This window comes from Larimichthys crocea, chromosome I, assembly GCF_000972845.2.
Source record: "Larimichthys crocea isolate SSNF chromosome I, L_crocea_2.0, whole genome shotgun sequence".
NCBI classification, from domain to species: Eukaryota; Metazoa; Chordata; class Actinopteri; family Sciaenidae; genus Larimichthys; species Larimichthys crocea.
In genome coordinates this window covers 23,870,328-23,930,584 of record NC_040011.1, presented here as the reverse complement: position 1 = coordinate 23,930,584, position 60,257 = coordinate 23,870,328, and the positions used below count along the sequence as shown (strand labels likewise).

The 60,257-nt window shown below is 44.0% G+C and overlaps 3 protein-coding genes across 9 annotated transcripts in view; 2 read left to right on the top strand and 1 right to left on the bottom strand.

Annotated features, from left to right (window-relative positions):
• The first annotated feature begins 3,035 nt into the window (after positions 1-3,035).
• fhip1b (FHF complex subunit HOOK interacting protein 1B) lies at positions 3,036-30,577 on the top strand. Of its 3 annotated transcripts, none has more exons than XM_010736745.3 (12): positions 3,036-3,419; positions 9,437-9,961; positions 13,074-13,478; positions 14,472-14,702; positions 17,016-17,261; positions 18,210-18,377; positions 19,504-19,583; positions 20,016-20,185; positions 20,985-22,376; positions 22,962-23,140; positions 24,996-25,158; positions 25,258-30,577. In XM_010736745.3, the coding sequence occupies exons 2-12, from the start codon at positions 9,833-9,835 to the stop codon at positions 25,566-25,568; spliced, it is 3,474 nt and encodes a 1,157-aa protein (XP_010735047.1). In that variant the 5' UTR covers positions 3,036-3,419; positions 9,437-9,832; the 3' UTR covers positions 25,569-30,577. The 3 variants fall into 3 exon arrangements, with proteins under 3 accessions (XP_010735047.1, XP_027135466.1, XP_027135459.1); XM_027279665.1 differs by lacking the exon at positions 3,036-3,419 and adding an exon at positions 5,772-5,989; XM_027279658.1 differs by lacking the exon at positions 3,036-3,419 and adding an exon at positions 7,895-8,123.
• Positions 30,578-33,174: 2,597 nt separating this feature from the next.
• On the top strand, positions 33,175-42,295 carry LOC113744743 (uncharacterized). The gene is made up of 3 exons (XM_027275698.1): positions 33,175-33,383; positions 37,109-39,104; positions 39,207-42,295. The coding sequence occupies exons 2-3, from the start codon at positions 37,122-37,124 to the stop codon at positions 39,948-39,950; spliced, it is 2,727 nt and encodes a 908-aa protein (XP_027131499.1). The 5' UTR covers positions 33,175-33,383; positions 37,109-37,121; the 3' UTR covers positions 39,951-42,295.
• A 3,095-nt stretch (positions 42,296-45,390) lies between these two features.
• Positions 45,391-60,257, bottom strand: part of ankrd50l (ankyrin repeat domain 50-like) — a 22,304-nt gene continuing 7,437 nt past the window's right edge. For 4 of the 5 annotated variants that reach the window (XM_019263922.2, XM_019263921.2, XM_027282500.1 and 1 more), the window contains 3 exons: positions 59,586-60,257; positions 52,330-52,547; positions 45,391-50,623 (listed from right to left, as the gene is read on the bottom strand). The exon at positions 59,586-60,257 is cut by the window's right edge and continues 118 nt beyond it. In XM_019263922.2, the coding sequence (XP_019119467.1) occupies positions 47,079-50,623; positions 52,330-52,547; positions 59,586-60,034 (4,212 nt within the window). In that variant the 5' untranslated portion in view covers positions 60,035-60,257 and the 3' untranslated portion in view covers positions 45,391-47,078. The remainder of the gene's footprint in view (positions 50,624-52,329; positions 52,548-59,585) is intronic. The other variant, XM_019263923.2, reaches the window with a different exon arrangement.

Here is a 60,257-nt window from a genome sequence, read left to right as displayed (position 1 = left end):
CTCTTGCTATGTTTCTTCCTGTGTGAGCGTTGCACTTTCCTCGACTATGATTCAAACAGCCCTGCTGACTTACATCAGGCTGTACAATGTGGTTCACCTAACAACAAACCAGGTGTACCTGAGCACTGCCTGGTGATGCAGGTCTCTATGGGAGGAAAACACAACAGATGCTGCGTGTCCTCTGGGAATTCCTCCTTCTCTTAGAAAGCCAGAGAGGTCTTCCTGCTAGAGACGACAAACAAGTATAGAGCACAGACTAACCAGAACGTGTCACTGGAATAAATGCAATAATGTAAACATATTAAAATATTATATAATAGAATATTTCTAGTACAATAAAAAATCCAATGTTTAATGTTAATTTGATATTTAATTTCAAATGTATATCTTTGAATGGGAATTTTAAATTCAAATGACATCTTTAAAACTTTTGTGTTCTTTGTTTCTGACCTTAAACCTTTTTTGCTTTTGCTGTTTTGCCATTTTTAATTTGGGCTGATGTTTCATTAATACATATATTATCATGATATATATGTGTCTACTACCCAGCAGTGATGCTACTACACTTGCTTAGTGTGGTCCATCAAGCAGCAGAGTCCAAACACCTCAGGGAGCAGACACACTTCTTTCTTTGCAGCAAGGACGAGGCAAACCATGCAGGGGAGCTGCAGGTAGTCACCTTGATCTGGTGCAGGGAGCGGTGGTCTCTGCCTGAACATATATCATCTCATGAACGATCTTCCAGAATAGCACGAATGACATCAGTGAAATGTCGAGACAGGCTCAGCGGTGGGGAGAAAGTTGTGTTCATGTTCTCATCAGATCCAAACATGTGCAAGCAAGCTTTTAAAATTCACCCCACCTTGATTTGGACCCGATTCTATCCTTGACCATCATCAACATTTTCTGGTGATCGCTCTGTACTTTAACTGAGGTACATTTTTAAATGAAGAACTTTTTTACTGGTTTTATATTGCTGTATTAGTGCTTTCTCTACCGCTGCTGAACAGCTGGATTGCTCTGATTTACTGACCTTGACCAGAGAAACTGAAGCTTCGCAGACTGACAGAGCATGAACTTTATTTTAGTGCATTTATTTTCTGAGGGAGGGAAGGTTAGGTCAGTGGCTCTCAAACCTTTTCTGGATAACAATCTCTTTTTGGTTTGTTTTAAATACTTCAATCATATTCATTCAACTTTGTCCCACCAATTTCCCCCCCTGTCATTCACCCTTTTATGCACTGACTCTATCCCCAGCAGTATGGGTCTGCCCCACAGCTGGAAAAGGGGAAATGTAGGATGTAGTGTCTTTGGAGCTTCACCAAGTGTCAGCCTCCGTGGCTGTGAAGTGACGCCAACAGGGAAGTGCCAAAAGCTCTATGCACTAATAGGCTGTCTTTTAGTGATGTGTCAGTCGCGTCACGTCATGTTTGATACATCTGAACGTGAGCGTGGAAAAGGACGTACGCCACTTTTTTGTGCGTACGCAAGCTTTGTACACGAGGCCCCTGGTGAGCTTCTTCCAAAGGCTTATGGAGGCAGAGGAAACCAACTGACTGAATGTTGGCAGCACTTTACTGACAGTCCTCTGCTTCTTGATAATATTTTTCAAAGTGACTGGCATCAGTACAGTTTAGCAGTGAATTGAACCCTGGAAGTCAAGTGCATGTCACTGTGAGCCTCGCTGGACTCGAACTCGTGACCAGCGAATCTCTAGCACTGTGCGCATGTGTACATAGAATTTTTTAACGTTGTTCTGGACGCCAACTGTTCGGCCACTGAGGCGCATGGCGTCACTAAGAGCATACGACAGGTAGTATGGCAGACGTTGGCCCGATCAGAACAGTGGGATGTTTCTCGGTCAATTTTGTTCTTCAAAGTGTTAAAGCGAGTTTTCTATCAAAGTCACAAAAGGCCCTGTTATAGGCAATGACTAATGGGTAGCGGTCACAGCACCACAGCTCATGGGTTCACAGATGCTCAGTGGAGCTCTGTGTTTCTAGCGGGTGTTGGGTGCGCATGCGTGCCTGTCTGTGCAGCGCAGGAACACCGTGACCAGCTACCAATATAAAGTAAAGTTCCACTCGGCTTTCATAGGTCTCTGATGCGCACTTGCTCTCACTCACGGTGCAGGTCAATTTGTCTGTCTGTTATCACGTTGACACGCTCACACCTGTTAAGTCCACTCACTAGAAACACTTTTCAGGTTTTAAGATGCCTTACTTTTTGAATTAAAGTTTTAAAACGTGTCAAGTTGCCCCGTGGAATCATGGTAAGCCGTTTTTTTTTTTTTTGGAAGGTATTATGGTGTGCTACGTATATGGAGTGACAATAATTTATTTGTATGCTTAAGTGTTTTTATCTGGTTTGTGTAGCAGAGCGGTTAGTGCATTGATTGGGTGGTTTCAGAGAGTTACAAGGGTCTGTATATGCAATAAAAACAAGTGGCTACAGCCTTTTATTGGTATTAGTAAATGTAATTTTTACTTTTGAATATTTTAGTACAAAGAATGTATTAAATAATTTAGTGACGTAATACATTATAGGAGCCAAATATGTTGTAATGGGTGTCTGGTTTAATGTGTAGTTCACGTTGTGTGTGTGTGTGGTGTCACTGTTGCTGTCAGGTGTTTTGACCCGGAAGGACAAATGGTTTTTGAGTGCTATGGCGCTAAAAGGTTTGTCACACTGGAATTGGAATAAAAAGGCCACAATAATTCATCCAAAGAAGATTGTCTGGGCTCTCATTCAACCACCACAAACAAACGAACAATAGTGAAAGGCGCGTCAACCGGGTTACTCCGTGTCAAATGCCTCAGTAGCTTCAGTTATGGATTAAGCTCCTTTAACACACATACAAATCATAAGTCAAAACAGTTGGTCAAATAAAAAGAAACCAAACTTCCCATCACTACTGGCTACAAAATCTCCCCATATTAAACAGCAGAAATAAACATGTTCAAAGGTCAGAGGTCATTAGCTGTTTTTTTTTGTTTTTTAGTTTTTTTTTTGCTCCTTCATTGTGGCACCTTGAAGCCTCCGTACAGAAAGCGGAGCGGCGTCGCTGTGGGTGTGAGTCAGAGGAGTCGTGTGGGAGGAGTTAAAGTAAGATGGCTGCGGGAGAGAGGAGAGTGTTTGAGAAATCATCTGATGGGATGTTTATCTGTCGCTAACAGGATGCACAGCAGCCCGAAGGAGGCAGCGGTTCATGTGTTAGCTCCCCCGGCTCGCTGCGGTCCGGCTCGCCCGTTGTCTCCAGGTTTCTCGCGCGCCGCTCCCCCGTTCACTGCTCTGACATTGTGGAATTCATTAGCGGCTAGTCGTTAGCAACCAGCGCTAACTCACTAGCAACCAGCTAGCAGGTATCGGTGGAAATTAACGCCTCGCAACAACTGTTGAGACTCCTACAAATAACCAAGGTAAGTGACGACTATTAAAGGCCGCCAGCTCTACAGCTTGACGAATTGACCACAGACATGGTTGATATTCCTAAGCTAGCTAATTATCTTTGCCATATCATCTCGCCATTGACTTGCATTGATTGTTTTTTTTTTCGGCGGACCAAACGTAAGCGGCTTCGGTTCGCTAAGATGAGCTCTGTGCCAGGACGCTGACTTTTAAGATCAGGTTGTAAAGCTCACACGCTGTTAACGTGGTGTCAATTAATCAAGCAGTTTAAAGGCAAGGTCGTGCTGTGTGTGGTGATTGTGCTCAGGAGCTAACCAGGTGTGCTAACTAGTCTGTCAGACTGACCGGGACACATCATAACCGGGACACATCATGAGCCATAACACTGCGGGGATTGATGAGGGGACTGTGGGTGTAATGAGTGGCATTGTTCCCCCCGGAAACTGAGGCACAGACACTGATTTGCTAGATAGCCGTGTTTACTTTGTCCTCTGTCAACTGTGGCTGTGATGTGTTCACTCAAAACACCTGAAGGACTGAGGAGAGCACACACACACACACACACACACACACACACACACACACACACACACACACACACACACACACAGCACTTTAACAGCTTATGTTATGATGTGTTAAGAGTGTGTTGAGTGTCAGTACTCTGAGTATGGACTGAAGTAAGTAACACTTGTTATCTAATGTTATCTAGGGATGTAACAATACACTCAACTCACGACTCGATACGGTTCATGATTTTTTTTGTTCACAATACGATTTTCTCACAATTTTTTTTTTTAATCAAAATGAGCTACAGACCAATTATGACCAAATAAAATTATCTTTTTATTTGTAGGTGCTTTCTTTACAGAACTCTTTACAGTTTGTGTTCTCTTATAAAAAGTGCAACTTACACAGGGTGGCGTAATGTTACTTTGCTTCTCACTGTGGTGGCGGCTGATATGCTTCTGCATGTTGCTCGTGTTGCTGCTATATGTCAGCAGTCTCTTGCAATATTTCCATGCTGTTTTGGTTTTGTCTGTCCATTTCTCACGGTTGTATTTGTGTATATAGGGAATCCAAAATGCCGCCACGCAGGTGATTTCAAACTGCTGGTGCGTCCTCTATTTCAAAGCTATTTTCTACCGTCGCCATGTCTTCCCTCTAAATTCAACTTTCATGAAGCTTCCAATGTTTCACTGTTAGAGAGCTGTTCATTTATCCATGATGTTTATTATCGAGGTTGTAGTTTTCAGCAGTGTTATCACTGCATTATATCCGGAGGTGTTTCTAATATTTTGTCCACCCTGTTTACATACATGAGAAGGAAACACCTTTCAGTATAATGCAGCACCCATCAAGACCTCAATAATAAACATAAAGTAGTATTAATATCTCTCTGACAGAGTCAACAAACTGAAACATTATAAGCTTCTCCAAAGTAGAATTTCTGAGTTGGCCGGTCAGTGTATTCTTATATCAGGTATCAAATAGCAACATGAGACACAGTGAACACACAGACCTGTAAAGATGGATTTGAATCAAACACGTGCCAAGATACAAATACAAAACTAAAAATCTAAAATTAAACATCATTTATTTATAGAAATAAGAAATGAAGCTTGAAATAGAGATTTAAAAACTATATACAGTTAAATGAGACTGCAGAAAATGTCTCAGCGCTGTCTGCACAGAGGTAAATAGCTGCAGTATATCATCACTTTGCTGTTTTGACAAACTGAACTCGGGGTCCTGTGATGAAGAAGAAACTTGCTCAACATCAGAAATTTTGTGAATTTATACAGCATTAGAGGCAAAACGATTAGTCAGTCCACAAAAAAAAATGAATCCGCAGCAAATGTGACAGTTGATCAGTCCTCAAAATGTTTTTTTATTGGTCTTAATTATGGTACATGAGATACCTTGCTCAGACTAAACAAGCGATTTAGATCTATCATCCTGTTTTTTCATCCTGACTTTTCATACACCAAACGATACATCTATAAAACAAGCTGCATATCAGTTGATATTAAAAGTAATAATGTCTACAGCCGTAGACTGCATTTTATGTCGGCAAAGCTCTTTTACAGCTGCTTTGTATTAATGACAGACTGATTTTAAAAGCGAGCCACCAGAGTAAAGCATGGCATCGTGTTTGTCATGTAGACGTGTGTTATTCAGAGTTATTAAAGTTTGATTATGCAGCAACAAACACAACAAGTCTTACACACTCTTTGAAGGTGTGTTGAGAAGCTGGCTGTCGCAAGGAGGGTTTGTGGTTTGAGAGCGGATGTAGCTGTTGGTACCAGAGATCAGATAGCAGGCTGCAGGAAATAAATGACTGCATTTATGGTTAGCACACAGGTAGCCATGTTTTATGTGTGTTTACGATCAGCTCTGCCGCTGGCTTGAAGATGCACACAGGGTGACTTTGTGTCACATTTGTCTCCGTCCGTTTGATAGCAGAGATGTTCACTCTGCAAACGCAGAAGTGATCTGTGACAGAAGAAGACTGGTGCACACCTGGACTGCTCCTGCACAAAGCGCGCGTTGCTGCCAGTCTCCCAGAGAAACGTTGGAAGTAAGTCGTTCTCCATTTTGAGTCTATGAGAGTGTTTCAGCCGGCGTGAGATCATAAGTCAGGAGGAGCTGTGTCACGCCGTGGTTGATCACTAACCTTTGACTAACTCTTGTCTTTGCGCAGGCAGCCTCCCGTCAGTGGAATGTGGAGTTGAACTTTGAACTCTAAGTTTATGGGAGGTTTTTACGACGCTCTGCTTATGTGTGACCTGAGAATAAAACACATATTTAACTTCCGCATGTGGCGTACCTCACATCGGCTGAGTCCTGCAGGTCACCCTCAGAGGATTGTGTCCTAGGGCTCAGGCAGACGGCTTCTGTGTGTTGAAGGTAACTGAATCATAGACACTAGACTCTGTTTGGACTCTTTCATTGAGTCATTTGGTGGATTTAAAGAAAAGATTGAATTCTCTCTGAGAATCATGAGTATCATTAACTTTGACTGACCCGCTCGTGGCTGGTGAATCATTAGGAAAGGCGTGGATGTTACATTATTTCCAGGGATACTCATACAGCTGCTGTATGCAAGATAGAAAGAAAGAAAAGCACAGAGCCTTATAGATTAAGTCAGATGTCATCAAATCTGTTACTCCTGTCTGACCCAAGTCCAAGTCATATGATGATAGCAACAGTTTGTGATCTACCTTTTAAATTCATCTCCACTCCTTTAACAGCAGGGTTTGAATTCTCATTATCAACATGTTGAACCTCTTTGGACCAATCAGACGTTGTTCTGAATTATCTTTTATTCAAGCAGTTTGGAGATTAGAGCCGACGCAGCTTTGAAACTGCCTGTTGTGACATTAAGTTTGAACTACAGTGACACCAGCCTTCTCTCATCTTTTGACTATCAAACAGATCTGTAAGGTTTGACATGTTTGCTCCTTCATGTAAGACGTTCAGTCATTTTCATGTAATGCTCACAATAACTCACTAAATACAGCGTATCCCAACGTGGAGGCAGTGTGAATATGTGTTTACATAAAGTTTAAGAAATCCAGTTAGTGCTGAAAGGTAACATTATTTAAACGTGTGCAAACACACACAGAGACTCCTTTTCCTCATATGACTCGTGAGGGCAGTAAAATGAGGGCTTAAGGACGTAACTGACGGTGTACAAAGGTGGAGCAGGAGGATTTGTGCAGTCAGCTCAGACTTCTCAACAGCGAAGGCGTATAAGATAAAAACTGACATGTCAAGTTCACTTTGAATGCTTCCTCCAACCACATGTTTTATCTCAAAGGCTTCCGCAGAGCGCTTTACATGCACCATCGCTCTGACCATGGACGTCCATCTCAAATGCAAAGCACTAAAAGACTTTGACCTGTGAGGAGATGCCGGCAGCTCAGTTTATGTTTTTACTCGCATTTGTTAGCTACAACCTCTCAGCACTAAGTGCCCCGCATGTCGAGCCTCATCTAATGTATGCTCTTCAGTAAAGCCTGTACGCTGTGCGAACGTGTTTTGTTGAAAAGCAGGTTGGGGATGCCTTTCTATTTTTCTCAGCTTTAATGGTTAATCTGTCATAAACCTGGCTGATGGTTGAAGTAAGACTTGCGTCCATAATGCAACAGGGCTGACAGTTCCAGTTAAGGAGAAGGTGGACTGACTGTAGCTCTTCCACAGAAGGACCGAATGGTTTCCGTGGTAACAGCACACTGTAGAGGATAACTTGCAGAAAAGGTGCAACCGCTGTTCAGCACAAACGGGAACGAGCGGCTCTTTCAGGGTCGGACGGCAGGATGACGCACGCAGACAGATTCTTGAGTTGACACTGAAGTAGCACTCACTCAGGTAATTGCACGCGTGTGCACGGCAAGAGTCTTTCTGCGTGGAGCCATAACAAGTTAGCTGGTAACTCTAAACTATCTGTGTGATGGTTGTTTGTCTCCATGTGCATTGTGATGAGCTGGCGACTTGTCCAGGGCGTACCCCGCCTCTCATCCTAAAGTCAGCTGGGAGAGGCTGCAGCCCCTCCGTGACCCTGATGAGGATCAGCTGAAATAGATGAAGGGATGGATGAACTCAAGTCTTTCCAGAGCGTTCCACATTTCATGGAAGCGGTTACAGAAAATGGATGGATAGCCATCCCTTCAAGATGTCTGATTGTGTCATGCTATGCTGCGAACGACTGGGTAGGACCGCTTTATGGAAATACTGAACATGAATACTGCCATCTTGATTTCAGGTATTTAAATGGACTCGCTAAAACTGCCATTCCCATCTGGCTGTTTTATGTCCAATGATGTTCTCTCTCAATTTCTGAGAAAATGAACGTTTTTACAGTTTATGTTTCACAACAATCATTTTTCACAGCGGCCATTTAAAAATGAAATAGCAGGTAAACACAGTGATAAGATAACTGTCAGACAGAGTCAGGGTGCTGCTGTGCTGCACTTTGGCTCACTGAACTGAACCTTAGTGTCATTGGTAACACCTGTGTTTACTATTTCATGTATTGTATTGTGTATTGTCATGTGAAAGTCGAAATAGTGTAATTAAATATTTTATTCATGTTTCCCACTGTCTGCCACGAAGGACACATTCAGAGTTCTCCAGATTTGTGGGCAAGTTTTTTTTTTTTTTTCCCCCTCACTCGAACCGAGGGTCTAAGGACAGAGGGTGTCACTCCCTGTACAGATTGTAAAGGCAAATGTACTTTGTGACTTTGGGCTGTACAAATAAAATCTGATTTGATTCTGATCAGTTTTTTGTTGTTGTTGTTGTTGTTGTTAAAATGTCAGGGACTGTCACAAATATTAAGTTTTGTACAGATGGACATTTGTCAGAGGGACATACAGGAAGTCTAGATCGATTTCTCAGCCAATTTTTTCAGAAGTTCAAAAACTCTTTACTAGTACTGTTTGAGGTGTGATATGACAAAAATCAGATTCATTTTGTCCAGCATTTGCAAACTGTAGACTCTGTCAGTCAGAGCCATATATTGTGTAATTGATGCTTTCAGTTGAGTTAACTTAATCCAAGTCAATGGAACACTCACAAGATGTCACCAAAATCACACTGTCCCTTTAAAATCTTTCAGAAAATGATGAGATATCGTGAGATTAGTGTACCGCTACAGCTCTACTGCTCATGGAGCTCCACTGGCTACCTGTAGCAGCCCACTTTAAATTCAAATCACTAATGCTGACTACAAAGCAGTCTCTGGTTCTGCACCCACCTACTTGAATGTCCTCATACAGACATATGTGACCTCCTCTAATGAACGACGCCTGGCTCTGCCACCCGTACACTCAGGACAATCCAAACTTTTCTCATCTGTTGTTCCCTGTTGGTGGAACGTCCTACCAGTTCCTACCAGATCAGGGGCGTCCCTCTCTACCTTCAAAAACCTCCTGAAGACCTCCAGCTTCATATTTTGTGTATAATGTGTTTATAGTGTCTTCGGGTTGACGTTTATGTTGTCGTTTTGTATTTGTGTCCACAGTACAGAGTGGCCGCCCTGACCGGCTATGGAGTGGTGTTGGCTTCAGACTGGATGACAGGGTCTACAGGGAGGACAGGGTGACACAGATTCTAACGCAGCAGCGGGCTTCTCCTCGACGTACACTGACTGGCAGTGACAGCGAGTTCGCAGCTGACCTCTCCTTCCCCTCCTTCTTTGTTCAGATCCCTTTCCCTTTTCTGCCCCTCCTCCCCCCTCTCCTCCTCCTCCTCCCCTCTCCTCCTCCACCTCCTCCTCGTCCACCTCCTCTCCTCTTCTTCTTCCCTCTCTCATTTCTCTTTGCCTTCTGTCGCCTCTGACCCTTCTTTTACTGGAACTCCTTCTCTCATCTGTTGAATTCTTGCGGCGACCTTTGACCCGCCTCTCACCGGGTCCAGCATGAGCTGGCTGAGCAGGTTGAACCCGCGAGGGCCCGCGAGTCGGGCCGGCCGGAGCGCCGTCCCCTCCAGCCCCTGCACCGCTGACCCAGAGACCTGCCTCATGGTGTTTGAGAACCACTGGAGACAGGTGAGCTGCAGACACAAATGACACATTCCATTGTGATAATAATGTACGTGACGTGTACGGGGCAACCACACAGTTGACATATTATCCAAACCACTCATTTGGAAGGATTGACGCAGCAGAACATGACGTCATCGCCTGTGCTTCCCTTTTTAAAATTGGATTATCTTGTTAAAATGGGGATTTTTCTTGCCTAAATGTATCACTGCTTGCATTACTCAGCTGGTGTGTTGCACAGCTGTTGCCACCACATTGCTGCATCCCCATACTGTGGCGAACTCGAGTGGAATCATGGAGTGTGAGAAATAATGACTACAAGAAGAAAGTCAAAATAGATTGTCTCGTTGAAGCCAGAGGGTTTCAAACTGTGCGGCAGAACTCCCCGTGGAGAGTTGTCCGCTTCTCACTCCTCCTCCTCTTAGTCAGAGATCCTTCAGAAGTGAACACACAGACAGGAGGACATCGTTATCTGTGATGTTAGGGCAAACCAACGTTCCTTAATCCAGCTTAGATTCACAGAAAAAATTAGCTTCTTTCTTCGTGTCCTACGCGACACAGTGTCGAACTGAACCTCAACCTGGAGGCCTGAGGGCTGCAGCTCTACTATTTTGAATAATTGTTTTAGGGTGCGTTCAGACAGGGTCAGGTGCTGTCGCAAAGTGCTGCGGTGTGCTGCTGGAGGTTTGTCTGAACGTAACCGCTGTGAAACAATATCAGGAAATATTTTTTTTTTATTTCATTGATTAACCGGATTTATCTAAGCTGATGCTCTGACTCTCACTCTCTGTGTCCACGGCATGAGGTTGGGCCTCCTTCTGCTCCAAAAGTTGAATCTGGCTCAGTGCAGGACACCCCAAAATGCACTACCTCCACTCAAACAAATGGAAAAAACCTGCCTCCTTGTTGCAGTGCTGGATCCAGTCTGTGAAATTAGTGGAACATGTAATGGTCACAAATTCCAACCAACAGTCCAAATTCAAACATTCAGTTACCATTGATAGAAAACAGTCAAGCAGCCAGAAGCAGTCAGTGTTTATTTTCTTCTATCAGCAGAAAACTGATTCATCATTACAGCTCAAATGTTTTACAATGGTTTACACGTTGAGGTTAAACAGAGCACAGTCTCTTTGTTGTAGTGAATGATCATCCGTCCTGATGCAGCGCGTGAATGTTCACACTTTCAGTCGGCTGTACTCGATGACGAGAGTTCGGCCTGCTTAAGCGGTGCGACCCGCTGACGTCCAACCACTGACGTGGTTACACAGCTCTGCCTTGACTCTTGAATTTCCTCTGAGGCGACACAAGTCTGCCTCACACTCACTGCTGTTGTGGGAGGCGGATGCACCGCAGCTAAATTATAACACATCCACAGCACTCCCACACTATATTAATTGAATTAAAAATTTCCCCCAGTATTATTATAAAATAACAACTTGATACTTCTTTCGATGCAACGGCAAAAAATCCCACATTGAGCACTAGTTGGTGAGAGTTGGTTTTATACTTTATTTTAATGATACAGTTGGTTAAGTCACTATTTTAATTGTCCTCCTTACTTTAGTGTTTACTCACAAACTACTTTCAGCTGTTCACCACACACACACACACACACACACACACACACACACACACAGCTCTGTCGCATACTGCACACACACCTGGTTGCCACGTCGCCTCTGTTTCTCTGCGTGACACAGGAACAGCAGTATTTTTTTTATCAAGTCGGCTAAAAACCAAACTCGCGTTTTGGATTCTGTTTGTGCAGCGGCAGGTGAGCTCCGTGCAGAGGAGGCTTTTTGTTCATGACATAGCCAATCAGAACCGTTACCGAACGACATTGGCACCGACCGGACGTGTTCACTGTTCCTTTACATGATCTGTGCTTGCAGAGTAAATGTCGGCATCCACACAGCAATCCAGATAACGTCTCTTTCTCTCTGTGTGATTGTCTTAAGACGGACACACAAGAGGAGAGCAAAGTAGTCCACGAATTATTTGGAATATTAACAAAAAAAACAACACCCCGGTAGAGGTATATTTTGATGACCCAAGTGTGTGTGTGTGCACACAAACAAAAAAAAATCATGTGTTGTGCAACATTCACCAAATTGGTCAACAACAAAGCAGAACATCTCTTATCAGCACGAACCGCTCGCTCGCTCGTCTGCAGAATCATGGGTGCTGACACGCAGAGCTGCTGATAAATGTTGCGAAACGTCTCATTTGTCACGTGTTTTTATTTTTTACACCACCTATTACACAATATGCAGCTGTAACCATGGTGCAGTGTCAGGAATTACTTTTTACTCTATTTATAATATCTGTCAACACATTTTAGATTTCAATAAACGTGAGGTAAATGTTTATATTGTGATTTTCATGTCATCAACAGGCCTTTTTCACAGAGGAGCAGTGTGCCATGACTTTAACATATCGTTCACTCTGTAGTGACCAATAAAATCATTTTGCATCATCCCTGACAGCAGTGTCACATGACTGTAATTTTGATAGCCTATTTGTAACGTTAGCAGAACTTTTTTGTGCACGCCATCCATGTTACGTTTTTTTTTTTTGTTTCACTGATGGAAGTTTTGAGGTTTCTTGAGAGAGTTCATCTAGACGCTTACAAAACTTTAGTGATTTGGAGGCGGTAGTAGCTGAGTGCGCAGGGATTTGTCTTATGAACCAGAGGGTGGCTGGTTCAAGTCCAGAAGTATGGAGGGTGGACTGGTAGCTGGAGACGTGCCAGTTGATCTCCTGTAAACTGTGCTAATCCTGCCCGGCCCTTTGTGTGTGGGTGGTTATATTTCGGGCCTATGAAAGTAAAAACTTGAATGAAAAAATAATTTTCCCTCTAGGGTTTAATAAAGTTTCTATTCTATTTTGTTCTATTTGGAAACAGACAGTGAGACAAGTTATTTAGCTGAACTTTCAGTGGACTATCTTCCTTCTCGCTCCCTAACATCCTCTGATGCTTCAATCTTGGTTGTTCCTGAATTCAAAACCTGAAATAGAATAAAACGCCTGTTAGAGGTCACACTTATTTTTTTGTCTCCTCACAGAAGGACAGAAATGCCAGGAGACGTTACACTAACGCTCCGTCCCTTTCATTCAGGTCTCTTGGGTGTTGGAGCGGCACGAGCCTTCATCCTCCAGCGACGACCTGACTGCGGTGAGGAATCACACCGACCAGATGTTATGCCTGCTGGCGGAGGAGCGACCCGCCGAGAGCTTAGAGGGCGGCGCTAGCGTGCCACCCATGGGCCCCATACTGGAGATGGTGGTCACAGAGAACATTCTGGAGTCGCTGGTTCAGTGGCACCTCCGCCGAGGACTGGACCCAGACAGCCAGGGCGCATTGCTCAAGCTGTTCGAGATGCTCATCGGCCAGTCCCAGCAGCCTCTGCTGCAGCACACAGCCGTCCTCCACCCCCTGCTGAGGCTGCTGGGAGCTTGCGCTGACCCAGAACTTGGTTGTCCTTCAGCTCTGGAAAACAGCCTGGTACTGCTGCTCAATCAGGTACATCCACCTGCAGTCTGATACTTCTCTAATGTGTATAGTTACCTACAATCTACGGAGAACAAATCTTAAGATTATTGAGACCTCCCAAAGATTAGAAACCGTAACAAAGACTATTTCTACCAGCGTCACACACATATTTTAGACTTAGATGGTCATATATTAAACGACTAGTTTGCATTACAAATGACTGTTTGTGTTGCCATACCTCTACCAGGATAGCGAGAAACTTGACTTGATTGTTGACCTACTAAACTTCTCCACTCACGTTGCCACAGTTGCCCAGTTGTGCCGCTTTGGACTTCACAACATAAGAATAATCAGGCCTTACCCGACTCAACATGCTACCCAACTAGAAATATACGCTGTGGTCAACTCATTCTTCAGAGAGGGCCTCCTCTCAAACAGCCCCAACAACTGGACATGCTAAATCTATCCCCCTCTACAACTGGACCTTGATTCTATGTGATCAGTACTTATTGCTGCTCTAACTAGCTAATTGTAACTTCAAACCACCCAGACCGGAATAGACTGCATCCAACTCACAACGATCAGATGTGACATCCAGAAAACTATTACTTGGTTCACTTAACGTCATGGTTCTCCGGACTGATCAGTTTGAACCTGGGAGCTTTGCTAGTTGTCCGCCTTGTATCTCTAATTTAATTACACAGTGGCCATGTCAAGTTCTTGTGTCTTGGTTGGCAGCTTTTTGTTCCATTCAGGAGTGAACCAGTGTTCACAATTTGTGGCACAAGGTACATTATATGACACTGCAGGTCTTCATAATAACAGTTCTTCGTGCTAACAGCTGGATAACTGTCACTTGTGTCTGTTGAACTGGCTGCTAACACACGCAAGACAGCAGCAATTATCTGATAAAACAAAAAATATATATATTTTTATATATCAGGAGCTCGTAATCTATTACTGTTTGTTATAGTTTGTAAATTCTTCATACAGTTTAACAGAACTCATGCAAATTCCCACCAGGTGTGCGTGTCCATGGCCCGGCAGCCTGTGGTTCTCGAGATGTTGTTCCGGGCGGCGCCGGCTCAGCAGGGCTCCACAAACCTCCTGATCTTCTCCCTCCTCGTGCCGTTCATCCACCGGGACGGAGCCATCGGACAGCAGGCCCGAGACGCGCTGCTGCTGGTCATGGCGGCCTCGGCCAGCAATGAGGCAGTGGCACGTTACATCGCCGAGAACTCCTACTTCTGCCCGGTGAGTGACGGTGCGGTATTTGAGACTTTAGCTGGGGGTTTTAGCGGAGGTTGTGGTTACAGATGGTGCTGAATTTGGACATTTTTTGTTTATGCAAACATTAATGCAGGTTTCTTACATTTTATTTATGTGCCAAAGTTGACCGCCAGAGCTGAAGTGCACGACCTCCACTCGAATGAATAAAAATAACCTCTGTTCTCCCCACGGTGCCGGATCCTGTCTGAATCCAGCCTGAAGAAGGGCAGAGCTCTGATCGATTGCGTTTGATGGTTTATTGACATCCTCAGTATCCCCCACAGAAACCACATCAAGCTTCTTTCAGTCTATGACTCATTCCTACGCAGTCTATAGAATCAAACTGTACTCTGTTCTTTTAATTATTCATGGTAAAGTTTGATGCGAGGGCAGCCCTGCCTTTGCTTTCAACGTGTGTGTGTGTGTGTGTCTGTGTGTGTGTGTGTGTGTGTGTGTGTCTGTGTGTCTGTGTGTCTGTGTGTCTGTGTGTCTGTGTGTGTGTGTGTCATCAGTGATGATGTGTGATAATGGAAAGGGAACGACGTGACTGTGCACTCTGACAGTGCATCCATCCTTGTCTACATCCTCTCAACGCAGAAGGCCTCCTGTAGACGATTCAGATGAACGGACACATAAAACTCTCTGACTGCTTCAACATGTCTCAACTAAAGTGGTGAACAATCAAAACACACTGAACTGAAGCTAAACCACATGATGGAACGTCACTCTTGCATGCTCTCAGGCAGCAGCTGTTGTGTTGTTGTAGTTCTGTCCAGCTGCCACTGGGTGTCATTAAAGCTCTGCATGTTGCTGATGATGGCACTTTATAATCTGTCTGCTAATTAAAGAGTGTAAGTAACCCGATTTCATCTTGATAGCGCTGCAGTGTGAGGTGACGGCATGCATTTGAACACCAGGGCCAGTCTTTCCAGCCAAAATCTCAAGCTCACAAGTTGCCGCAACTCGGTGACATTTTAGCTTCAAAGCTGCAGTAAGAGAGTAAACAGTGTTGCGTGATGAGTGTGTCTGAGTTTAACGCTGCGGACAGTCCTGGTGTCTTTCCCTCCAGTGTTTTTTAAAGAGCTGGCTCAGCTATTTTCTGCTCACCCTGCTTCCAGCAGCTTCAGTCTGACCTACTTACAGCCTAGAAGGACCAGTGGAGGTGACACAAATACTCCCCTCTGTTTGGCTCTAACTATTTTCTGCCTGTGTAATGATCTCACACACACATCAGCTCTGTCTTGGATTGAGCAATAGATTGTTAGACATCTGTAACAGCGCTCTGTGGATGTGTGGTGCTGTAAACGCACACCTCCTCCAACTGGACTTGGTTGCCCCAGATTTAACTCTTCTCAAAGAAGTGGGTGAAGGAGAACCTTCAGAGACTTTGAGCACATTTTGATGAAAGTCATCAGCTGTTTTCCAAACAGTAAGGAGGTTTTCATCATGTCTGTACAGACTGTCAAGTTATTTCGCTTTGACAACTCCCCTCTCAAGACTGCAATAAGTGAGTGGGCTGTTGTTCATAAAGCATCTGTAGAGTCACTGCATATTTGAGCCAAGATACAAGAGAAGTTATTCAGAGTGTTGACTAAAGCAGGGAAAGTAAGTTTACTGACTGGAGAGACCATCTGCTTTATTGCAAGCTGCAACTTACTTTAATTATTCAGTAATACATAAAATCACCCGTCACGATTAACCTAAAGCCCATAGAAATGCCTTGAAACGGCTCGAAAAATGATTCTATTAGGTGCTGATTCATTTTCTGTCAGTCGACAAATCATTTGGTATTCAGTTTTTGTTTCCATTGTTACAAAATTCAGAAAAAAACTTGTGCTTTGAGGATACAAACAGATTTTTACTTGAAAGCCACCCCCCACCTCACCACCTGACCCCCTGCATCCGCAGACAGTCCGCTGCATTCAGGCACTGCAGCAAATCGACACAGGGTTAAGTGCGAGTCAGACTCAGATTTAGAAGCTGGGTACATGAAATAAACAAAGCCAGAACACAACAGGTAGAGTATCAGAGTTTCGTCCATGAATCCTGGATAGTCTCAGCTTCAGTGATATTTCAGGCTGACTGTGGAGGGTGTGCCCGATCCAAGCATCTGATTGGCGGCCACACCGTGACGTCGGGCTACGTTTATGCAAAAGTTGGATTCAGCTCAACTTTACTGCCCGCGTTTTTTTGGCATACACCCGAGTCCCGCACCTCCACCGCCCTGCATTTTCGTTGCAGTGCCAGATCCTGTCTGAATGCACTCTCACCTGAAACACCTCTTGTGTCTCTTCTCAGGTGTTGGCGACGGGCCTCAGCGCGCTCTACTCCTCTCTGCCCAGGAAGATCGAGGTCCGAGGAGACGACTGGCACGCCCTGCGGCGGGAGGACTGGATGGTCGTGTCTGCGCTCGTGCTCTTCATGAACTCGCTCGAGTTCTGCAACGCTGTGGTGCAGGTCGCTCATCCCCTGGTCCGCTCCCAGCTCCTGGACTACCTCCACAACGGCTTCCTCGTACCTGTCATGGGCCCAGCGCTGCATAAGGTAGGCAGGAAAGCGATGGTGGCAGCAGGAACACGGTTACTCTGGATTTTCACAACCCTCGCTATTACCAGTTGGAACCATTTTTCCAACCATTTCTTCCACTTATCTGGGGTTGGGTTGCACTGGCAGCAGATCTACCTTCCAAGAAACACATTCCAACTCTTCCTGGGGGATCCCAAGGTGTTCCCAGTCTAGATGGGCTATATACTCCCTCTAGTGCGTGCCCAGAACCCCTCTAAAGGGGTCATCCTAATTTGATGCCTGAACCACCTCAGCTGGCTCCTCTCAATGCGAAGGAGCTCAGTTGGAGGAAGCTCATTTTGGTCACTTGTATCCACGATCTCATTCTTTCGGTCACTACCCAAAGCTCATGACAATAGGTGAGGGTTTGAACGTAGACGGACTGCAGACGTTAACCAACCCGCCTGATGGATCATCTGGCGCTCCATTTTCCCATCACTCATGAAAAAGACCCCAAGATGCATGAACTCCTTCACTTGGGGCAGCGACTCTCACCCAACCCAAAGGGAGCATTCCATCGGTTTCCCGGCAGACAACACAAATGGCCATTTCTGTGTTAGAAAACAGTTCCCAAGACTTTGAGCACCACAAACTATTTGTATGGTAGGATAGCGTTCAGGGTGTGTGGGGAAATTGTAAACTAACCCTGTAAGACCACAACTTGTGGACCACATGAAAACAGATTCCGTTGGTCTTCTTTATTGTGTGTTTGAATTGAATTAGCCGGAGAACAATAGCGTGAGCTGATTTGTTTCCTTGTTTCCTGGACCGTCTTCAACAGATGACTCACCGCGTGAGTCAAAGCAGAATCTGACCAGCAGGAATCGTCTCACTGCCTGGTTTTGATCTCATTAATAGGACAGTTACACTGCCCTCTTTTTGCAGCCTTGATGCAGACTCTCTGTGTGTGTTTGTGTGTGTTTGCAGTCGTCGGTGGACGAGATGATTGCCAGCACCGCCTACCTGGACCTCTTCCTGCGCAGCGTGTCGGAGACCTCCCTCCTCAAAACCTTCTTGCGCTTCATCCTGCTGCACCGTCACGACAACGACACCATCCTTGACACGCTGCTCACTCGCATCAGCAGCAATTCAAGGGTAATAAAAATATATATGTGTGCGTATGTTTGCTTGTGTGATGGAGCCCCCCAGGCCCTTATAGGAACTCGGCGGTGTGGGTAGCAAGTGGGCTGAGAGCAAAAGTTGATTCCGGCAGAATGCAGGAGTATCGTATTGCACATTGTTTGTAGCTGGTAGAACAATCCCCAGTGAAATTTCCCCCAAATAAACACTCACTGAGACTATGTGAGGAAAAAGAAGCAGGATTTCACTTCACTGTGTCATCTTTGTTGTAGTTTTTTATATTTACATTTAGTCATTTAGCTTTTATCCAAAGCAACCCACAGTACAAGACAGGACATGTTAGTGCGGCAATAAGTGCTGTATTAGTTGTAGAGGGGGATAGATTTATCATGTCCAGTTGTTGGTAGTGTCGGAGAGGAGGTCCTCTCTGAAGAGCTGGAGGTCTTCAGGAGGTTTTTGAAGGTAGAGAGGGACGCCCCTGATCTGGTAGGAACTGGTAGGACGTTCCACCAACAGGGAACAACAGATGAGAAAAGTTTGGATTGTCCTGAGTGTACGGGTGGCAGAGCCAGATGTCGTTCATTGGAGGAGGTCACATATGTCTGTATGAGGACATTCAAGTAGGTGGGTGCAGAACCAGAGACTGCTTTGTAGTCAGCATTAGTGATTTAAATTTAATGTGGGCTGCTACAGCAGTAGCCAGTGGAGCTCCATGACCAGCGGGGTAACGTGACCTTTTGGGCTGATTGAAGACCAGGCATGCCGCCGTGTTCTGGATCATCTGAAAGGGTTTCACTGTGCAGGCTGGGAGTTACAGTAATCGAGTCATGAGATGACTACAGCCTCTGTCAGTTTGGTAGCATGTTGAGTTAGGAAAGGTTTGAACATGACCAGAGAAGGTTAGTTGGTCATTGATAGAAACGGTAAGTAAAGCCTTTTGTTTGCTGACTTTTTATCACAGCAGGATCAGTTTCCCACCTATCCTGTAAAAACACCTTGAAATGTGTCACATGAAGTGAAGTCATGATGGGGAGTCAAGAGGTTCAGATTTTTTTTGATTTTTTTTTTTTGAGAGTGTCATATTCCTGTTTGTATTCTCTCCTTGGATCTAACTTTGTTTCCTCGTCTCTGTGTGTTGCAGCTCTGCATGGTGTCGTTAAGCCTCTTCAGGACTCTTCTCTCCCTGAACTGTGAAGATGTCATGCTGCAGCTCGTTCTCAGGTCTGCTCACCAAAGCAGGACTTCTCGAGTGTTAGGTTTTTAACGAGCTCATTTCATTTGCAAACACGCATCCAGCCGTAGCTGTTTATCTGCACTCCCCTTTTAAATCTGTGCCTCGTTTCTCATTCAAACATTTTGTGAACTTGTCAGGGCCGTTTGGCTTCTTTAATTTTTGAATCCTCAGGAATAAAACAACACGTCCACTGCCAGCTTTGCAACTTTGCCTGGAATTTCATCAATTAGAGAGAATTAGAGAATTAAAGAAAGAACATGTTAACTAAAGTTTGTGACTGCAGCTTTGGTCAGCTGACCAGAACACAAACCACACACAGGCTGAAAACACAGCTATGTAAATCTAAATGATTTTGTGTGTGTGTGTGTGTGTGTGTGTGTGTGTGTCTGTGTGTGTCTGTGTGTGTGGTTTGCTTCCAGGTATTTGCTGCCCTGTACCCACGTAATGCTGAGTCAGCGTCGTGCTATCCGGGAGACTGACATATACGGGAAGTCAGCCGACAAGTTTCTGTCACTGATCCCAGAGTGCTGCCGGCAGAACGCAGCGCCCCCTGCTGAGCGCGACGACGACAACGCGTTCTGGGGCAAAGGTGAGAAGTCCACGCTCACAGCTGCGGTTGTAAACATTTACAACATTCTAATTATTATTTTTCGGAATAGTCTCTGCCTCTTGTTCCATGCATTACTTGGATAATTAGACATAGACTGAAAACAGGCAGTAAACGTGCCTGTGGGCAGCACCCAGGACATTAGCAGCTGTGTTTTGGTTTGGCCTCAACTCTCCTTGTGTGTGTGTGTGTGTTGTGACGCTACATTTGACTTTGTTTTCTGCAGGGCTGGCCTAACCGTCAGTTAGCTGCACGCAGCACGTTGTCAGCAAAAACTAATCTGGTCTAAATGAGCTGCTGGGGTAATCTCTGATGTCTTAAAATACTTCTGTTTGTTTTTATGGCACCTTTCATGCAAACATGCAGGAGACAACAATGAATAGAATTTAGCAAAAATAGCAATGATAAAATTATATAAATAAAAACCAGGAATATATGATTGCAGGGGTGTTTTGTTCAGAGCTGCTATATAAGTAGAGACTAAACTGCCATAGCGTGCTCCTATCTGCAGTCACAGAGTCAGATGTAGGATGAGTCGAGGGGGCGGCTGTGGTCATGTGTGTGATGGCTTTACTGTTAGGGTCTAAGAGGCTGGCGGTGGGAGGACCGATGATTTTGGAGGTGTGGTGTGTGATGCGTGTTTGTTCTTATTGGAGGCAGTCAGCACAAATCATGAATTGTCATGACAGGTAAAAGTTCACGTGAGCATGAAGCCAGTAAATCTGATGTGATGTAAACTTCTCAGTGGTGTTAGAGTTAACTGTGTTTTGTTTCCCTTCAGTTCTGAACAGTCCCAGCACAGAGTCTCCAGCCCCGCCCAGACCAAGCACTCCATCCCGCTTAGCCTTCTTCATGCGCCAACAGAGCAGTGGAGGTGGATCAGGAGGAGGAGGGGGCCCCTCTACTCCCACCGGCATGGAGCCACTGCAGTCGGGTTCTTCCAGCTCCCACCCCATGTCCCCCGACAGCCCCATGCACCAGCAGCAGGCTCACACAGAGTGTCTGGACTGGGATTCGGGTTACCTGGAGTATCTCCGAGACGCCCGGCGGGGCATAGAGGTTTGCTCCTGGGCCTGCCGTGACTGGTCGGCTCCATACGATGGAGAAAACCCCTCCCCAAACACAGTCCCTCCGCCCCCACCACCCCCTACCTCCAACCCTTCCATGGCGATGTTCCCCGAGCACTTCTCCTTCCACCAGGGAGGAAGCAGTAACACTCCCCCAGGCCAGCGGAGGTCGGCCATCGTGGCGGCGGCGCGTTCCGAGTGGAGCAGCTCGGAGCGGGACAGCGGAGAGTGGGACGTCACGATCGGCAAAAACAACTGCATCAGCCTCACGCCCCGCTCCAAGAAACGCAGCCTGCAGAGAGAGGAGCTCCTGCCAAAGCCTGTACCGCATCTCGTCCCCTCCTCCTCATCGTCTACAGCCTCAACTTTATCGACTTCTCACGCCGCCTCGTCCCCAGCTCCCCACGTTCCAACGTCCGCCATCACTGTTAGCTACCAGGCCATGTATAACGGAACAATGGGGCAGGTGGACGGCTGCTCAGACAGTCGGGACAGAGGACTGGAGGTAAAGAAAGTGAAGAGAGACTTGGGGGAGCAGCAGTATTTAGACGAAAATGCAAATCAGAACGGATCCCTCGTCACCTGCCCCTCTCAAAGCTGCACACCTCTCCCACAGTCCATTTTCAGCAACAGTGAAATGAGCGACGCCAAATCTCTGTGCCCTAACCAGAGCTCCATCACCCAGCCGGCGCCCGACACCAAACTGCAGACCAGCGACACCTCAAACACGCACAGTGCATCCTCAGATCTTCCAGAAGCCAACCAGGCGCCGCAATCTGTAGAGAGCCTGCTCCAGGAGCTGCTGGAGCAGGTGCCGGGAGAACCGCAGCTCCCCGTAGACTCCAACGGTCAGGGCATCAGCATCGAGGCCTTCACCCAGGAGCTGAGGGAGCTGGAGGACCGGGTGAAGGAGCGCAGCAGAGCAGCCTGCCAGCAGGAGGAAGCTGCCAGGGAGCCCCAATCTGCTGAGCGGCAGGAGGAGGAACAGCAGCTGTCCTCGGCCCTTGAGGCGAAGCTGACGGGGGACGCAAAGGGAGAAGGGTCTGCGGTGGGCCTCTGTAGTCCTGCACGACCACTAAACCAGCCTGCCTCTCAGCCGTACACAGGTGAGACTCACACTGATACCGTGCAGGGGGACACTGTTAAAAGTCCTTAAGTTGTTGGTTGTAGTTTTGTAAACTGTTCATGTTATTTCTGGACGTCCCCGGTAATACACGCGGCTTCAGTAAGTCGGTGCCAGTTGGAGGTACGCTTGTGTCACTCGCCTCATGGTGACTTCACTTCGAGCACACACATCGGCCTCCATAAAGAAGCAGTGAGTTGCCACGCGCAGGTATTCATCACACTGCCGCGCACACTGAAGGCTGCTTATGCACGGCAGCAGTCTGAGTACCAGCTTCACGCTTCAACAGCACTTGAATCACTTTTCTAGCAGCAGTACCCATCTTAACGCTAAAGAATTCTTCAAGTCAAAGTGCTGAATTCCGAGGGGACGGCTGAGAGTTTGAGAGTTGAATTATCCCTGTCTCAAGTCTGCAGGCTGTTCTGTTGATCAGCGTCTGACAGCTTCTTTACCAACATATCAGATATTTGCAGAGACTGTCAAACACGCCCACGGTTTCATCCGTCGCTTGTTCACTCGCAGCTGAGCTAAAGTTGTGTCTCTCTTGTATCAATCTTTCCTCGCGCAGGTCCATTCATGGTGGTTCTGTTTGCCAAGCTGGAGAACATGCTCCAAAACTCGCTATACGTCAACATCCTGCTCACAGGAATCGTGGCCCAGCTGGCATGCTATCCTCAGCCACTCCTACGCTCCTTCCTGCTCAACACCAACATGGTCTTCCAACCCAGCGTCAAGTCACTGATCCAGGTACAGCCTCGCCGTACAAAAACCTGTGATGTGCTGGCCGAGGAGTGCTCTCCATGCTCCCCATTGAATTTCTAAACCAGGTGCTCGGTACAAACTGTACTGAATTTCCACTTGAAGCGGTGACAGTTTTTAGTCTGTCGCTGTTTTTAGGCAGTGTCGTTCACTTCCAGCCCACCTCACTTCTGTGCAAGCGTCTCTTCCAAAAGCATCAGTCCCACAATGCATTTGAATAGAGTTTCTTATCCATATTTTATTTCTGTGCATGTTCTAAGATACACCACCTCGGACGAAGGAGAAGAGGAAGCAACATGAACCAGATGGATTCAGTGAAATAAAGTTATTTATGTGCTTAGAAACTCGACAGTCCAGCTTTGTAGAAAATCAGGCCTGTTGTTTGTTCAGAAGAACTTATAATAAAAAAACTCGTTAATAAATAATTAAATGAACAAATAGGGATGGCCTGGTGGCTCAACTGGTTAAGTGGACGCCCCACGTATAAAAGGTTGAGTCCTCAGCCTGCAGTCCACAGACGTTTCCTTCGCTGTGTGACGTACCTTCCTCAGTGAGTTCATTCAGCCACGTCTCTGAGATTCTGCACTGTCTCATACTCCCTCTGTAGCCTGGTTAGCGCCGTTAGCATATCTGTCTCATAAGGGAGAGACGGTACACAAAGTTTGTGCCGTCTTTTCTACACCTGGCACCCAGATCCAGCTCTGCATCCCCGTCTCCTTCTCCACACTTCAGCAGGGATCGCTAGCACTGATAGCTGTTCTCGAGTGTAAACACGAGAGCCGCAGCTTGTTTTGAATGTGTCGCTGGATGTAGAGCAGAAAAAAAAGGCAAATCACTCATCTCCAAAATTTAAAGTCCATGTTTGCACACACTCGAAAAACCAAAGACAGAAGTGTGAGCGAGTGTAAGTGGCTGTTTCATGCTGTAGATAAGTCACACATACAAAAAAATGAGTGGAACTACAGAGAAAACCGGTCTGAAGAAATGTAACCACAATAAAATAATCTACATTCATTTAAACTGAAAGAACTCAAAGCAGAGCTCACCTGATGAAACACACCGAGCAGTCAGAACAGGAGTGTGTGTGTGTGTGATCTGTAATCAGAACCACACCAGGTAGTTAACAAGTTTGAAGGCTGAGAGTGTGACGAGGCGAGTGACTGACAAACTGGCCGAGTATTTATCACGTCACCTCAGATGAGGTGGGTGAGCTGGACCAATCAGGCTTTAGAGCTTTGCCAGGCAGCATGTGTGGTCCACACATAAAACCCTTTAATTGGGCCACATTCAGACAGCATCCGGCATCGTGGTGAAAACGCAGGTTTTTCCATTCATAGTGGCGCGTTTGTCCACCAAACGCAGCATCCTGCAGAGGAGAAGTTGAGCTGGATTCCAACTTTTGAAAAAAAAAAAACACAGCCTGACGTCTTGCTGTAGCCACCGATCAGACGCTGAGAGCAGTCAAACTAAGCTCTGATACTCTACCTGTTGTGTTCTGACTTTGATTTCACGCACCAGCTTCTAAATCTGAGTCTGACTGAGTCTGAGAGTGACTCGTTCACACACATACTGAATCCATAAGTAAATATAGAAATGACTTCCATGACCTTTTCCCTCCAGCTCCTCGCTCAGAGCCTCAGGGTAGAGGTGATTTCTGTCCTGAGTTGAGCCTAATACACACGACACCTCAGGACATTTCATACTGTGGAGTGTAACGATCACTGCAGCCTCTGGGGACTGAGTGCAGCTTCAGACCGTAGCTCTTTCCCTCTGCGTCAGAAACAAGCTGGCTGCTTTATGAAGATTAAAACTCGACAAACTCTATCTCCTCGACTCATCTCAGGTTTTAGGTTCCGTGAAGAACCGCATCGAGGCGTTCGCAGCCTCCCATGAGGACTTCCCGGCCATGCTGAAGAAGGCCCAGCAGTACCTGGTGGCCCGAGGAAAAGTGGACTGGACTGAGTCGCCTGCAGCAGTTCCTCCCCTGCGGCGCTCCGATTCACTAGGTGAGGACTGTGTGTGTGTGTGTGTGTGTGTGTGTGTGTGGGTGTGGGCGTTTCATTGATCCGTTTTTTTTTTTTAAAACATTTTTTTCTGTGTTCCAGTGAAAAGTCGTAAACCATCTCTCGGTGACCTGATCCTCCGTCACACCAACAGCCCGACCCGGGCTCGACACGCCGCCCAGCTGGCCCTCGCACACGTACGGGACGGTGGCCAATCACTGCACAGCGCCCTGTTCAGGGGCGGCTCAGTCGCAGGGGCCTCCAGCCTGGAGAAGCAGGCGGAGGCGCTGCGGGTGAAGAACGCCGTCTACTGCGCCGTCATCTTCTGCGAGTTCCTCAAGGAGCTGGCGGCCCTGGCTCAAGAGCACGCCGTCACTCTGCCTTTCCCTCACAGCCAGGGGGCAGAGGAGTAGACGGCCTCTGTTTTTTTTGTTTTGTTTTTTTTTAGGCTGGAAAAAAAAGATTCTCTCCTCACCAGAGGACGGACCGGAGCACTGAGACTTTTCCGGGTCGTCTGATTGTGGCGTTTTTGTACCAAAATCATTATAGGACACCTATAGGACTGGAAGAATTTCCCTTACCTGTAAACTTCTGTGATATTGTGCATATCATGTATTATATTTACATTCTATACACAGAAAATCTCAGTAAATATTGTGTGAGATTAGGGAGCTTGTACATACACATACCACGTCACGGTAAAGCCACAGATAAAAAGTTCTAGGTGCACATATTGGTGCTAGTCGATACTCTCTATCTTTTTGAGTTGAAAAGGTGCAGCACAGGGGAGAAGGATCACCAAAAATCACTTAATGGGGTCGGATTGGTCGATCCAGTGAGCTTTGGGCACCCAGAGCTCGAAGATTGGCCGAGCAATGAAAGCTCACAGAAAACACAGCGAGTGTTCCTGGCAACATCTCAAGTGTCTATTTTTATTTTGGAGAGGCTGCACCGCTGCACAGACTATCACCATGAAAGAGATGAAAACTGGAACACAGGTGAGTCAAGAGTGCCACTCTCTCTCTCCTGTGAGTCAGCGCGACGGCCACACGTGTTGCAAGAATTAATTAACACCATTTGTTTTTCAAAAATCATTAAGTTTGAAACACGTTTGCACCAAAACAGTCAAGACATATCAGCGACAGGAGCGAGCAGGTGTGTCTTTAGTCGTGTGTGTATGTGTGTGTGTGTGTGTGTGTGTGTGTACGAATGACGCCAACTCTTCAGGCCATCAGTAAGCCATTCACCTGTTGCCATGAGAGAGGCTGTGGGATTGAAAAGACAGCACCGCTTTACAATTCATACCTTCTGTGTCATTTAGTCTTTTCAAAAGATCCGAGAGTCTGCAAGGAGGGAAAAAAAAAAGATTTTACTTCTGCGGTTCATCGGCACGATTTCCTTTTTACTTTGAACTGACAGTTAAAAAAGGTCCTCATGAGGCATTCACTGACTTTAAACAGATCTTTGGGCCGCAAGCTAAACGATGAAGCGATCTACATTTCACTTTTTTTCCTGTTAGTTACCTTCAAATTCGCCTCTCTTGGGTGAGAAAAGCCAAACTGAACATACAGCTGTTCAACTTGGAGCTTAACATGCTGCTATTTTGTTTTTTAACACACTAACACCCATTTTTTATTAGTGTAACAGCTACTGTCTGTTCATTTCATTGTTAGGTACCAAGTGTGAAATCTATGTGTGAGGATGTGGAGGAGTCAGTGCCAGTGTTGGGATCAGAGTTTAATTTATTTTCTCGTGTCTCGAGGTTGAATGAAGTCGCAGCCATACAGTGTTAAAAGCATTTGCCAAGAAAAAGAAAAATCCCTTTCAACTTCTTTTGTCGCGTGCTGTAGAACATGGTCGTTCTTTATTCCACAGGTTAAGGATCAGAAAATATTGAGAACCTGTAAAATGAAGAATCGCCTGTTTGACTGCAATGCAAAAATCCATTACTAAACCACTACTTGGGAAGCGTACTGCCATATCAGAAAAATAAAAATGTATCAATAGTTATCATCTGTAACGTGAAAAGTTTCACGCTATTATGTGATAATTTATTTTTAGAACGTGAGATGTTCCACGTTACGTGATAAGGTCTCCGGCAGAGGGGGGCGGAAGTGGACACAGAGAAATCTTATACATATAACGTTAAACGTTTCACATTATAGCATGATTATGTTTATTATTTTCTAACTTATCACTCTTAACGCAAAACTTTTTTTCTTTACAGTATAAATAGTCATATTGTAACATGAAGTTGGTCTCGGCCAGAGGCGGAAGCGGACCCGAGGAAATGGTTCACGTTTTACAAATAGAACACATTATAACGTGATCCAATTTCTCACTTGATAACGTGGAGCTTTGTACTTTATAACAATATACATTATAACAGTTCACATATAACATCATTTATATTCCAACTTCATCACATGATAACATGAACATTTTTACTTTATCACGTTAAAACCTGAAAAGTTTATGTAATTGTTATAATGCGGACCCGTGGAAACCTCTCACGCTTCAACAGTAGAAATTATCACGTAATGTGTGCTGCAGTTTAATGTCATACATTACAGGGTATGTGACAGTGATAAACTTTTATTTGTCTGGTGTTGGCGGCAGTACACTTCCATACACTTCGACCTGTTTTTGTGAATCATTTGGTTTTTCGCACATACTAGCCATACTCTCGACTTTTAGCAGTTGAGAAACTGCTGAACACTCCTGCCATCCTACAAAGTGTTAAACTTTCGAATTTGAAGACCACGTCATGTTTTGACTGTTCATCTTTCTGTGAACTTGTCAAAGCCATAGTTTGTAAATGTACTTCTTCATTACACATGTAACTCACTTTTCTATGGGATTTCTAGACACATTTCGTAACACCCCACTTAAGATTTTTAAAGTTAGGTAAGAGCATGCCCATTAAGGCCAGATTTCTAATGAAATAATGAAGTAGTGTAGAGTAAGTGTTCTTTGAATTTGTGCAACAGTGCTGAGTTAAAATTAGGTTTTAGTGGTTCATGAGTCATCCTGGTGCCTGCAGAGATCATCGAAGGCAACAAGGACACATTTCACACTGAATGTTTCCTCTCAGATAATTAAATTGGTAGAGAAATCACTTCTGTATTTTACCCACTGCCGTCCGTCCGTCCATCTGTTCACCTAGTCTGCTGTACATGCGTGCAAACAAGATTCATGGTTGTCTTGCACAGGAAACCTCAGCAGGATCCTCTGCTTTTACACTCACCGTAGTATTTTTTAAGAAAAGAGTTTTTATTACAAACAGTTCTGTTAAATATGGGTTGTATTTTGAGCAGGACGCTAACAGCTTCTCAGTTCTTTTCATTGAAGATGTAGGGTTGTTCGGGTCAGTCTTCTTTATTTCTGTGACACATTCGTGAACACCAAAGACTATCTCTCTGACAGTACCTGAAACTTTAGTAAATAATCACAGATGCAATCTGAACTTCATGCAGCACTTTTTAAATGTTAAGTGCTTTCAAATAACCCCACGAAAAAAAAGGTGCCAATATCTGCAACAGTAAACGTTACACGGGACAAAATCCGAGGAAATGTTGAAGAACGCCAAACATTCAGATAAAATTGTGCTCTCTGAATTTATAGCCAAACCTGAATTATCCTTGAAAAGGTTTTTTTGGCCCTCCTGAAGATCAATAGCTGGAGCAAGGTTTTTTTTGTTTTGTTTTGTTTTTTTTTCTTTTTTAAAAGGGAAGCTTCAGAACTGAAACGGCATTGGCCCTCTGAGGCTAAAAATTATTTTGGCACATTTTCACTAATCGCTTAGTGTTTGTGTTGAGCTTTTTTTTTTTGTTTACTTGTATTTCATTTTTAAGAATACAAAGATATGACAAAGTTTGTAATGGGCTGTTTTTATAAGGGATTATTTCCAACCAGGGAAGCTGACATGACAGACCGGACTAGACTAGAGATGATATTAAAAAAACCCACCTCGCCCACAGTGTGAGGCTACATGGTTACTGTGACGGAGTACCTAGCTTTATGGAGAATGAACAGCTGGGTGAGCCCTCCTAATGGCAGTACAGATCGTGGACGGGGGGACAGCGCAAACACCATTTAAAATTCTTTAAATTCGGGAAAAGGGATTTTGTTTTGTTTTTTGACAGCAGCTACCGCGGCTGGATGCCTGTGCTGATGCAGGAATGTCTTCAGCTGCAGTTACTGCTATAATGGCCACAGGGAACTGTCAGCAAGACTAAAAATAAACCGTTAAATGAATCGATTTGGCTATGACGAGTTGGTGCCTCAAAATGTATATGGGTTGGGACATCTGAGGCGCGGTGGTTGCTGTTTTCTTGTTCACCTCAGCTTAAACTCAATTTGTTTGTTCTGAGTTTGATTTTTTTTTTTTTTTGACTCTTTTAACTGACAGACGGTGGTGAACGGTTAGACCCAAATTTATGCTCCAGAAAATGTTGTCATATCACAGATTTTATGTTTGTTTTTTTTATTGTTATTTCTGCTGTGTGTTTCAGACAGAAATACTTGAACACTAAAACAAATCTGTCTCTGAGTTTCAAATCCTTTGCATCTTTCAAATTCACACTTGTTTTCTAGTTTTCTATTCAGAGCATGTTTGAGTTTCTGTGTTTTGTATATTCAAGGTTACGCACAAACACACAGCGAATGTTCACTGACTTTGATTTGAATCTGAATTACGGCGCACCCCTTTTTTGTTCGAGGGTGGGCTGTGATTGGCTGTTCCATCACTCCAACACAGCGCAGAGTGGGTGAAAAAAATGTTTTCTAACAGCAGCTGAGTGTGCCAGACTCCAACTTTACCTTTGCAGCACATTTAGTTGAATGCACGTCCTGTTAGTTTGATTTCTGGAAGTGTTTTTGACAGTTTGGACGGAACTGAAACCGCTTTGGCATTTTTAACTTTCATGTGAAGGGATTCTGCTCAAAAACTTGTTTTCACACCTGATTTCTGATTGCACGTGTCGTGCCATGTTTAAAAAAAAAAAAAAAGATTTTTCACGTGTTGATTTGTAATGCTCATCGCAGGATGTAATGTATCCTCTCACTTTTCCTTTTCTTTGAAGCTTTGACTTTTGGTTTCTCCTCTGTGATCTATGCAAATCATGCTCTGGTGTCCCCCGGGTTGAAGCTGAAAGATAACGTGGATTGAATGTGTAAATACTGTAAAAAAAAAAACACACAAAAAGGGTCAGGAATACAGAGGTATGTGAAATAACCAACAGGACAAAATGAAAATCATGCGAAAAAATAATGTAATGATGAATGTTGTCAGAAATATTTTTCTATATTTTGAAATCATCAGAAAAAAAAAAGGACAAAAATACAAGGTGGGAAAAAGCTGTCAGAAGAACACTACAAAGGGAATGTTTTTATTAATTTATAAATTCTTTGCCTAGCAATATCACATTTGTCCTGGTGTCTTTTCTTTGTTGTCATGTGACTGTATGAATTGAAGTGTTTTATTTTTAGATTTTTTTCAGGCCTGACGAGGTGAAACCATCCAAAAACGTTACATTACGTAACGTCGGAATTGGGATTTTTGCGATTTAACACCCCCAGTTTCCGAGTGTCATCCCACTGTGGTAAATATGGACAGCTGTACATGTGTATTTGTTATAGTTACATTACTTTGACAACTTTGCTCACAGACAAACACCAAACAAGGTCACCAACAGCAGATATAGCAGCAGCTAATGTTACTGACTAGTCCAACAGCAGTCAGCCCAGCTCAGCGTCTGTCTTTCAGCCTTTTATTTCACCAAGCTCTCACCAACCACTAAAAGTCAGTCCCAGACTTTACTCTTTTACTCCTTCCCTATTCTTAGCGTCTTCGGTCAACGTCCTTTTCAGTCTTGTCCGCTTGCCCAGCTCCAATTTTGGCATGACACCAGCGTTGCTCCCCTGTCAGTTTCCACCTGAAAATCTCATCTTCTTCTTCCCAGTGATCCAAACCTCCTGTGGTACAAACACTACCACCCCTCCTGGTGTTTTGAGCTCACAGTCCGGGCAGCCCAGGTAACAAACTGAGCTGACATTAGCTAACAGCAGCTACAGTTGGCAGCAGTTTACTTCACTGTCCATCAGGAAACTCTGTAAATCACAGAGAGTTGTGGCGCGGCAGCCGGCGGACATCAGAGGGAAAACCAGAAAACATTTTCTCTGCAAAATCAGTCAAATAGTGCCATGAAGCATTACGTACTTCTCGCAACCTGAGACACAAAGTTATAGTGCAAGAGCAGAAATCTGTTATTTTATGGTAGAGAAGTTACATAATGATCTTTAACAAAAATCAAACAAAAACTAGCGTCAAGTATTTATTTATTGAAGTAAGCACTGTTAAAAGACTGACTACATGTTAACATGCTCACTACAAATACTAAGCAGAGTTCATTCATTATTGATCCATATGGGGGAGCTGGCAGCCATCCCAGCATGCACTGAGCATGTTTCCCTGCACACTAGCCTTGGTTCAGTTTTATTTCAGGAGAATCGTTTATAGATTTTCAAAAACCAGGAGAGGCACGTAGTTATGAGAAGCAGAAACCAAGATATGGTTTCTGCTTGTTAATTGTGTTTTGACACCTGTAAAGAGGTGATGAATGAATAGTTCTTGTTCTCTTCCTCCATTACTGGTGAGGAGGAGGAAGAAAACAGCAGAGTGATGAATGCAGCTGTGTCAAGGCAACTGTGGACCGGAGTGGGTTCATCTTTCACTGCTGAAGGAGTTCAAGTCAGATGTGAAATGACAGAGACACACATGCACTGATCCAGCTCCTCCAGTGTGATTTACTGCGTTTAATATCGCTGTGCGCGTTGCTGAGTTTTGCACTGTTGGACAGAACAGGTAGTCTGGGTGGTGACAAGCATTTTGATGCTTGATGGAGGCAACAGCTGTGGCTCGATGATTTCAGGTTGGTCATCTGTCCATTCAAGTCAGTCTCCATAGGTCCTCATGTTAACTTCACAGCAGAAATAAACATGTTTACAGCCTGGTACAGTTTTGGTCTCTGTAGCTAATTTCCCCGTTCATGACAACTGTACTGAGGGTGGATTTACATGAACTCACCTTCAAATGAAATGTGCTTGTTTGAGCAAGCCGCCTACATTCAGCCCACTTCACCTCCACCTACGCTTTACATCTTTGTCCATTTTTTAAATTATTATTTTTTTTTTAATTAGCCAGCAGGCAGCAAAGGCAGGGCTGCCAAAATGGCAACAGCCAGAGCCACCACACTGAGCTTCACAACGAAACCTGTAGGTGACATCACAAAGAACTACGTCCATGTTTTATACAGTCTATAGTGCCCACCTTGATGCTGGTGGTGATCACTCAGATCTTGAAGGAGTGAATGAAGCTTTTTAGAATTTGTAGCTTTTTTGCTGCAGCATCCATATTTGAAGCATTTCAGTGGAGTGCAGGCTCCCTGGTTTTGCTGATGTTGAGCTTCAGGAGATGACGGTCTCTATCATTCCTCTACTCGATTGTACAAATAGATGTTTCTCATTGGAATCATGTCAGTATGGTGATAACTTCAATACACTCAATACCTTAAAGTCAATTCCTTCTTGTCTTGACAGACATGGATGTAAACTGCTAGATGAACTGATTCCAAATTGTTGTTAGTTTCAGTCCCAGTCACCAGGTTTTTTCCACATACACATACCTCAGAGCATACAAAGTCTGTGCAGAAAGAACTGGCTCAGACTCAGGAGTGAGTGTGTGCCAAAAACTAAGGCAGCATGCTAACCGACCCTAGAAATCAATATTTAATGCACATGGCCATAACAGGAACAATTCTCTGCCATAAACACGTCTACACAAAGCTATGAGTGTATTCCACAGCATAAAGTTGTGTTGCTTCCTCAGACATCAGCTGTGTGGTTTGTGTTATTAATGAATTTTCCTCCCACTCTGACTCTCTTTCTTGTTTCAATTTCAAAATGCTATTCGCTCAAAGACACGGCAGGAAGTGATGCATAAAGTATCCCGATTGAAGATCAAGAAAAATGTCTATTGTGGACGGACAGGCTGAGTTTGCATCCAGAGGAAACTGGAGTCACCTTGGTGGTGTCCTAGCAACAGCCAACAAGAGATGAAACGGCACAAAAGGGAGGGCCAGAGGTTGATGGGAGAAGTGAGGCAGTGTGGAGATGTGTTAAAGAAGAGCAGGGCATGGGGTTGTAGCCGCACTGGTACCTGATGACAGGTAAGACTCAGCCATAGATCTGTGTTTGACATTATTGTACAAGATCAGATAGAATGTTTTTTTTAGAAAAAATACATTTCGGGCGTTTCTTGAGTTCATTTCTAGTTTGTGTGATGTTGTCAAAATGAAAATGGTTCAGCGAGGTTTCTTACAAATGTCTTACAAATATTGCACTTTGTTCCATTTACTTCTAAAGTGTAGTCTTATTTTTGGAGTCAGACATGTAGTAGTAATCCTGGTTTGCTGTTGACGTGACCCAGTTATCCCACAGCACTCAGAAGATGAGCAACTGGACCCTCCTCATCTATAATGTAGTTTGGTAATGTGAGTGGAAACCTGGTCTGCTGTGACACAAAGAGATGGGACTGGCACTGAGCCTCAGATATATCTGTCACATGTCTCCAACAGAAATAACTTCACCGGCACTGCTGGTGGAAGAAAACTCAAAATCCATTCCTTAAATTCAAGTATTTACACCACAATAACAAAAAAAAATCTGCCTTTGTTATTCTTTAGGTAATAATAATTAAAAAAAATGTATCAAAAGTACAAGTATCTGATATGAAGAATAGATACTTTCAGAATGTTTAATTAGTAATGTGTAAGTAACTCATACCACAGAGAGTAGACTTACAGAAGGCTTCTTAATTGTTAATACAAATGCTCAACTATATTACCTTGATGTTAGTGGTATTATACACATAAATCTGCTGTTGCCCCTTATTCAAATATGTGTCCAAACAGTAGTAGTTTGTATGGTGCTTGATTACATGACTGACATGTGCATTTATGCTGTAATGATCAGCAAATGCCAAGAAAAGCACCCATGTGTCCATCTAATCTGAAATCAAGGACTTCTTTGGTTCTTGCTGAGGATGTAAGTCTTGGTCAGTAAAATTCCATTTTCAAAAAAGAGCAACAGTGCATTTGTTGGAGACTATTTTTATCTGCGGATTAATAATACATTACATAATTACATTAATAATACAACACATTAATACACATCTGATGATCTGGTGAGTAATTACATCATCAGACGGTGGAGGCAGGGCTGATGCAAAATTAACTACAGTGAATGTGTTCATGGTAATAAAGGAACCTGTCAGCGGCTCTTTGATGTGTTTTTGGACGACAATTAAGGTCTTTCACATGGCTAAAAGTGAAGCTGCTAAATGTGTCCACTGCAACAGTTAATCTAAAATCATAAAATATCAAATGAACTGAAGACATGGCCAATTAGAAGTCATTAATGTAAGCAATATCACACAAGAGGATGTGTTTTAACGTTATTAGCATCAGTGCCAATAGGTTAAAGCTCACCCTCTCATGTAATATTGTGGTTATACAACAATTACCAACTTATAATAATACAAGGGCAATTTGCTCTTAAAATAAACTTTTTTTCTGGCAAATTGATTGGTCAACTAGACATTTAGATGACATGTGCTTGAATCTTGAGTCTTCTGAGAGAGTCTACAGTTATAAGTCAGACCAAATGCATCTCCGTGGAAATGGATATTGGCATGGGAACAGCGAGCAAAAAAATGTTTATTTAAGTTGGTAATTCTTGTATACTGTAACCGCATCACTGACATACCAATAATGACAGTAAAGCACACCCTCTCATGTAATATTGCTTAAAAATGTGGCTCTTCCTGAGGTTTCTTCCACCTTTTTTCCCTGTTAAAAGGGTTTTTGTGGGCAAGTTTTTCCTCACTCGAACCGAGGGTCTAAGGACAGAGGGTGTCACTCCCTGTACAGATTGTAAAGCCCTCTGAGGCAAATGTACTTTGTGACTTTGGGCTATACAAATAAAATTTGATTAGATTTGATTTGATTGACTTGTTGCTTTGGCAGTCATGCAGCTCTGAAGTGATGTGTAAAATGACAATGCCAGTAAAATCTGATTTTACTCTCTAGACTCCTGTGTATAACTTTTGTTTTTGTTAAGGTAAACTCACTGGACGTAGCTGATATAAAAGCAAATATAAATTACAACATGTTGACTGACTTTCAGTGTTTTTTATTGAAGCAGTATGGATTTTGAAACCACTTGTAAATAAACCCTCAGTAGATATAATGTCCTTGTGAGACCACTGAGGAATACAAATTCAAAAGTATCAGAAGTCGTGACTGAATACTTTATATATATAATATATATATATAAGTAGCAAAAAGTAAAAGCATTATATAGTCTTCATGCGTACACTGGCACCCGTACCCATTCCTGTAAATGAAATGTTTGGGGCCATAAACTTCCTGATGTATTTCTAGTAAGAATGCTATTTTCTGTTTATTATATGATGGCTCCCTGGGGTTAGTAATATCACAATACATCACATGGAGACAGACATCTTTCAATGCCATTTCTCTGCATCACTTTGTTCTGCTCATGAATAAAATATCAAAGCGGGGTCTGTTTGCAGAACTGGGGAGTTGAGAAGTATTGTTGTGTGTTGACACTTGGGCTGTCTCTTTACCTCCCACTCTCGCCCTCACTCAGGATGCTTCTGGCTGTTTGCCACCATTTGAAATGCTAATAGATTTCTCAGTGCAATACTTCAAACTTTCTACTTCTTTTAAGCTGGCTCTCTCTGCCCACAGCCTTGTCTCACTTATGGCCTCCTGAATAACTGTATCACCTCAACCACCAAAAAGCAGCTGTTCACTTGGCAGCACAGGCATAACTCTAATAAAAGACCAATCCGCTGAAAATAATAAACTAAATGGTTGTTTAGTTGCCTTTGCCAGTCTAAATTAGAGAGTGCCAGTTTCAGTTAACTTCACTCTTTGACTGAGTGCCTGTCACATATTTGCCCTTTAAATATGCAACTATATTGTGGTTATATATGAGTGGGATACACTCATACAAAAATGACAAGAATAACAATAGCTTCCAGTACCTGGTAAGCTATTTTAAAGAATACGTCACCTTAAAAAGAGTATTCAATTACTTACAACAAATTATATATATGAATGGCATTTCATTTAAGACCAGGTGGGTTTATCTGCTGATGCAATACAGACAGCTCTACACATGTATTTTCTATAATTATATTTCTTATGATAACAAACTAACGAGTCAACAATTTTGCCAGCAGCCAAACATTAAGGATCATTTCCGGAGCACAAAGTTACATAGTGTGAGAACAGATGTACAAATGACAGACACCATCAGCATCAAAATGATTAAATTTGTAAATTTTATGGTAGAAAAGTTATATAGTGTTGCTTAAAATGACTCATCTTTAGAACAAGTACAAAATATTCATTACAAATTATGATTAATTCAGAACTAACTGAACATTTGTTGTGCATGTCCTATTTTTGGGGTAATAAAGTCTTAGAGGAATGCCTTTGGTCATCGGTTGAAAAATATGGTGGGGCTACACATTACATTTTGACCCGTGTTGGCCAAAGACAACAATGGTCCTCAGGATCATGACTCAGTAAGCCACACTGAAAGTTATCTGATTTGGTGAAAGTAACTGGCACAGTTTTCTGTGCTGGGTAATCAAATTTCAGCAGGAGACTTTCTTTGGTTACAGAAACTAAGCCTTTGGGTGATTTGGATTCAGTTAAGTGTTTCTAAATATAGAAAAAGCAAAGCAGATTCATTTATCCTGTTAAAATATGAATGACCTGATATACCATGGTTCATTATTCTGTTTGTGGTTTTGTTCATCTGTGCATTTATCTTCCATGTCCTTTAATTATGTCTGCAGGAACTCAAATTGAATGCTAGAAAACGAGTCCCAAGATCCATCCAGCCATCCATCCTTCATGATGTTAGCGAGGGGTTCTTTGGCTTGCAATCCCACTTCCCCTATCCAAGCCCACAGCCCCAGTACTGATCCAGAGGCTCCTTCTCCTGCTCTTCTGCCTCAGTCCCCTCCATGCTGGGCAACACAGGCACAGTGCGACCTTGCCCAGGCAGAGGCAGAGCTGCGTCGTCTACAAGAGCGTCATGCAACTGAGGCTGACTCTGTGAAGCGGGGTATAGAGCGCGCCGTCCTGGGAGCACGCAGAGAAGAGCGTCGCCTGCTAGAAAGAGTGGAACAGGACCATCGAGACACTCAGCAGCATCTGGAGCAGGTCCAGAGGGAGAACATGGCAGCCGCCCGGGTCAGCCAGTCCCTGCTGGATCAAAGATTCCGTAAACTTGCCCAACTTCAGCAGCAGATTAAGGAGGTGGGTCAACAGTTGGGTCTAGATGAAAGTGGGCCAAACCAGAACCTGCTGCTGAAGGAGGTTTCAGAGTTCCTACAACCCTGGGAAATCGCAGTTTCCCTAAAGAAGGTGAACTTCAAACCCAGCTCCCAACCCAATGCTGTCACCTTTGGAGATATTCGTGTGCAAGAGCAAAGCCTGTGTCTGCATGTTGGAGGTTGTGGGCCACAGGGGCAGATGTGTGCTCTCCATTCACATGAGATGCAGAGTGAAGGCGAAAACCATCAATGTGCTGGGGGAGAAAAAAACACCCCAGGACAGGGCTGGACCTCACCAACAGGCAGGGTTGTCAGAAAAATCAGCCTCTCTACCCGGAGTGATCTGGAGTCAGAGGAGGAACAAAAGTGTGCCTCAACAAAGATACATCGCTGGCTTCCAAAGTGTGAACACTCTGATTGGGAATCATCCCAGGATGATGAGATGGAATCTGCACCCTTTCACCCACAAGGAGAGGATGTATTTCTGACTGTCCCTACTGTACTTAAAAACATGGATACGGAAGGCAAGGAGCAAGGGTACAAGATGAATAGTAATGGAAAACAGTATTCTCCCAGGAATCAGAGGAAGTCACTTACTGTGGTCTCTGGTAGGAAACCATCTCCATCTCCCTCACCTGAACGAAGAAGGGACCATGCTAAGCTGAGTCACTGTCTGAGTTTAGACAGTCAGAATGAAGACAAACGAAAAGTGAGTCAGGATTCTAACAGTAGACTTTTAAAGTATGGCAACAGCGTACTAACATCTTCCAGGATGACAAGAGAATCTCTGACCAGCCAAAGCTGTCTAGACCTCACCTCCAGGGGCCGACCTCACTCATGCCTCAGCCAGTCTTCTGATGAACACTCTCTAGGAACCCATGGTGACTCTGGCAGAGCACCATCCCCAACAGACAGCCTTGACTCCAGCTATACTTTCATTGTGAGCCCATCGCATGACTACAACATGAACAGAGGCTCTTTGAACTACAATTGCCGTCTATCAAAGTCTGCAGTGGATCTGACACATAAGACACGCCCGATGATCAGCGGTGGGACGAATGATCACGGAGTGTGGAGGGTGAAGTGTGGCAACTTTAATTCTATCCCGAGCCCCACCTCACCAACACTCAATAGGGGGCCTAGGGTCTCTGACATGGGACAGACCCTTTCATACCCTACATATAGAAGTCACAATATGCAACAGCCGCAGAAAAAAATCACAGTGTCTGGCTCAAAACAACCCTTGGTGGCTAGGTCCTTATCCATGTCTGTCATAGATGGTTCCTCTCAAGAACCAAAGAGAGGCAGAGGAGAAAGAGGAGAACCCGCCCTATTGGAGATGGAGGAGGAGGGAGACCCACCCCTGATACCATTCAACTCCAGAGGAGTCCATCTGATCAGGCAGTTTGGGAAGCAGGGTTCAGGTCGGGCTGACCTTACCCTGCCAAGTGGTATCCATGCCACACCACAGGGACAACTCTTTATAGTGGATTGTGGAAATGCTCGTGTTCAGGTATGTGTTAAATGTATTTCAGACATGTACAATATGCAGTTTGTGTAGTATAGCAAATGAAGTTGCTACCAATGTTAAAACTAGATTTAATCTATAAAACAGGTAACTGACCCCCGGGGCAACGTCCTCCAGCAAGTGACCTCCCCAACTTCTGATGGCTCTGCAAGACGATGTCGGAACTACTTTGACCTTGCTGTCAGTGCAAAGGGTTTGATTGCTCTAAGCTGTGCAGCTGAGCGAGCCTTACTTGTGTTCAACAGACATGGTCGTCTGCTCCAGACCTTTGGAGGGTCAGGCATGAGCTCCGCGAAAGATGAGCTTGAGGCTCCCAGGGGTGTGACTGTAACCAGGCTGGATGAGTTCTTGGTTGCTGATATCCGAAAAGGTACCCTCATTGCCTTAAAGCTTGAGCCTAAGACAGGCTCCCGTCTTGAGCGCACAGTGGTGACCGGATTCCACCGGCCCTACTTAGTGGCAGCCTGCTTGAGCTCAGGCATGATAGCTGTGTCCGAAAGGGGCAATGAAACAGGTCGGGTGCCTTGCATCAAAGTGCTGGAGCCAGGCTGGAACACAGTGAGAGTTCTGGGTGTATGTTCTGGTATGGGACCCGTTCTGTCCTGCCCGTGGGGCATCTGTATAGATGCAGATGGTAATGTGCTGGTAGCTGACTGGGGGGACCAGCACAGAGTCCTGTTATACCCAGCACAGGGAGTTGGATGGCCCATAGTAAGCCAGGGCTTGAGTAGTCCACGTGGCCTGACCTTGCTACGTGAGGGTCAACTAGCAGTATCTGACAGCATGCACCATTGCATTAAGATCTACCAGTACAAGGAGACCCAGGACTAGGAAGAGTGAGTTGGTGTTTAAAGGTACACAATCATAATACACCAATCACAGACACAGTGTGTGTTTACTCTTAATAAAACTAATTTGGGTAATCTTACTGCTGAACTGCAACAACAATCAGATGCAGCTCCTGTGCTGATTCTGGAAACTTCACTTGTAGAACCCAACTGTATTTAGACTGACAAATAATGCATTGTGTGTCTAGCTGAATAGAATTTGTAAGCCAAAGGCTATCCATTCATCATAAAGGTAAAATCTGCTTCTACAGTTAGTCTGCGGAAACAAAAACTACCTGGTACTACACTGAGCAAAAGTGCTTTGTACAAGTTTGCAAATGATCAGATCAGGCAATTGCTGATTGCTTGCTGAAAATAGTTTATATATTATGGTTTAATTATATTCTTTACAAAGTCTATGTGGGCTGCCTTTCATTTTCTTGCCTACATGCCAACATACCTGTTGTCAGATTTCAGCCACAGCTGTTAACCTGCAGAGACAAATGCATTGGCAAATCAACTCCAAACTGTGTTTACTTTGCATGAATTTAATTAATCAACAAGATCCAAAACAAATATGTACACACATGTATCCATTATCATACATTTTCACAGTTAAAAAGAGAATTGTGTGTGTTCAGCCGAGGACGTTTTAATGGAATCTTGCCACAATTTGCTTCAGTAAATTCCTGCAAATTCTACAATTTTTCACACTGTCACTGATCTTTTCTGACAATGAACAGAGCTTGGTGGCTTTTTTCAGTCCTCCCACTCCCTGCTTTCACAAGCAGTGTCAGTCATGTGTATCTGCCACTCTTAGATGGATTCTGCATTCAACACGTGGATACAATGATGCCAGTACAGAGTGGGTGAATCATCATCAGCAACAAAAAAAAAACAAACTAGACTGTCATTCAAATTGTCTTCCATGAAATTTTTCTGTTCATAGCAGATGTTTCATTGAGGGGACCATTGCTTATTTTAAGTTACATTTGCAGTATATTTGTAGTAATGTTAACTTTTCTTAGCATTAGATTTTTGGCATATTTTAGACTTTTACTTGTTTTTTTACTATTTACTCCTCTATCTGACAACTCTGGTTACTCATTACTTTTCATCTAAGATTTTACATTCAGTGCGAGATAAATTCTCATCAATGCTGTAGTAAAAAATGTCAGCCTTGTGTTGGCTCGATGATTTCTTTCCTGACATTTATTTTAGAAATGAAAAGAAGTCAGACAGTTTTCTAAACTGAGCTGAAAGTGAATCAAGCCTTGAAACTTGAGATGTTTTGTACAATATAACATATTGCAGTGGTTTAAACACCAAACAGTATCAAGCAAGAAGGTTCCTGGTTTGAACCCCAAATCTGTGTGGGTTCTCTCTGATACTCCCTGGTGCTTCCTCCCACAGTCCAAAGACATGTAGGTTAATTGGTGACTCTAAATTGTCCATAGGTGTGAATGTGAGTATGAATGGTTGTTTGTCTCTATTAGTTGGCCATGTGATGAACTGCCGACATGTCCAGGGTGTACCTCACTTCTTGCCCAATCTCACCTGGGATCCAGCCCCCCACTTTATCCTGATAAGGCAAGGCAAGGCAAGGCAAGGCAAGGCAAGTTTATTTGTATAGCACAATTCGTACACAAGGCAATTCATAGTGCTTTACAGAGGCAAGGATAATAAGGATGATAAGGATAGGCAGTTATGGCTAATGGATTTATATATATGCAATAGTAATTTAACACTGAGACAAAGACCACTCCTTAGTCATTACTTTTACTTTTGATACATCACTACTTTTTTACTGCTAATTTTGCTACTTTTCCTTCAGTAACATTTTTAATACAAGACTTACATATAAAGAAGGTTTTGAACTTTCCATTGTGGTGTTTACTAAAGTAAGCTTTTCCTTCCATTTGGGTTACATCTAAACTGTCTCTGTGCTGTCTTAGATTAAGCCGTGACATTTGAATTTGATTTCAAATGTCACGGCTTAGTAAAAAGAACAAGCCGTGACATATCAAGACATACTTCTTAGAGTGTATAGTTGTGGGTGTGAGCCATTATTTGCAAAGGTAAGCTGATTTCATCTGTTCCTGTTTAGTTTTTTATGACTGTAGAATGATGAGAGATTATTATGGTATACGTAGATACGTTTATTCTCTGAAAATCTTATGTTGTGATGGATTGCATGGTAACAGAAAAAAATAAATATTGGCTCAAAGTTTGTCTGTTTGTTGTGAGCTTCTCCTCATGCAGCTTGTTTTATTTTAGTAATAACTCAGTGCAGAAAGAAATAGTTTCAACATATCACAGTTTCTATTGTACCAATTAACTATGGAATAATAAAAATATATCATATTATAATTGCCTCTTGGTGTATTGAACGTATAAAAATGTTGCAATTAATTTATAGATGGTGACATCTGGGTATTGCTGTTATATTATTGCATCTACAAAATGAATTTAAAGAATGAATTAAAACTGAATTTTTCATTTATTTAAGCTTCCATTCTCTGTGTTATTATTTGACATAATTATTTAACTTAACAATCAATCACTTAACACTTATTTAAGACAATATGTCAGCCATCTCTTGCACCAGTAGGAAAACAACATAAATTCTGCAGTATACCAACCACATTTAAAATGTTTATGCTGATGAAAATTAACCACCAAATGAACTCGCACACGGAGAGAACTGAAGGAGGAATCTCGTGGGTCTAACACCCACTTACTCATATCTGTTGCCAAGTGAGGAATAGCATAACAGCTTTATTTGCATTTTAAGTCAATTTCCTCCACATCTGAGAGATGCAAACCAGACCACTGCACACATTAAACAGTTTGTGCAGATTCTTTTTTTTAAATCATCCACACTGTATTCCTTTAGGATGTAGGCTCATAAATGTACAGGGACTGAGTTGTCAGGGCTACCAGACTTCCAGTGTGAACCTCAACATGGTCTACTGTGGATTTCAGGACTTGCTTGTTTGCTGCATGCAGTATTAACTGGTTCAAATAACTCCCCTGTTATTCCAGTAACTGCTGAAATTCAGGCAGCTCATCAATGCTCCACATTCTCAGTTCCCCTGAACCACCCCCAGGCGTTGAGCCTTTACTGGAGTTGCTCTACATCTCAGGCCTCCTTCATACTCAGTTTGCTCTTCACCACGTATGATAGCAGGGTGAAGTCTGTTGATGAAATGTACCAATGTAATCCCTATGTGTCATAATTATTATAGAAACATCAAACAGTAGACTGATTGTGTCAGATACAGAACTTAAAGTATGAACATTCAGCGTGTTATATTAAAATCTTAAAGGTGCAAAACGTAATTTTAGCTTAAAACCTTCAAAAATGAATTAAAACTATCAATACAACATGAAGAAAGAAGAGTTTTGACATCATCACACATATACTGTGTTGCAGAGATCTACCATCTACCCAGCTAGCCCTAACCCACGCTGTCTTGTAGTACCACTCTGTCTCAAAAAGTCATACATAGTAAGCCAGGTTCATCTCCTGGCACCTCAGTTAGGTTATGAGTTGGCCAATTCTTATATTACATATTACATATTTAACGTTACTGCAAGCTCACCTCGCCTGAGTCAGAATCAGTCTAACACTTAGGTTGTACAGGCTGCTATTCAAAATATTATCATAATACACCGATTTCAAAAGCAAAGTGCAGAGGAGGCACATTGTTGTATTTTCTGCCACTGCCACTAGATGTTACTAAAGAGATATTCCATACTGATGGTACCTTCAAAGCCAAGCCAGCTGACCCAACCCATGTTTTGTTGTCTACAATCATTCATCAGCTCATTTCTTTGTAAACTTCATCTCCTTCTCCACAGAGCAAATCTTCCTGTTTCCAGGTCAGCCGGTTCACCTGTTTCCGATCAGCTGTTTCCTGCCTGATGAGCTATCCTGTTTCTCCATTGTTCTCCGGGCAGCATTTCCTAGCCAGCTGGTCATCCTGTCATCCAGTGTCCTTACTCCACTGGCCCTCTGTTGCCCCTTTCACTTCTACAGTCACTTTTATGTTTCATTTTATTTTACAGGAGATAGTTTGGATGCCTCCAGACAAGAATGCTTTTCTTTCTCACTTGTGTAACATCATCCAGGAAACTTCTGTGTCAATCATGACAATCGCCATGACAAGAACCAACTGACAAATAATCATACTAAGAAAGAACATTTTGATCATAAGCTGCCTAAATAATGGATTTTAAAACATATTTTGTTGATGGAATTTCATTGAAGACATTAGAGAAGATCTCTTCACTTATCAAAACAAATTTATATCCATTCAGTTTCAGTCTGTTAGGAGGAGACACTGTTTAAATGCCTGATTAATGCATTTTCTAAGAACATCATAACCTCATGCTCACTGTATTCATTGATGAGCTGTGGAGGAAGAATTATGGAAATGACTGGGCTCCTACGCACAAGACACAAACATAAAACCAGTCTCTGATTCTTCTTGTGTCAAGCAAATACCAAAAAAGTATCAGTTCCCCCAGCTGTTGCAAGTTTTTATGTTTCTATGTCTCTGTGCACCTGTGTACACCTGATGTGGACCTGTCTACCGAGCAGGGCATGTGATTCTTTTCACAAATTTGCTTTTGGGCTTACTTCACGTTAAAGACAGAATGATGTTTCTTCCAGAGAGATTAAAGAGAGCCGGAGTGGTTGGAAGCTACTGCCGACCTTTCCAGCTTGTCCTCATGAAAGCACAGCTGTCAGCATTACTTGGAGCAATGTGACTTGCCTATGCATACAAACATACAGCATGTACACAGAGCTCTCTCTAGGTGACAGTGCTGACGCTGGTATTAAAATAAAGTTCAGTACACTCTACTGGATTCCAAGTGTGACTTATGTGTATGTCTTAACTAATGTGTATGATTTCAAAGCACATTCCAAGTGACAGTTCCTGTCACTTTAAGTTACATTTTTCACCACTAAACACTGAGTATTTCATAAAGCTAAGAGTGGAACAATGATAGCCCAGAAGTATGGTTGTCAAGCTTTGAATAAGGAACCTAGAAACATGCCTCAGCAAAAGACATGAAAGTAACCATCTATGTGTAAATACCATAGACAGTAGAAGAGGAATGGATGTTGTATCTGTGACGTCACCCAGATGCTTCTGAAGAACCGCTTTGAAGTGCAAAATGTGCTGGTTCTGGTCGTCGTCACCTCCACTACCGGCTAAATTGGTGGATGGACCTGAGGTGGGCTGAATTCACCCTCAGTACAGTTGTCATGAATGGGAAATTTTTGTACCAGGCTGTAAACATGTTTATTTCTGCTGTGAAATTGAACATTTTAACATGGGGGCTTATGAAGAGACTGACTGACTTCTGGAGCCTTTTTGGCACTTCCATATTGGCTTCACTTCACAGCCACAGAGGTTGCTGCTTGGTAAATACACTGAATTGCAAGTGGTAAAGAGCACAGCTCAAGGCTAGGAAGAGGAGGGGGGCATTTAACTTTCTATACAAACACAAAATCAGTAATCAGAGAGCTGGAGATAAAGGGATTTGCTGAGAACTGCCCATGTCAAATACAACAGAGTCAATAACACTTATTTGTATTTAATTGTATTGTAGATTCATCGTAATTCAGTGAAAAACATGACTGTGGGAGTCAATTTGATAAAATCACTTCACTCACACACACACACACACACTCACACACACAACACAATGCAGTTGTTACAAGAAGGCCAAAACACTCAACACAACTGAAAATGAATGAAAGAAAGGCTCCGTGCACTCAAGTCTAATGCAAGTATTAAATAATAGAGCCTTTCAGGCACTAAACCTTCATCTAGGCACCTATGATGATAAAATGCAGTTCTGAAATGCAGTTCCCAAGGTCCAAATACCTCACAGGTAAAACTGTCAGAACAAAGCAGGCTAAATCACTTTTGGACCTGTCTGCAGAGACCTGCTTTCTCCTTCAAAACTGTCCAGTAGAGCTTGGTTTTATAGTCCCATGTGGCCACCATCAGCCCGCTGCCAGACTTTCATCTCTGCATGATGCTAACACATCAGAAGCTATCCGTGACATTTAGTTGTAAAGTGAGTGAAATAAAACATTTAAACACTTGGACACATTGACAAATAAGTAGAGGTAGACATATGCCACAGTTTGCCTTTTTAATGAGTGAATGTATTAAATATTAATCCAATGAAAAAAATGATATAGAACTAGACATTTTTTCAGGCCACATACAAGTTTGGATCACCAACCTCCAACATCCACCCTCAGTTTTTATGGTCCAATTTTCCCTTTGCTTCCTGCCTGCACACAGACACACTGCGAGAGAGCCAAATTGGTTCAGCAAACTTGGCTGTCTTTTATAATTTGTATCATAAACCACACACTGGGTCGAGCTTTGGTAGGCTTGCTTCTCTGTTTTTGGTCGTCACTGACGGACATATGGGGGATGAAGGCCAGTTTATAGTAAATATCAAAGGCTTCAATAAAGATCAAGGCCACAAGCTTAAAGCTCTTAAACAACATTTACTGCTTAGAAAAAGGTATTTTTTTACAAGCAAAATTTTTTACAAATATAGCATAACCCAGCCTAGACAGTTGTGTTCCATAAGAGGGAGTGTTACTGTAGAACTTTACACTCTAAAGCATGGTCTCCTGTCTGTGAGAGCCCTGCTCAACACACAAGACAGGCAGGAGTGAGACGGAAAGGCAGGAATGTAAGCTTTCATGTCATTGAGTTTGTGTTTCCTCTCAATTTGTGGAGAGGGGTGGAGAAAGGAATCGCTTCCTCTCTCATCTGAACCCAGAAAGTCATTGTACACCGTAGAAACGGCTTTCTCCATGAGCTGAAGAACCACCAACTAAAACAAAGATGTCGTCATTACAATTTTAATTTCTGTGAATGCTCCACCACAAAATAAAACACTGTGGGCAACTAAGGACTATTTCTGTTTTTGGTCAATTGTTTTCTTAAAATAAATGACTAAACCCTAATTTACACTAATTAACACTGGAGACATTGGAACCAGCAAGTATTTAGTTTTACTGGATACATTGGTTCAGCACAAACTGACGTACTGCAACGAAGTAAAAGAAAAGGTTTGTAAAGTTTGGTCACAGGGGTGTCTCTCTCTTGTATAAGGCTGCACTGGTGGGACCCTCAAACTGAAGTTTGATGGCCTGTTTCAGATTAAGTTGTGGGTCTGTGGTTGTCATAACACCCTCTGGCAAGGCACTACAAGGTGGGTCTGGGCTAAAATTGTAGCAAGCAGGTGACAAAATGTTCTTCTGGGGTAGAGAATCCCAAGCTTCCCCTTGAAGTGGGCTCTGTAACCTGTAAGGGTAGCCCAGAGGAGGACTGTCTCTGTTTTTAGCACCTACTGCAGGACTGTCTTGGCCTGGCATGATCCCAAGAGAAGCCATGACAGAGTGCCATTTCCCACCAGCGTAAGTAGTCCTGTCAGCTTTTATCAAGTTTGAGTTTTGTTTGTTCAGTTTGTCGTGATATTCAAGTCCAGACGACAAGCCTTTCGGAGGCAGTTCGCAGTTGTGCACCATGGCAGTGACTGTGCAAACAGTGGGAGGAGAGCTGCCTTTGGGATGCCTCTGGCTACTTCCATGGAGGCTGCCCATGCCTGAGCTCCCTGGTGGGGGGAGAGTGGAGGGACGGCTACGACTGCGAGGCAGTGAGTGCTGTTGGATCTGCTGAATGAAGCTGAGGCTGTCAGCTGGCACCGTCTGCACCGTCGCCAGCGAGTGGCAGGTAGATGAGGTTTGGGAGCTCTGCATTGAGTGGAATCGTTCTGCAGTGGAGCCAGGAGAAGATACTGAAGAGGAAGAGGTCATGGCTGTGCCTTCACCTCCATTACTCTCTGAGATGCCTGAGAAGAGCATCTTGGTGGGTTTCACAGGGGAGAAGGTACCAGAGTTAGGCAACAGGCCTACATATGGCTTGGCTCCGTAGCTCTCCAAGAGCCTGACAATGTTAAAGTGACCGTGTTTCCCAGCCACTTTGACAGGAGTACGGCCATATTTATCCATGTGATCAGGATTTGCACCTCTTTCCAGAAGCATTGCAACAATATTAGCATGTCCCACCTGAGCCGCGATGCTCAGAGCTGTTGCACCCTGGTGGCAAGCAAGATCTATATTGACACCATTGGCTCCTAGGAGGTGGTGTCCTACTTCAGCATGTCCTGTCCAAGCCACTGAATGCACTGGTGGTCTTCCCTCTGTATCCTGTGCATTGGGGTTTGCCCCGTGCTTTAAAAGTAGGTCTACCATCTCTACAGATCCCTGCCAGGAGGCCACATGGAGCGCTGTGCGGCCCTCTGAGTCTCGGGACTCCATAGGCACCCCGCCTTTCTCTATGAGGAGAGTAGCCATTTCGAGGCCACCCTCAAGCACCAGGAGGTAGAGCAAGGGTCTTCCCTCTGCGTCCCGGACATCTGTATCGGCTCCTCGCCTCATGAGCAGTTCTGCAACCTCAGCATGGCCCTCAAGGAGGGCAGCACTCAAGGAAGAATGTCCATCGTACGCCCTGTGGTCAATGGGAGATCGTCTGTCCAACAACAGCCTGACAGAGCTCCAGTGACCTTCCTGTGCTGCCAGAATAAGAGGCGTACGTCCTTCAATGTCCATCTCTCCGACACGTGCCATGCTACCTCGCTCCGTCAAAGCAGCACACACAGCTCGATGGCCTTCACAGGCAGCAGCGTGCAGTGGAGTCCAACCAAGGTCATCCTTGTGGTTCTCGTCCAGGCCTCGGTCCAGCAGGGCACGGACAACCTCAATGCTGCCTCTTGCTGCCGCCAGGCAGAGTGCCGTCCTTCCTTCACAATCGATGGCGTCTACAGCTGCTCCCCAGAAAAGCAGCCGTGACACTGTCCTCATGTGGCCCATCGCTGCAGCTGCCAGCAGGGGAGTGACAGCAGCCGCAGCAGAGACATTGCCGTCAGGACCGGCAGTCTCATCTACATCAGCACCAGCTTCTAATAAAAGCTCAACTACGTCATCATGGCCCTCGTACGCTGCAAGAAGCAATGGTGTCATTCCGTCATGGTCTCTGTGTCCTGGATCTGCTCCACGCTCCAGTAACAGACTTGCTACCTCACCATAACCTTTGACTCCAGCTGCTGTAGGGACACAGAGGGCAGCGACTGACAGAGCAGTGCGCCCATCTCCATCAGCTAAGTCAACTTTTGCATTGTGGTCCAGCAGTATTTCCACAGCTTCTTGATGTCCCATATAGGCAGCAGCAATAAGTGGCGTACGGCCCTTACTGTCAGCTTTATCAACCTGTGCCCCATAGTCCAACAGCGTCAGGACGATTTCATCATGACCCCCCCACGCAGCAGCTCTAAGAGCAGTCCGTCCCTCACCGTCACATCCATCCACATCTGCTCCTGCATCTAGCAGAATCCGGACAGCCTCACTGTGTCCTCCCCAGGCTGCAGAGCGCAGTGCGGTCCAGCCTTCATTGTCAACATGCTCCATCATCTGCACTGCAGTTTCTGGTTCCTGGTTCTTGGCCCATTCCAGGAGCACAGTCAACACTTTGACGTGACCCTGCCGGGAAGCCAAAGTCAGCGGTGTTTGACCCTGATGATCACTCTCCAGGGGATCAGATCCGCGTGTCAGGAGAAGTTCGGCTACATTTGCAGAACCCTCGTGGGCTACGCTTGCAAGCAAGGTCTGTCCATCTGTAGATGGCTGGTTTACGGACACCCCACTCTCTAGCAGCTTCTTTACAGACATCTCCTTTTCAAATGCCTGTCTTAAATTAGCTTCCTCTTCACCTATACAATGCACACCCACACTTGGGTCTGCATCTGAGAAAAAGGATGCAGAGACGAGCCCGCTCTTCGTTAACAGCTGAAGAACTTCTTGACTGACCAGAACAGGAGGCTGGTTTAAGGATGTGCTGAGGGCACTACTGTCACTAGGAGTAAAAGCAGGCACACCTATCCACAGCATCCACAGTGCCAATAGTGAGGGGTTATTCTTATGGTGACCTGAGCAAACTAAATGTGTGGCTAGCTGGCAAGTGTCTTCAATGTCCAGGTGGGGTCCCTGCAAAGTCAGAGCCATGGCAAGCATGCTGTGACCTTCTGTTCTGCTACAGAGGTACTTCTGTGTGCAATACTTAACATCCATCAGCCACTCAGCAAAGCTGGCATGAAAAAGTAGTTTGGTGCTTCCAGGGCCATCGATCAGGAGAGGAGAGAGTGTTCGGAGCTTGTTCTGGAAGTCCTGGAGGCTGAGCATGTTGTCGTGTGTCCAGGCTGCTGTGAACAGTTGCTGGGGTGTGAGTGGGCTTGGGGCAGCCAAGAGGACATTGAGGAGAGGCCTGACATAGACAAACAGCCCCCTGGGAAACAGTCTTTGGCACAACCACAGGTAGAGGCCGTTGAGGGTCCCAGGGATGTCCCGGATCTCCCGGAGACCCACCAGTGCACCTGCCACACCATCCAGCACACGCTCAAGGAAGAGCAAGCAGCCGCCGCTCTTGATGTGCAGCAGATTCAGCATGTCAGCCGTGTCAGGGGTGAGCTGACGCCGAAGTGCTGCTTCTTCATCCAGCCGGCAGAGGATGTACTGCTGCACATCACGGACTGGCGGGGGCTTCCGTAGATCATCCAGACAGAGCTTACGGAAACCTACGACACAGAAAGAAATAGATTACGTTTTTTAACCCTGTTATAGTTTTTTTTTTTGGTCTGGCATAGACTTTATCAGTCCTATGTAATGTAATTGTGATTCTCTGTGACTCCCACTTTATATCACCACCTGGTACTCAGACAACTTGTTAGATGGCCTAAAGAATTCTTAAATTACAGAGATCTACTAATGTAGATGTAGATGTAATATTAAAGACTCTTTGCAGACATACAGTATATCTTTCCCCCTTGGAGTGTATTAGAGTGTTCAGACTTTAGTTCAAGAACTGAGAGGAGATCCATACTGAACTGTAAAATTTGGTCACCCACTGCTATAAAACAACACCTCCCTCCTTCATTTATAATTTGTTAGTAATATGAACCTGGAGTGTAAAACCAAAGCACTCAACCTAACAGAAGCTTTGAACAATGGTTACAGTCAAAGATCCTATAGTTACATAACATCTTGGAAGCTAATCCCTATCTTACTAATGCTATTATTCTTTTGATTCACATCCACTAACTGGCAGTTACTCAGTCACAGGATACATGTAGGTGTTTTGATTATTTAAATAATGATTTTGTCATGATGCACCACAACAAAGGATCAAAATGAAGGAAATTCAAACAAAATGCAGACATCATGATTAGGGGGATGAGAAAATAATCTGTTATTGATCCCAAGAGGAGAAATTTGGCTGCATTTAGACTCTGGTACTAGACTTAGAATCTGGTACTGTGGCGAAAATGCACGTTTTTATATTCATTTGAGTGGGGGTAGTGCATTTTGGCTGTAGCGGTGTGGCCCACAGGGGTGTCAGGGCTGCCAAAAAAAAAACTCAGTGACCTGCAGGGGAGGAGTTAAGCTAGATCCAAAAATGTTGCCTGATGTCACAGTCAGCCTGAAATGTCTCAGAAACTGAGACCATGCAGGTGGATTCATGGACTAAACTCTGACACTTTACCTGTTTGTGTGTTCTGACTTTGAGAGAGAGAGAGAGAGAGAGCTTTTGTTGAGAGACAGAGACAGTCAATGAGAATGAGCGAGCACAGCCTTTATAAAGTTATTTCCTGATTGTTTCACAGCGGTTACATTCAACACAAATAGACACACCCCCTGCAGAAATTCCCCCGTGGCGCATGGTCCTGTCTGAATGCGGCCTGAGTAATTTAAAAAAACTAGAAGAGAGTGTATAAAATAAGAATAGAATAAAATAGAAATCATTCAAGAGCACAAACAAAATACATAATTGCAGGTATAATAGCAGTACACATACCCACAACTTCTGTTGTACTTGTACTCTCAAGTGCCATAGTGGGGTGTTAACAGTACATATAACAGTACTGTCAGCTTTATGATGGACAACCAGTGGCTCTATTTAAAATCAACATCAACACCAGAAATAAAACAAGCACTTTTCAAATCAAAAACTATTTCCACATCCACTGAGTGCCTTGCAGTAATTTAGAAAATAATTGTTTACTGTATATTAATCAAAAGTCATTAAAAATGAAATGTTTTTAAAATGTAATCACATAATGACATTTTAAATTAGCTGAAGCAAATAAATAACTCACTTTGACAGTGATTACACCACAAACACGCCTGAGGTAGTTCATGTAACTGTCTGGTCCCACACAGACGCCTATTTACAGCATAATAATATTTTACAGCGCACTGCCCATTAGTTATTCTTTCTCCATACCTGAGAACATCTTGCAGACGGCCTTGTTGTGGCGGCGGACGGAGCAGACCAGCAGCAGCCAGCTGGGCAGCAGGTGTTGATTAGCAGCCAGGAGCTCTGCAATGGATCTGCACTTCCCACGTCCTTCACCTGCTCCATATCCCACGTCCAGGGAGTCCACCACCACCATCAGAGTCTGGGCAGGAGGAGGAAGGTCCAACAGGGGTCCCAACACTGCTCTGAGGGCACACGAGAAGGAGAAACACACACAAATAAATTTAAGATGTAAAAAAAAAAAATGGAGGAGTCATGGGCAGATGAGGGAGCTGAAAGCGAGTAACGGAGTGAGAATTTTCTTTTATACCGACTGCAGAGTAATTGCATGACAAATAAACACAGCGGGTCAAGCTGTTTTGCATACACAAAATTAAATCCATGCCTGACGTGAGGCAATTTCCACTTTGAGGATGGAAATGTGTTGTTGAGTTTTTGCTTTTGTTTTCAATTTAGAAACAATCTTGCCGTGCCCCTCAGGCTTTTCCACTGCCAGTTCAAACAGGACTGGGTTGAAAGCTAATATATGGCTGTACTGTGATCCCTATTATCTTTGTTCTGAGTGTGTACAGCTGCAAGAACACTTTCCACTCATTCCTATTTGTGGGATGTCTCTTGTATGGAGTGTTTTGTCACACTGATTGTTATTTGGGGGGGTTTAGCTGTGCGCTCTCCCTTGTGCCTCTCGATGCATGGAGAGCTGTTTCCTCTTCAACTCTGCTGGACCGTTATCCAGCAGTCTCTCCGCTTCTCGCAGCAGTAGGTTTGTGTGTTGTCCAGTTTCATTACCATATGGTGAACGTCAGGCAACAGTAACCGTGCTCATATAATGCACTGTGACGCACTGGCAAGGCGTGGACTGGTTATTGATTTCTTATGAAGTGGGTGTGTGTTGTGTGTGTGTGTGTGTGTGTCCACAGCTGTGGATCATATCCTGCTTTGCCCTTATCCTACTCATGATAGCCTTAGAGAAGAAGGCTGTGTGAAGTATAGATTCAGATTCAATGAGCTCTCTGAGCTGTGCTACTTAACTGTGCACAACTCAGAGAGCTGATTCTGGTCTCAGTTTAGTGTCACACAAGGTGAGACGAAGGTGGTGCACTGCGTGACTGCGAGCGAGGGGTGAACCCCGTAGTGGCTTAGAAGGCTGCACCTATACTCATAAAATACAATATGTAAATAACATTTGCACATGTGAAGCAGTCATTGAGGGATTAAAGGGCTGGCCCCTCTTTGCTACAGTCCAGCCAAAGGCTATAAAACCTTAGATAAGGTAAATGCACTGTACTTATATAGCACCTTTCTAGTCTTTCGAGCCCTCAAAGTGCTTTTTCATTACATATCTCATTCACACATCATGCAGGTGCCAACTGCTCATCAGTTTTAGGAGCTAACCATTCATACGCATTTACACACCGATGGCGCAGCCTTTGGGAGTAATGATTGGGAACATGCTTCATGTTTTCAGAAACATGAATGAATGTCTCTCTACTCCTGTCAAAATACTGGATCTTGTACTGTGATTAGGCAAAAACCTAAATCACAGTGTAACTGTCTTTAAAGAGCACAGTCAGCACCCACACCCTGCTGTGATCTGACCGTGACTCAGGTGATTGGAACTTTTGAAATTCCCTGCTCCACCCTCATCACGCTCTGACACACACACGCACACACACACACATACAGACAGACAGACGTGGGTTGATGTGTGTACACAGGTTATAAACACACACGCACAATCATATCTACGCATACTAGTACATGCCTTTTTTTTTTAAGTCCTTCCACTGTATCCGTCCGTCCACTGTATTCAGTTTATATTTCTTCTCGCATACACTCCTATAAAACCCTGACCATAAAAATCATGACCATAAAAGCAGAGATATTAATGTTATCATGTCATGACGCAACTTTAAGTGTTTCACACACGTTTAATCATAAAGTAGAATACATTATATGACCAAAACCAAACAAAAACAGCTTGTACATAATTCATCAGATCAACAGCAACTAATGTCCTGGAAAAGGCCTTGAACGCAGCATGGGAGCACAGATAAAGGATTCTTGGACCCCAGGCTCTTATTCCTGAATCAAGACTTAAGACCTAAGGCAAGTTTATCTGAGGAAAATGAAATCCTGCAGTCAAGATGACGTTCAGAGCTGCTGGAGCATGAAAACTTCATAATGAAAGTGCAAGTTGTATGAGGGAAGCCGGGGTTCTCGAGAAAGAAGTTGATGCTGCCAGATGGCCACTCTGCGGCCCCGGTAAAAATATGCCTGAGCCGAAGACAAAAACAACTCTGACACCTATAATAATAGTAACTGTATAGTAATCCTAGTTATTATGGAAACCCATGTTCACCCTGTCCAACATAACCCAGCAGTGTCACACCTGTGTTTAATCTGGGTTAGGAGTGGGTTGTAAAGCCGCTGGATTATGGAGCATGGAGTGAATGCTGACCACGTTTTTTAGCATCGTCAGCCATAAAGCTAAGACAATTTAGAATGTTGCTGGTCTGACAGTCAGCCTGCCACTGGGTTCAGATTTTCATCATGATCCCAAGAGGATGAATCTTTATGACCCTGGTGATCATCTGACATTTCCTCTAGTGCCACCATGAGATCAGTCTATAACTTAGTTAGTGTTAGTTTAAGAACAAATACATGCAAAAAAAATTCCCACTAACTCCTTTTTATAACTCCCGGTTAGTGCTAATTAGCAAACATTGGCATGCGAACGTGCTCAACTAGGATAGTGAAAATACACATTATACCGGTTTCACATTTAACAGGTTAGTATTAGTAGTTAGTCGGCAACATCTGTGGCCAATGTGGAAGTGCCAAAAACTGCAGTTCTTCAAACGTCCACTTGAGGCTGGCTCCAGAAGTGAGTCAGTCTCCATAAGTCCCCATGTTCAAATGTCCAACCTCACAGCAGAAATAAACATGTTTACAGCCTGGTACAAAAAACAGTTTTGGTCTCTATAGCTAATTTCCACATCCATGACAACTGTACTGAAGGTGATTTTTTTATAGAGAATTTACCTGTTCAAATGATATTAAGGCTTAAAGTTATGAATAATTAAAAGTGTGGTGGCTTTGTTGACAGGTGGGTGCTGTTAAAGGCGGCTTATTTGAGCAACCAGGCTTCATTCAGCTCTACTGATCAAAGCACCACTTTGCCTGAGGTTCTTAGTCTTGTTTGTTTTTGTTTTGTTTTTTTAAAAGTTGGTTTCCAGTACTAGGTCAGACAAGGACATGGACAGCATGGACTGTGAAACGAGGGACTTAATAATTATTGATCTAGCCCAGACATGTCTGATATTCTTTTTTTTCTAAATATGCAAAACATAAACAGCATATATTATCCTAAAAGTCAACAACATGTGTGTTGAATACCAGGTCTAGGTATGGTTGATTCTATTTGTACACAACAACACAGGGTCTCGCTTTGCAGGTGACAAACAGTGATTAACCTGTGGCAGCAGTGTGGTATGAATGGGTCACCCAGAGGCTGAACTCAAGTCAATTATCCTGCAGCAAACACAGGGTGTGTGTTTGTGTGTGTGCTGTTATTAGTGTTAATGTCTATGTTTAAGAGTGACCAGAAGGTCCAGTCACCTTCAGTCAAGACAGGTTTCAAGAAAACCCTGAAAAACCTTTAATCTTTAAAAACTAAATCTGCCACAAAACAAATCAACAGTGTGTGGTTATGTTGTATATTTGTCAGTGGTGCGTATTAGTATCAAATCAAATCAGTACAGCAGAATATGCTGCTAACTGGAAGAAAACAGCACCAGAAGTGTATTTATAAAACACTCAGAAGAGGTCATGCAACCTGTGAAACAGAGCCACTGGGCTGGATAATACAGGGGCTTGGAAACTGAAACAGAAGTGTTAAATTAGCATAAATAACAGCAGCAGGTTCAATAGCTGAACGCGCCAAGGTTAACAACAAAATATCAGTCTGAAAATTAACATACGCATTGGGAGCAACATCATAGGAATTAGTCATCCATAATGATCAGACTGATAAATGATGAATCCAATCTGCCTCATTGAGCTTCCATGAGATTGTTACTGTGGGTGTCCTGTCCTGAAACATGTACATGACCTGTTCCTGCCTTAAACAGCCCATTGATTAATACACTACTTTAACTAGTATAATTTAGAATGAAGTGCTGAGTCATGTCTTGGTAGCTCAGGTTGTACCCCAGGAAGCTATTCAGCAGAGGTCATAAGACACCCACATCCTGAAATATACACTGTGAATATAGCAAATTATAAAACACTTGCTGTGTTTATGAGGCTGCCGCTAAAGCAAAGTAACAGCCTTGACTTATGCCACTGAACACATCCGGTAATAAAAGGAGACAGATTAAACAGCTGTTCTGACCATCACAGCTATGTCAGGGTTACAACAAGCTTATCATACCTCTGTGCTCTTTAGTCATCTGATTACAGCGACACACCCTTACTGGGCACACTTTCAGTTCTGTCGAGGAGGAAGTGTAATGAAACTTTTATTGCTGCTTATGGTTTCCCTCTCTGTGAGGTCAACACAGTCCTGACCGACCTGTGACCCTGAGATTTGATTGGACTTGTAGAACGTGTGTCGCCTTGCTACTGAGTGGAATTCAAGAACAAATGACAGATTTGCTCTTTATATGTAGTCATGTACGACCTGAGTGTAAAACTTCAGTCAACCATGAAGATATCAAAACATCATAATCGAAATTTACTCCAACAGTTCGAAAAGTGGACCAACATGATATAAAACAAATATACTGCTGATCGTGTCAAGCAACCCATTTGCACATTTGCATAAGCATCACATATAGATGAAAGGTCATAGTAGTAACCATGGTAGCGTATGTAGGATGTGGATGTGATAATTTGTCAGAAACTGGAAAGTGTTGAAAAAGCAGTGTGTCGTCGATGTGTCTTCATCAACTATCATCTTGGTAAGATTTAATTTAAATTTAGTCGTGTTTTTAGCGGATATTTTTATCCAAACCGACTTACAAAAAGGGAAACAATCAAGGTACAGTGTGACAAGGACATGTTAGTGCAGCAATAAGTACTGTATTAGTTGTAGAGGGGGATAGGAGAGGAGGTGACGAGAAAAGTTTGGATTGTCCTGAGTGTACGGTTGGCAGAGCCAGGCGTCGTTCATTGGAGGAGGCAACATGTCTGTATGAGGAATTTCAAGTAGGTGCAGAACCAGAGACTGCTTTGTAGTCAGCATTAGTCATCTGAATTTAATGTGGGCTGCTACAGGTAGCCAGTGGAGCTCCATGAGCCCTTTTGGGGACTGAAGACCAGGCGTGCTGCTGCGATCTTCTGAAGAGGTTTCACTGTGCAGGCTGGGAGTTACAGTAATTTAGTCACAAAGTGACCGCAGCCTGTACCTGCAGTTGGGTAGCATGGGTAGCAGGTTAGAAACACACCATTTTGTTTCTACCTGTTCAGCATTATTCATTATTAACTTCTGCTATAATAATGATTGGTGTTCTCAGAGGAGATAAAGTGGTAAGAAGCTGTCAATAGTTTGCACTTCACTAATAAAGGCACTGATAGATCATTTTCCTGGGCCAAGCAAGTAAAACTAGTGCTGTGAAACCAACCTAAGACAAACAACACATCTAGCTGTCTCTGATTTGAATTCACAGAAAGAGGCCCACTTTGGGAACTTTAAATCTGACTGTTGAAGGCTTCAGGCAGAGGGAGCAGCACCAGATAAGAGTTCAGCAAAAAGTTAATGGTTTGCTGACTACAGCCGGCTACCAGCTGGTTTGAAGCATACGTCCCTGTGTACCGCGTGGCCCTCTGGCTGCCAATTCGAGCCCCATGTTTCATCGGCTTGTTGAACGGCTGTTCTCACATGACAATGTTTCGCCCTCAGGCACTTTCTCTCACAAGAGCTACAAACACAAACAGTGGCTGGTTGCGAGCCAGTCTGATGGGAATGTGGAATCCAGCTCGGTACTTCACACCAGAGGTAAGCAAACACGGGAGGAGTGTAAAAGGACTCAGACTCATCGCTGAGTCAACAACGCCGGGAGAGAGTGAAAAAGTCCCGGAGAGGATGGTGACCTCGCCGACTGGTGCCGAGATGGTCACCGGGGTACTGGAGGCATTTTTCACCTCTTTGTTCTTTTTTTTTTTTTCTTCTCCCCCTCCTCTCTGAAAGGATGTTGTGTCGTAAATAACACTGTAGCATTCATTCACACTGGAGGCTCATTGTGTGTGCAGTGAATGGGCCGCAAGACGAGGAAGAATAGAAGCTGCCGTCTTTTTCCTGTGGCCTCTGTTCGCTGCAGCGATGGGCGATGTGCTTTTCACATTCGCAGGCTCTTTTTGTCTGTTGATGGTCGAAATACCTGTTGAGAATCTGCTCTATTTTCCCCACAACACGAGCACCTGCCGCTGTGTTTCACATTCAAACGCTCCATTTTCCAGCTTTTAAATGGCTGTTTCATTACAGTGTCACCATAAATCATCCAAGTCAGAATGAAATACATATCAAGGCTCATGCATGGTGCGTAGTGTTGAGCATTAACTGGATTGATTGTTGTTGTTATACAGCATTCCTATTCAGGCCTGATAGAGACATACAGAGATCGTCAAGAGATGATTAGTCTCATTGACTCAGCCCTGATTGGAACTGTAGCAATAAGCTACAAGTCAAATTCATGTCCTCATTTAAAATCATCAAGCAAGCTTTTATGTTGCAGAACACAAACTGGGTCATTAATGTGTCTCTGATCTCGAATCAAAGCTTGCCTGGCTGGTAAGAGTCCAAGTTCATCTCGTCTCAAACGACTACAAATGTGTTTGGTCGCCACAGTCAGACGTTGGAGCTGATCAAAACAACGCGAAAAGGATCTTGTTGCACAGGTTTTTCGCCTCGTTGTCTCAGTTCTGACTAAATCTGATAAACCGCCCATTTGCCTGCTGACACATGTTGGATGTGACTGTGTTCAGCCGCTGCCGCTTTCATCGGCTGATATCGGCATTTACAGTACACAATACCGCACATGCATTCTGCTGTGAGGGGCTGGGAGCGAATCACGCTCTGGAACATGCACGCACATGCAAAGCGCCTGGATGAGTTTCATGCTCGTTACCTTTCGTTAACTTTCGTCTCCCTCACATTTGGAACTCTTGAAATTCAAAGTGCAGATGAGGAGTGAGAACAAAATGAAAAACGTGATACAAACCTCTTGAAGGTGTCATCAGGGTTTCTTTGACAGCTGAGAGGCTCCAGAGTGGGGGATACAGACGGGCTGTTGAGGATCTCTTTGTACCCAGGAGAGAGAAGAGGTGAGGCCATCAGCTGTTCCACGAGGCCCAGGACAAACCTCCACACCACCGTACTCCTCTGGTCCTCCCTCTGGCAAAAGTGGTAGGCTAGGCAGCGCGGTGCCAGCCCGATCGCCAGGCCTGCCTTCGAAGTGGGCCACACCACCTCAGTGCACAGGGCAGTTTTTCCGGCACCAGGGCCCCCAGTCACCAGCACCCCTGGCGGCTGTCCCGGCACGGAGCGGGTGTCCAGGCAGCGGCGCAGCTTGTCCAGGGCCCATTCCCGACAGTAGAAACGCCGGCCCTGGAGCAAGCTGGAGCTGCTGCCAAATCCGCTGCTGCTCATTTGTTCCTGGGGGTGTGACATCCAGGGGACAACTCGCTGCTCTGAACTCCACGGCCCATGCTCCTCCAGCGATTTTTCTTTTTTACTTTCAGGTTGAGCTGCAGCAGATGACACCTCTGGGAAATACCTGGTTACTTCCTCACACTGTCAGTTCCTGAAAGCGTTGCATTAGGTGATTAATATCAGCAGCTGTCCTTCCCTTTCAGGTTTTCAGATGTAAGGCTCGCAGAACGTCAGCCAGAGG

Coding starts and splice junctions, on each gene's coding strand:
- fhip1b (XM_010736745.3), top strand. CDS start 9,833: ATGAGCTGGCTGAGCAGGTTGAACCCGCGAGGGCCCGCGAGTCGGGCC. Junction 17,262..18,209: donor TGGGCCCAGCGCTGCATAAG/GTAGGCAGGAAA, acceptor GTGTGTTTGCAG/TCGTCGGTGGACGAGATGAT. Junction 20,186..20,984: donor CAACGCGTTCTGGGGCAAAG/GTGAGAAGTCCA, acceptor GTTTCCCTTCAG/TTCTGAACAGTCCCAGCACA.
- LOC113744743 (XM_027275698.1), top strand. CDS start 37,122: ATGCTAGAAAACGAGTCCCAAGATCCATCCAGCCATCCATCCTTCATG. Junction 39,105..39,206: donor GTGGAAATGCTCGTGTTCAG/GTATGTGTTAAA, acceptor TCTATAAAACAG/GTAACTGACCCCCGGGGCAA.